This window comes from Mixophyes fleayi, chromosome 2 (genome assembly GCF_038048845.1).
Source record: "Mixophyes fleayi isolate aMixFle1 chromosome 2, aMixFle1.hap1, whole genome shotgun sequence".
NCBI lineage: Eukaryota > Metazoa > Chordata > Amphibia > Anura > Limnodynastidae > Mixophyes > Mixophyes fleayi.
Genome location: NC_134403.1, coordinates 34,823,349 through 34,895,437, shown reverse-complemented (window position 1 = coordinate 34,895,437; position 72,089 = coordinate 34,823,349). Strand labels below are relative to the sequence as shown.

Sequence of the window (72,089 nt, the reverse complement as noted above, 5' to 3'; positions counted from 1 at the left end):
TGAGGTTTATGCAAGAGAAAAACGTCCTCAAATATGATTTTCATTGAGCTGCATGGAAATATTTCAGTGTGTGAGAGACATATAATCAAATCCAATCAAAAGTATACAATCAGATATAATTCAGATTGAAATATTTGAAATTATTTTATCTTAATGCAAAACAATTGTTCAGTGTATATGTGGCATAATTGTACAATTCTTTAGTTCAGTGCACATGTTCTTCTGGGGTAAACCTGTGCATCTTTCACAAAAATGTTGGACTCCATTTATAAGGCACACTGGATGTTCACCGCAGAATGCCATGGTTGTGCACCAGTTTGCCTACATCAGTGATGGGTAACATTAAGTTCCTGGAGAGCAACAAGAGTGGCCCTCCAGACTTCAAAGGGGCCACAAAGAGGAAGGAAAGAGGACAGTGTACACCCATCTCCTTTGGGTATGCCATGTGACCTCCCAGCACTGTGCAGAGGAAGTCATGTGACACAGAAGTTAGATGTCCCGTTCTAATAAGATCAGGACCAGACGGCTGAGCGGTGGCACAAGCGGCACATGGGCCATCTGTTGCTCAGCGCTAGCCTAGATGACTTATCCAGCAGCGCTCTGAAAACTTTAAGTTGGAAAAAGGAAAACTCACACAAGTCTAATCTCCTATCCCTTTAGAACCACTCTTTTCATTAAATTAAACTTTCATGTTATTCTCCTAAAATGCTTGTCTTAGCCTCACATTCTATCACCTAGAAAACTAGTGCAAAATGCATCCCATTTAAATTGCAGATCTCTGCCAGCTCCAACCTGGTGCAAAATATAAATAGTTTTGTGGATTGAAAATGAACAAGCACCCTTCTACTCAGCAAGGGTGGTCTCTATAAATGCACCCTCTTCACCCCTTTATCTCCTGTCAATAATCTATCTCTGCAAAAAGAAATCTATTTTTCACAAAACCAGGCGTACTTGGTGGAAACGTGGTCGCGCAGCAACACTATAGAGATTGCGTAGTGCACCTCAGCCATTTTTGTGTTTCTTAAATCAGGACCATTATATAAGCCACAGCTGATATAATGGTTACTATTGATGGATGAATGTCTATAGCTCACAGGACAATTGTTACACTTACTATTTACTAAGCTAACAAGGATTTATGGCACAAACTGGCATTTTTCCTGGAGAGGGGGTGAAGGGAATACTGGGTGCACGGCCCGCATCACAATGTCATTTCACTGATATTTCTTCAGGTAAAAGCAGAATCCCAACAGAAGCCAAAAAAAAAAAAAAACCCATGGACTAACAGCCGGATAAAACAACACTTTCTCAGGGCAGATATGGGATATAAACACCCAATGTGCTGTGAGAAAGTATGGTTTGATCATGTGAAATAGTTGTTGGTCCAGGGATTTTATTGATCCTGGCCTGTTCTGTTGAATTGTGATGCTGCTTTTATCTGAATAAAGATCTATGAAAATAAAGTGTAGGTGGCACGCACCTATTTCCTTTAATCTATTTCAACAACAGGTCTGCAATATCCTCTGTGTCAGCGGTGGAAGTAGGGGTGTATACGGTGGTACGCCATACCGCCACTTCTCCTATAGCCTTCATTGTACAACTATCAAACTCCATTCACTTACAGTCTCATTACATTTTTCATACCAACACTTCGACCACTGCTCTGTAAGATGTTTGGCATAACTTACAGAGCACACATTGCCTACATCAGTGATAGGCAACAGGCGGCCGTCCAAACCTTAACCTGTAGCCACCAGCTCATTCCTACTTTATTGTCAGATTTGTTTCTTATAGCTCATAGTTGCCTACTCTCCCGGAATGTCCGGGAGACTCCCGAATTTTTGGGAGTTCTCCTGGACTCCCGAGAGAGCAGGCAAAAATCCAGGATCCAGCTGTCGCCGTTGTTGAAGATGGTGGGGGCGGGGCGAAATGCTGCATTGTGGCCCCTACTGCGATTGGCTAAAATGCCTAAGCTTGAAAGGGGCGGGGCCTAACAAGCGCACCACGTGTGGCCACGCCCCCCTCGACGGACCCCCTCCCGGACAGCTGCCTTCAAAAGTAGGCAAGTATGTTATAGCTTGTAACACTTATCTAAAGTATCTGCTGATCCAGTATTACAGATAGGTGTCTGTCTTTGATTACATGTATTGTTTTAACTTATTACTGAGAATGTGATGCCCTTGCGGCACATGCGGTCCCTGAAGTGTATGATGCTGCCCATCACTGGACTACAGAGAATGGAAGCTGCCATTTATGGTCTTAGACAATATTCATGTGAATGCATTTACTAAGAACTATCCTTAGAGAGGAATAGAACAGCGACCCAGGGTGGTCTTGGGACCCTCCTGATGCAAGGCCTGCAATCACACCAAGTGACCATTGGTACAGAGTGAGTGTTCACCAAAGGGTTTAATAAACCTTAGTTTTCTGAGAGTTTGAAACACTCTGAAAGCACCCTCAGTGCAATATACAGTGAGTGTTGTCACCCATGACTCCGAGACATTAGTGTATTATGGAGAATTGTATATTGTTTCCCTAAGATTACCAAATAAGAGGTTTTGCAGGAAGTGCCTAACTCTCTTTTACTCAGCAAATACTACCATACAAATGTTTTTAAAATCAGGTATTTTTAATGTAAAAGACATAAAGGGCAGGTGGAAAAAGTTTTTAGAGTATCCATGACAACATGCATAATTACAGGAAACAGCCATAAATTAGAGGACATTAATGAAAGTTCAAAACTATAAATCTCTATGCAGCTACAATAGCATAATTATATATAATGATTTACTTTACCAGTGACATTCAAAATTACATTACAACTAACATTTATACACACAGATATTTATTCACATTTTTGGAAGACTAAGAACCCAGTAAAACTGATTATTCATGATGAAAAGGATACGAGTAGGTTTTGGTCCGTTGGTCCTGCATTCTTATTTCTATCAACAGCTTAACAGAAGGGTGTAAAGTTATCTCATCTCTTCCACAGTCACACAAATTTTAACAACTCCAAGGAAGAGCAAGTGGCTGAGGCTGTCATGGGTCAGTAAGTTCAGGGTATGTTCTCTGGAAATCAATGTGGCTTGAGGTATATAAGGTTACAGTACAGGGCACTGAGATTAATAAAAGGTTAAAGTGCAAGTTAGATAGGATGGAGATAAAGCAATATCAGTGAGGTGGTTTAGTATAATGAAATGATAATTGGTAAAAGTAACAGAATAGTAGGGACAAAGTGAGCTCAATGTTGAGGTAACGTAAAACTTGACAATGGTTCTGTAAGGTAATTAATGTCAGTGATGTGTTGCGGAAATTGCAAGTCAGAAGCGTTAATGAAGTGTCAATGTGATAAAAACGACACTGTGGATGTGTTAATGAGTGTACATGACATTCAGGTGAGAGTCTGATGACATTGCCACTTTAACAGTGAACCAAAACTAACATGAGTCTGTGACACATATATGAGAAGGGGTTTAAGTGACAGGAGTGAAGAATGTAAGGGGTACAAAATATTAAGGAGCCAATGTGTAAAGGTCAGACAAATGTAACTGTCACTAGAGATCAGTGAGGGGTTATAGTATACAGGGATATGGATCAGTGAGGGGATTATAGTATATAGGGGTAGGGATCAGTGAGGGGATTATAGTATATAGGGGTAGGGATCAGTGAGGGGATTATAGTATACAGGGATAGGGATCAGTGAGGGTATTATAGTATATAGGGGTAGGGATCAGTGAGAGGATTATAGTATACAGGGGTTGGGATCAGTGAGGGGATTATAGTATATAGGGGTAGGGATCAGTGAGGGGATTATAGTATATAGGGATCAGTGAGAGGATTATAGTATATAGAGGTAGGGATCAGTGAGAGGATTATAGTACAGAGGGGTAGGGATCAGTGAGGGGGTTATAGTACATAGATATAGGGATCAGTGAGAGGATTATAGTACAGAGGGGTAGGGATCAGTGAGGGGATTATAGTACACAGTGGTAGGGATCAGTGAGGGGGTTATAGTACATAGATATAGGGATCAGTGAGAGGATTATAGTATACAGAGGTAGGGATCAGTGAGGGGATTATAGTATATTGGGGTAAGGATCAGTGAGGGGGTTATAGTACATAGATATAGGGAACAGTGAGAGGATTATAGTACAGAGGGGTAGGGATCAGTGAGGGGGTTATAGTACATAGATATAGGGATCAGTGAGAGGATTATAGTACAGAGGGGTAGGGATCAGTGAGGGGATTATAGTACAGAGGGGTAGGGATCAGTGAGGGGATTATAGTATATTGGGGTAGGGATCAGTGAGGGGGTTATAGTACATAGATATAGGGAACAGTGAGAGGATTATAGTACAGAGGGGTAGGGATCAGTGAGGGGGTTATAGTACATAGATATAGGGATCAGTGAGAGGATTATAGTACAGAGGGGTAGGGATCAGTGAGAGGATTATAGTACAGAGGGGTAGGGATCAGTGAGGGGATTATAGTACACAGGGGTAGGGATCAGTGAGGGGGTTATAGTACATAGATATAGGGAACAGTGAGGGAATTATAGTATACAGAGGTGGGGATCAGTGAGGGGATTATAGTATATAGGGGTAGGGATCAGTGAGAGGATTATAGTACAGAGGGGTAGGGATCAGTGAGAGGATTACAGTATATAGGGGCACACAGCGATAGTACAGAGTTAGGGTCAGTAAGTCACAGCACCCCTCCAGTCCATGGTATGACACCGGTCAGTGTGCGGTCTCCAGTGGTCCTGTATCTCCGCTCAGGCTGTCCCCGGTATCATGTACCTGTCAGTGTGTTCTCTCCATCTTGTTGCCTGGGGACCTAGCTTCGGTTGCCAGGCACAGCGAGGCTCCGCCCAGCCACTGACGTCATGTCCGAGCCGAGGCCCCGCCCCCCGCTGGAGAGGAGTGAGGTGATCACGTGTGTGGCCGCGAGCCGCGCTGTAATGTTATGTCCGTAGTACAGGTGACTGATGTACAGACACACGTGACCCGGCCCTGCCAGCACCTGGGCAGTGTGTGTGTGTGTGTGTGTGTCACATAGGTCACATGACACCAGGGCGGGAATCTCCTCAGTCTGTGAACAACGTTGTAAAGTCTCCTCGTACTTAATGTACTTCAATGTCCCTCGCAGATACATTGGGACACACTACTGTCCAGGCTGGGGGTGGAAACAAACTACCTGCAGTTTGCTTAATTAGCCATTGTTAATTATTGAAGTCTCAGATAGAACCATAAATTGAAACACATTCTGGTTTATGTTGCCTAATGTCATATATACCAATACCACTATTACCCTGACAGCATCTACTGAGCCAAATACAAGAAAAGGGGATGTTACTGTTATTTTTTTTCATTGCACTGCTTATTGTTTATATATAGTGCATATAATACGCATCTCCATGTGCAGTGTCTTTATACCAGGGAAATACTCTGCTCCTTTCACATTAACTATACTGGGCCACAACCTGTGTCCTCTTTGAGTGAAGTCTATAGCCTCTTGCAGGGATCCCCTGGTGAAGTCCAGTGGGGGTTTTAGACTCATTGGCAGTGTATTTGGTTGTACCAATCCCGCCTGGGATTACTCAATCAGCTCTCTATTCACTTTGAACTATTCGATGATTCATTTTTTTATGTAAAGGACCAGTGTAGCATTCATCATCTCGCTGCTTTCTGGTCAGTCCCTGACGGGGGCTTCTCCCATCTGGGAGCAAGATGTCCCTCTCCTCCAGGACACTCCATTCATCAGTGCCTTCCGGAGGTTCTTTGACAAACCAGTAAGAGTCGCATCAGCGGCATCCTCCATCCTCTGGCTCCAGCAAAGAACCTCAACAGTAGAAGAGTATGTCGTCCAATATCGGACTCCGTCCTTTGAGTTGACATGGAACAACAAAGCCCTCCGAGCCATCTTTGGAAAGGATTGGCAGATCACATCAAGGAGGCCCTAACATCTAGAGACCTCTTATGGTTACTAGGTCACATGATTGACGCCTGCATCAAATGTCACATTCGGCTAACTGAGAGGACAGCCGTAAGAGGAGGTCTCAAGACCCGTCACCCAAACAAGCACCCCATCACCAACCACCTCGTTATCTATACGAGGAACCCATAGAGCTGGGCTGAGCAAAATTTACCCCTCAAGAGCTAAAAAGACCGTTTTAAGAATAAGCTGTGTGTTTGTTCTCTGGATCAATTGCTGGAGAAATGCCACAAGAAATCGGGTCAAGGCCGTGCCTAATCACGATCAGGGAAGCCGGACTAGACAGTTATTCAGTAAAAAATAAAAAACTTTCCCTGAACCCAAACTCTTCATGGTAACCATCACCCTCAGTACCCCAGGGGTAAAACCAGGGTACAGGTACTTATCAATTCTGGAGCAGTCGGCAACTTCATTTCCTGTGACATTGCCAAAGACAGGGGCCTTCAACTTCTCAAATTACCCCGCCCATTCCCTCTGATCTCCGTGGATGGGGTAACATTCTAAAATTATATATTTACGTCTTTTCATTCACTAGGCCTATAACGGCCAAATATTTAAAAAATAAAGATAAGTAAAGTGAAAAACAGAGAGGTTATCTCTATGACAGAGTCTCCAGGCGAAAAGTGCGACAGGTGAGACGTCAGTTCTGATGTCACAGACCCAGCAGTGGCTGTGCGCCTCCTATCACCTATGGAGGAACAATGTTTTTTCCGATAAACTAATTTAGAAACACATAATTTAGGGAACATTGAAGGAGATCTAACTGAATTCATAGCACTTTCAATGAGAGACTAGAAGAGGATTTTAGTGGCGGACAACAGTACCGCTTCCCTGACGAATCATTAACTATTTGTGATACACCAAATAGTGGACATTAGCTGTACAGCTTACAAACAAAATATTGTCCTTAACAATAGCACAGAATAATAGGTGCAAGTAGTATCTTATCTACATAGAGACGCATTACTCTCTTAATTGTGGGACACTGAATAGCAGGTATAACCTGTATTGTACTTACACAAATGCAACAATGTTTCAGTGAACAGTGTTCAGTTTCTCCTAGTAACTTTAAATAGTAGGTGAAATTTACACCTTATTTATATTAATGGGTATTGGTTCGCCTACATAGTGATACAGTAATTCATAATTGGGATAAGCAGTGATAATATCACAAATATACATCAAGAATATATATATTTTAACTGCATAGGTGATTCACTATGATGTGAATATACTGATTGATAACAACGCTACTGGAAATGTGATTCAATGATAAAATTTACTATCACACTTGTAATAAAATATGTCTGGGTAAATACCTCTTAATTATTATCATTATCTTTGACTTATTAGGTGCCACAAAGGGTCCGCAGCGCCGTACATTACATATACAGAAAACAGAACCAAGACACAACATGATACAAAAATATATACAAACACAGGTGACAGGGTAAAGCAAATCAGATTATATCTGGGACAGATAGTGAAAGGGAAGGTATAAATCAGCGAGAAGAAGGCCAAAGCTTAAGAAAACAGTTATCAAAGGTGTTATTATTTACTTGCAATATAAAACATATAAGTGTGGGTCTATATGGTTATGAGATAACAATAATTATAAATACTGTTGAAATATGACACATGTCCCTCTCCTATTTGCATAACTGAGCCATATCTGGTGTCTAGTATATAAAGTTCAGGTGATCAATATACAAAGTATATCCATGCATGGTTTCTAGTATTCAAAACTCAACCAAATCTGGTAACTAGTACCCATTACTGAGCCATAGCAAATTGATGGCTAATCAGGAGTTGCACCTGCTAGGTGCTGTTAAAAACTTGCTAGGCAGTTCCCTCTCTCTCTTTCACTTCATGGGGAGCAGGTGTGATCCCTGCTGAGCGACACTGATTTGTTACCAGTAAGTGTTATTTTGTGTGTGGCACTGGCCTGGTGTGATATTGTCTGGCTGATGCATATGAAGTGCAACCATTTACCTCAGGAAACAACACCTCTAACTCAATCTTACCACACTATTCTATAATAAGCTAACAGAACTCCAGTTCTTGACTTGCCTATACTGCAGCAGTCAGTTAGATGTTTAATGCTGAACAGGAAATGGAGCACTATCAGCTCCATACAGTGATTGAAAACAGGCAGCCCCCAACCTGACAGACTTCACCTGCTGCTCCCCCAGCTTTACTCCCACACACTGATGTGTTCTCTGCGCTATGTCATAAAGCAGAGAATAAGACAAAACAGGGAGAACAAACAGCAAAATTCAGAGATAGAACAACTTTACAATAGCCTCCTACACAACATGACAAAAGGAACAACTGCATAAGATTTATAGGCACATTTTGCCTGGAATGTAACTAAATACAGCAAATATGTCAATCAAACTGGCATATATTATACACGGTATAAAGATCTAAAGGGAACTTTAGGATTTTTAATTTTCGATAAGCTGGAGAAGATCTAGAAATTTAAATGACAGATGAGTCAACAGTCATATGACTTCCAAATTAAAAAAAAATTAGCTACAGAAAAATGTTCCTTTTAATATGAAAGATGTAAAAATTGCAAATATGTGAACAAATTAATTTCCAGATAAGTCCTGAAAAACACACAAAATTCATGAGGATATGAAACATCGGGAGTCGTGTACTGTCTTACTTGTCCGTGTAATTTAAAGTACTTTTGGATAACAAGTAGGCCATTAAAACAGAGGATTTTAGAATATGCAGTCTCTATTTGTATAGTTTTCTTTGTAACACAATCCAGATATAATATATATACCTCCTTATGGTGAAGTGGACTGAATAATGAATTCTAACTTAAATATGCAGAGAACATAGTAACTCTTGAATGCTAATACAAACTAGAGGATATATCACGATCATCAAATAAAAATGTTTTTCTCTTAAACTGGCAGTATTAAATAAGGAGACAGAACAATAGTTTACATATATATGAGAATATCGAAATCTCATCTTGGAATAGGATAGTATTACACATTATATATTAAAATGGATTGAACTTATACCTTCTAAATATTTGGATATTAGACAAAACCGAGTTTTGCATTTTGTCAGATGTTAAATTTTATTTTTTGCACAATTTCTTTATATTTGATTTTAATTAATATTTTTCTGAAAAAAAAAAGGATCTGTTACTGGCTAATTCATATGTGTTTTAATAATAAAATACAGCTTATTAATTCTAATAATTTTCAATATAATAGAGTACATAAAACCAAATGAATCTCCTTTTTCTTTGTTTGTTATGAAGTCCTATGAGTTATTATTATTATTATTATTAATATTTATTTATAAGGCGCCACAAGGCGTCCGCAGCGCCGTACAGAGACAAACAAAATTACAATACAATGGGAGACAGCACAGTACAGTAAACACAGCAGCTCAGTAAGCTCAATGCACAGCTAGAGAGGGCGGGGAAGGGGGAGGGAGGATCCGCAAACGACGGGGCCCAAGAAGGAGGGCGCGGAAGACAGGGAGACCCCCAGGGAAAAGGAGGGAGCGAGAGTGGACGTGGGGTGGAGGACCCTCGAGGAGGAGGGCTAAGTAGCTGGAGAGCAGAGTTAGAAGTGGTGGAAACAGGAGGAGAGATGGCCCTGCTCAGAGGAGCGTACAATCTAAGGGGAGGGGTGGACAGACAGAGAGACACAGGGGAGAGAGGGAGAATAGGGGGACAGAGGCAGAAGATAAGGTAGGAAGTTAAGTGGGAGACAGAAAGGCTTTAAGAAAAAGGTGGGTTTTTAGGGCCCGTTTGAAACTGGACAGATTAGGGGAAGTTCTGATGGAGGGAGGGAGCTTGTTCCAGTGGAGGGGGGCAGCGCGGGCGAAGTCTTGGATACGCGCGTGGGAGGAGGTTATAAGGGGGGAAGATAGGCGACGGTCAGAGGCAGAACGGAGAGGGCGGGATGGAGCATGAATAGAGAGGAGGGTGGAGATGTAGGGCGCAGTGGAGTTGGCGAGGGCCTTGTAGGTGAGTGTGAGGAGCTTAAAGAGGATTCTGAAGGGGAATGGGAGCCAGTGAAGGGCTAGGTAGAGGGGGGAGACAAAAGAGGAGCGGCGAGAGAGGAAAATAAGCCTAGCTGCAGCGTTAAGGACGGATCGAAGGGGATCGAGATGAGAGTAGGGGAGGCCAGTGAGGAGGAGGTTGCAGTAGTCTAGGCGGGAGATGATCAGAGAGTGGATAAGGCATTTGGTGGCATCTTGGGAGAGAAAGGGCCGGATGCGAGCGATGTTGCGCAGATGGAAGCGGCAGGATTTAGCAAGTGAGAGGATGTGGGGGCCAAAGGAGAGAGAGGAGTCGAGGATGACACCAAGGCAGCGAAGTTGGGGGACAGGGGAGATAGAGGTGTTGTCGACAGTAATGGAGAGGTCAGAAGGGGATGGGGTATGAGAGGAAGGAAAAACTATGAGCTCAGTTTTGGCAAGGTTAAGTTTGAGGAATCGAGAGGACATCCAGGAGGAGATGGCAGAGAGGCAGACGGACACCCTAGAGAGGAGGGAGAGAGATCAGGAGAGGAGAGGTATAGTTGAGTGTCGTCTGCGTAAAGGTGGTAGCTGAAGCCGAAGGAGCTGATGAGTTCACCCAGGGAGGAGGTGTATAGAGAGAAAAGTAAGGGTCCCAGAACAGAGCCCTGAGGGACTCTGACTGGAAGGGTGGATGGGGGGGAGAGAGACCCAGAGGTGGTGACAGAGAAGGATCGGTGAGTAAGGTAAGAGGTGAACCAGGACAGGACTGGGCCGGAGAGGCCGAAAGACTGGAGGGTGTGAAGGAGGAGGGGGTGGTCAACGGTGTCAAAGGCTGCAGAGAGGTCAAGGAGGATGAGAAGGGAGAAGTGGCCCCTGGCTTTTGCAGAGAGGAGGTCATTGGTGACTTTAGCCAGGGCAGTTTCAGTGGAGTGGAGGGGGCGGAAATCAGACTGGAGAGGATCAAGGAGGGAGTATTCAGAAAGGTAGGAGGTGAGACGGCTGCAGACGAGCCTCTCGAGAATTTTGGAGGCAAAAGGGAGAAGAGATATGGGGCAATAGTTTGAGAGAGAAGTGGAGTCGAGATTAGGTTTCTTAAGAATGGGGGATACAAGAGCATGTTTGAAGGAGGAGGGGAAGATGCCAGTGGAGAGGGAGAGATTAAAGAGGTGAACGAGGTGGGAGCAGGTGGTGGGGGAAAGGGAGCGAAGAAGGTGGGAGGGGATGGGATCCAGGGGACAGGTAGTGGGGGGGGAGGAGGAAATGAGAGAGTGGACTTCCTCACCGGTGGTGGGACGGAAGGAGTGGAGGGGAAGGTGGTTTGGGGGTGAAGACAGAAGAGAGGGAGGGGTGGAAGAGAGAGTGGAGGAGGAGATTTCAAGTCGGATGGCCTCGATTTTAGAGGAGAAGAAGGAGGCGAAATCGGAGGCAGTCAGGGAGGAGGGAGGGGAGGGGGCCAGGAGAGTGCTGAAGGTGGCAAAGAGGCGGCGGGGGTTAGAGGACTGGGAAGAGATGAGGGATTTAAAGAAAGATTGTTTAGCGAGTGAGAGGGCAGAGCTGTAGGATGAAAGGATGAATTTAAAGTGGAGGAAGTCAGCCAGGGAGCGGGATTTTCTCTAGTGACGTTCGGCGGAACGGGAGCATTTTTGGAGGAAGCGGGTAAATTTGGAGTGCCAGGGTTGGGGTTTGGAGCAGCGGGGGTGGACGGAGTGGGCAGGGGCGACCGCGTCCAGAGCGGAGGTGAGGGTGTGATTGTAGAGGGAGACCGCCTGGTTGGGGCAGGCCTGGGAGGAAAGGGGAGAAAGGAGGGTATCGAAGGAGGAGGACAGAGAGGCAGGGTCAAGAGCGTCGAGGTTGCGTATGGACAGAGTAGGTTTGGGCAGGGGGAGGGGAGCTGGAGAAGAGGAGAGAGAGAAGGAGAAGAGATGGTGGTCGGATAGAGGAAAGGGAGAGATGGAGAAGTCGGAGAGATTACATAGGTAGGAGAAGACAAGATCAAGGGAGTGACCAAGGCAGTGGGTAGAGGAGGAGGTCCATTGGGTGAGACCAAGGGAGGAAGAGAGGGCGAGCAGTTTGCTGGAAGCAGGGTAGGTGGGGTTGTCGATGGGGATGTTAAAGTCACCGAGAATGATCGAGGGGAGATCGGAGGAGAGGTAGTGAGGAAGCCAGCTAGCAAAGTTGTCAAGGAAGAGGGAGGTGGGGCCAGGGGGGCGGTAGATGACAGTGACGCGGAGGTGGATGGGGTATAAGAGGCGGATGGAGTGAGCTTCAAAAGAGGAGAAGGAGAGGGAGGGTTCAGGGGGAATGACACGAAAAGTACAGGTGGAGGAGAGGAGGAGGCCAACTCCACCGCCTGGGCGGGCACCAGGCCTGGCGGAGTGGGTGAAGGAGAGGCCACCATAGGAGAGGGCAGCGGGGGAAGTAGTATCAGAATCGGAGAGCCAGGTTTCAGTAACGGCAAGAAGGTTAAAGGAGTTGGATAGAAAGAGGTCGTGGATAGCAGTCAGCTTGTTGCGGACGGATCTGGCATTCCAGAGGGCACAGAAGAAAGGGGGAGAGGAGAGGGGGGAAATGGGGATGAGGTTAGCAAGATGAGCAGCGCGCGCGGGATGGTGGGGAGGAACGGGAGAGGTAGGGCGGGGGGAGAGTATGGGTATGGAGTGAGAGCGGGGAGGCATAGTAGGGAGAGAGAGTAACAGAACAGTGAGATAGTGGGGACAGTGAAAAACAGGTAAGAACAATGGCAGGAAGACAATGAAAAGGTGGAAGATAATAACGAATTAGGGCGTGGAGGGCATGGAACAACAGTACAGTGAGATAATAAGGACAATGAAAACAGGTAAGAATGATAGCAGAACAGTAAGATAATAAGGACAGCGGATAACAGGTAAGAATAAGCAGGGAGACAATAGCAAGATGGAGGACAATAACCAATTAGGGCGTGGAAGGCAAGGAATAATAGAAGTAGAGGTAATAAGGACAATGGAAATAGGCAAGAATAATAACAGGTAAAAGTAGTTGCTGGTAAATATAAAATCAGGAAAAAACAAGATAAAGGCATATAAATAGTAGAATAATAACAGGTAAAAAGTAGTTACTTGTAAATGTACAATCAGGAAAAACAAAATAATGGCATATAAAATAATGTTTTATATGCAGTTGATGCAGTTAAGCCAGGGATTCAGCAGGAGAAGGGTTAACTGACAAGCCGGGTCGGTACACAGTAGATCAGTTGCTGCGGATAAGCCAGGGATTCAGCAGGAGAAGGGTTAATTGACAAGCCGGGTCGGTACACAGTAGATCAGTTGATGCAGATAAGCCAGGGACTCAGCAGGAGAAGGGTTAATTGACAAGCCGGGTCGGTACACAGTAGATCAGTTGATGTAGATAAGCCAGGGAATCAGCAGGAGAAGGGTTAATTGACAAGCCGGGTCGGTACACAGTAGATCAGTTGATGCAGATAAGCCAGGGATTCAGCAGGAGAAGGGTTAATTGACAAGCCGGGTCGGTACACAGTAGATCAGTTGATGTAGATAAGCCAGGGAATCAGCAGGAGAAGGGTTAATTGACAAGCCGGGTCGGTACACAGTAGATCAGTTGATGCAGATAAGCCAGGGATTCAGCAGGAGAAGGGTTAACTGACAAGCTGGGTCGGTACACAGTAGATCAGTTGATGCAGATAAGCCAGGGATTCAGCAGGAGAAGGGTTAATTGACAAGCCGGGTCGGTACACAGTAGATCAGTTGATGTAGATAAGCCAGGGAATCAGCAGGAGAAGGGTTAATTGACAAGCCGGGTCGGTACACAGTAGATCAGTTGATGCAGATAAGCCAGGGATTCAGCAGGAGAAGGGTTAACTGACAAGCTGGGTCGGTACACAGTAGATCAGTTGGTGCAGATAAGCCAGGGACTCAGCAGGAGAAGGGTTAACTGACAAGCTGGGTCGGTACACAGTAGATCAGTTGATACAGATAAGCCAGGGATTCAGCAGGAGAAGGGTTAACTGACAAGCCGGGTCGGTACACAGTAGATCAGTTGATGTAGATAAGCCAGGGATTCAGCAGGAGAAGGGTTAATTGACAAGCCGGGTTGGTACACAGTAGATCAGTTGATGCAGATAAGCCTGGGATTCAGCAGGAGAAGGGTTAATTGACAAGCCGGGTCGATACACAGTAGATCAGTTGGTGCAGATAAGCCAGGGATTCAGCAGGAGAAGGGTTAATTGACAAGCTGGGTCGGTACACAGTAGATCAGTTGATGCAGATAAGCCAGGGATTCAGCAGGAGAAGGGTTAATTGACAAGCTGGGTCGGTACACAGTAGATCAGTTGATGCAGATAAACCAGGGATTCAGCAGGAGAAGGGTTAACTGACAAGCCGGGTCGGTACACAGTAGATCAGTAGATGCAGATAAGCCAGGGATTCAGCAGGAGAAGGGTTAATTGACAAGCCGGGTCGGTACACAGTAGATCAGTTGATGTAGATAAGCCAGGGAATCAGCAGGAGAAGTGTTAATTGACAAGCCGGGTCGGTACACAGTAGATCAGTTGATGCAGATAAGCCAGGGATTCAGCAGGAGAAGGGTTAATTGACAAGCTGGGTCGGTACACAGTAGATCAGTTGATGCAGATAAACCAGGGATTCAGCAGGAGAAGGGTTAACTGACAAGCCGGGTCGGTACACAGTAGATCAGTTGATGCAGATAAGCCAGGGATTCAGCAGGAGAAGGGTTAATTGACAAGCCGGGTCGGTACACAGTAGATCAGTTGATGTAGATAAGCCAGGGAATCAGCAGGAGAAGGGTTAATTGACAAGCCGGGTCGGTACACAGTAGATCAGTTGATGCAGATAAGCCAGGGATTCAGCAGGAGAAGGGTTAACTGACAAGCCGGGTCGGTACACAGTAGATCAGTTGGTGCAGATAAGCCAGGGATTCAGCAGGAGAAGGGTTAACTGACAAGCTGGGTCGGTACACAGTAGATCAGTTGATGCAGATAAGCCAGGGATTCAGCAGGAGAAGGGTTAATTGACAAGCCGGGTCGGTACACAGTAGTTCAGTTGATGCAGATAAACCAGGGATTCAGCAGGAGAAGGGTTAACTGACAAGCCGGGTCGGTACACAGTAGATCAGTTGATGCAGATAAGCCAGGGACTCAGCAGGAGAAGGGTTAATTGACAAGCCGGGTCGGTACACAGTAGATCAGTTGATGCAGATAAGCCAGGGATTCAGCAGGAGAAGGGTTAACTGACAAGCCGGGTCGGTACACAGTAGATCAGTTGATGTAGATAAGCCAGGGAATCAGCAGGAGAAGGGTTAATTGACAAGCCGGGTCGGTACACAGTAGATCAGTTGATGCAGATAAGCCAGGGATTCAGCAGGAGAAGGGTTAACTGACAAGCCGGGTCGGTACACAGTAGATCAGTTGGTGCAGATAAGCCAGGGATTCAGCAGGAGAAGGGTTAACTGACAAGCTGGGTCGGTACACAGTAGATCAGTTGATGTAGATAAGCCAGGGATTCAGCAGGAGAAGGGTTAACTGACAAGCTGGGTCGGTACACAGTAGATCAGTTGATGCAGATAAGCCAGGGATTCAGCAGGAGAAGGGTTAATTGACAAGCTGGGTCGGTACACAGTAGATCAGTTGATGCAGATAAACCAGGGATTCAGCAGGAGAAGGGTTAACTGACAAGCCGGGTCGGTACACAGTAGATCAGTTGATGCAGATAAGCCAGGGATAGATGGTATGGCCTTGTCCTTGGAGTGATGATGACACTACTTTGTACCCCCACAATAATTTCCCACTGTCTTCACAAGTTTTTAGATGTTTTATAATTGTGGACAGATAATTGTGTGATAATTGAGTTCAGGAGAAAAAGCAGGTCCATCTTTCTAATAGATACTTTGGGGTATATTTACTTAACTGCTGGTTTAAAAGTGGAGATGTGGCCTATAGCAACCAATCAGATTATAGCTGTCATTTTGTAGAGTGGATTAAATAAATGATAACTAGAATATGATTGGTTGCTATAGACAACATCTGCACTTTTTCAAACCCGCAGTTTAGTAAATATACCCCTTTATCTCTATTAGTGAAAACATAAGTCTTGTGTCATTTTTATGAAATCTAAAGCAAAAACATATACAGTATAGGAACCTCCAACTGAGCTTTACATAAATGCCAAATATGAACATAATAAAATGCCTCTTATTAAATATACTTTTGAACATATTAACAATGTTTGCTAAATAATATACATTACAACTATTTATACTATACAAGATAAAACAATAATTATTACAATACATACAGCACTCTAATATACAAAGAGGTTTATATTTTGATCAGAATCTTCATAACCACAAATTAGTCACACTGTTTTTAAAAGTTTGTATTTTTCAAAATGTATTTGAATCACACAAGCCACACAGAGATCACATATAATCCATATTCATTCGAACAAGAAAATGATAAAAATAATGATAAAAATGTATTGTGTTTGAATGTTTTATTTTATAAATATATAATACATATTCGGCACCTCCTACACATTCAGAGCAGTATTAATAACACTTCACTTTAATTAGATATTTTTTTTATCAATTCATCTGTATTTATTTTATTTTAAAAGAGGCATATTAAAACTATAATAAAGGAAGTGAATTCTTGATGTTTGGAACAATAGCTGTAGAAATTGTACAATGTGGAAAAAATTGCTTTTATTCTTCTGGTATTACACAATATGTAATTAATGGAACAAAGCTTTCCTGTGGACAAAAGGAATTATGAGTTCAAGCAAATATTTTACATGAAAGATCTACTTAAACTTATTAAAGTATACGCTAATGCATGTTCCTCTAAATAAAGCATCATTTACAACGGTGTACGCAACCTTCTGATTAAAGATATGTGGATAGGCAGACACATCTATCAATCAACCTAGTAACTAATCTGATTGGATATCCCATTGAATAATTCTTCTCTAGATATACTAACCCTGCAGAGTCTACAAGATTATTTCAGGGAGCAAGCAACATGAGCGCAATTTACCCGAGGTTTAAGATATGACGTGATTTAGGGTGTTACTATTAACAGACTAGAGAAAATTAATTTTAGTTCATTCAAACAAATAGGCTGGCTAGTGGAGAATTAAAACTTTAGTATAAATTCAACTGGACCTCTTTAGTTATCATTTCACATAGGGAAAAAGCAGTGTGTATGGAAACAAAGCGGTATCCTTACATCACCATGGATGCACGAAAAAGTGCGGACTATGATCATTGTATTTTTTTAGTCCTGGGTGCAGCCCAAAAAAAGTCCTGTAACCGGGAATGGGAGGATGTGATGAGAGTGGATGAGAGACGCAGATCTTGTGTAGTACGGAGGTGTCGAGTCTGAAGATATTTTGAGACAAGTGAGGAGATGTATGTCGGTGCAATTTTGTTGACGGCCTTGTATATTAATAAACAATAGCTAACAGCAGAGACTGCGCTAATCCTGATTGCAGCTAATCCTCCTAAGAGAACCACACTAATGTTCCCAAAAAAGTAATATTAGATAAATATAGGGTAGGAGTATCACAGTGCAAACAAGAGTGTTCACATATGTAGGTATATGTATTTACCCAACAACATACAAAAAAACATCAATACATATAAACATTGAATGAAAAATATACTCAAATTTTCTGATGATACATTTCTTCAGTCATATGTTCAGATTCTTTTCTCCAATTTTTCAGATGAATGGTGCATGATATAAAAAACAAACAAATATACCATAGTGTGATACAGTTTAACAAAAATTAAACATAAACTTGATTTTCTTCTTAAAGTGTTTTCAACTGATTGAGTCCACGGGCTAGATTTACTAAGCTGCGGGTTTAAAAAAGTGGGGATTTTGCCTATAGCAACCAATCAGATTCTAGCTATCATTTTGTAGAAGGTACTAAATAAATGAAAGCTAGAATCTGATTGGTTGCTATAGGCAACATCCCCACTTTTTAAAACCCGCAGCTTAGTAAATCTAGCCCCATATGTTTTCTCTAATGTGATTGCACTTACTAGAGAACAAAAAAATATTCGCCTGTAGTGTTAATAACACATTTGTTGTATTATAATGTTGAATCCATCACCACAACATCCTTCTGTGAGAACACTAACAAGATATATAATATTAAAGAGCTTGATATCAGGTTGTCTTTAAATCCCCATGGATGTATAGATGATTTTTCTTAAGTGAGAGTATGCATACAAAATAATTTCTGATGCATCACAATTAGCTGTAGAAATATTTATTGCACATCATAGTAATAAAAATATTTAAAAGGAAGCACTGGAACAACGGTATGATTGGATTCCTACCAGATAGGAGAAAAATGTAGGCTTAGTATGTTATAAGTCCCCGGGGTTCAGCTCACATCTCACTCCACTGGAAGATAGATGGTGTAACAGGAATCCAAAAAGCTGTCAGTTTGGTAACCCTTTTCTTCCAACGCGTTTCGACCCTCCAAATACAGGTCTTTTTCAAGGATAGCCTTGTATATTAGTAGAATAATTTTATATTGGATATATATTTGTGTGCTACATGAAAAAAACAGACAGTATTTAACCTATGTGCAAAATTTGCACCCCTTGCATTGTAACATGGTTTTGTCCAGGAGACTACTTACTCAATTTTTTTTTACTTGACTTTCTTTATTGAATCAGGCCCTTTGTCATTAAGACTGTTTTTGGGATATTGCTTTGAAAGTCACCCTTGTCTGGAAATTAAATTATTTTTAAAAAAACCAAAACAGAAAATATTACTAGAATCCCTTCAACACCAAGGGCTTTATTTACTAAACTGCGTGTTTGAAAAAGTGGAGATGTTACCTATAGCAACCAATCAAATTCTAGCTGTCATTTTGTAGAATGTACTAAATAAATGACAGCTAGAATCTGATTGGCTGCTATAGGCAACATCTCCACTTTTCAAACTCGCAGTTTAGTAAATATACCCCCAAATAGTGTATTAGTTTACAGGGAACAGTTAAAAAAATCAAAATGTAATAAAATTATGTAATACAAGTCCATGTGAATAGCTAAAATAATTGACCAAACTGGTAATTAAGAGCAAGTGAATTCTTTTCAGATTTCAAAGAAGCTGTGAGCTTCACAAGTGAGACTTTTTTTCCCTCATGATTAAATCCAGGCAGTAGAGCTGGCGCTGTCTGTGCTGAACAGCTACCAGCAACCCTTCGCTCCAGGATCTGCGGTCTGTTGTGTTTTCAAACGAAAATCTGAAGGCTCTTCAAGTGTTTGCAATAATCTCCAAATAAAAGATGATGTACTTGTGTGGCGCTGCATTGGTCTTCTGCCACATTATTTTTCATACAGGAGAAAGTATTATGACCAGCAATTATTCCCCCCCTTCTGCAAAGGTAAGCAGTTCAATATATCTGTCCTCTTCATGTGAAATGGATCAACATAACAATAAACACAATGCATAGCTCAATCAGCATAGAAACAAATCATTGTTTTAATAGCAGCATATAGCTAGCAATAACTACTGTATTTTTCATGGGCTTTGCATTCATTTTACATTAGCATTTATTGCTGGACTTGCAGACTTTAAAACAAGGTGTTTTATTTCCCTTTATTTGATTAAATATGTATTTTCTTATTTAAATAGAGGTGAGACATTTCTGTTTTTCCATGTCCTTAAAATCCTATGCATAGTGCACCCGCCACTGGTAAATATATTTTATGTCGGTGCACTAAACGCACTTGACGTCTGGCAGTTAACTTATTTTGACAGGCTCCCTGTTATTTTGACTGACCGGTAATTCCATTAACTCAGAAGCTGGAACAGGGAACGTTAGACACTGCAAGACTATAACTTGGAAGAAAGACACAATACACGTCTACCAGGAATTCTGATTCAGCTTGGTACAATGTTCTTATTTGATGATTATTAAATAAGTTATATTAATAAATAAATAAGTACAACAAAAAGCATGCACTAGTTTGTAAAAAGTGCAGCTATTTCCATTATTTCAATAAACAAGTCTCTTATATAAACACTTATGTAGTGCAGTTTGATGGTGATATTTTAATGTTGCTGATTCTTTAAGACATCATCTTGATGCTCCGTCAACATGTGTTTTCGTTTTCTGGTTTTGTTTGTAATGTCATCTTGAGAGACAGTGTAGCAGTTTTCTGTTTATTTACTGTAGTGTTAATACTTTTTTTAAAAAAATACACTCTTGAATAATAAACATTATGTAAAGCACTTGGAAATGACTAATTCTGAATAGATTTCTATGCGATTGATTGATTTCTCTGCTAGGGTAAAATTAAAATAAATAAATAAAATATTAGAACAGTTAAGCTTAATAACCAGCTTAATATATTATGAGATAATCCCTGGTTTCAATCAGACAACTGATTGGTTGCTAGGAGTTACAGCATCTTCTGTGCACCAGTCTCTTATGACATTAAACTTAAAAAATTGAAAGACTTTGTATATGAATACACTATTAGATGGTGCCTTTTGCATTATGTATGCCTTCCCTTGGGAGACACAAGGTGCGTTGTGGGCATCATAACTCCAGGGCGCTACAAATGTCTCATCATTTTCATACAGGGTTTGTTTTTTGTGCAGAAGGAGCTCAGATAAACTTCTCTGGTCTGTTTGCAGACATAATGCACTAAGCACTATGTAAAATCAGTATTGTATAAAACATGTCAGGTTCTGTTTTGTATTTGGTGGTACTCTATGTTACTACTCCTGCCCTGTTTCCCATACTTGCCAACCTTTTAACATGAATACACTATTAGATGGTGCCTTTTGCATTATGTATGCCTTCCCTTGGGAGACACAAGGTGCGTTGTGGGCATCATAACTCCAGGGCGCTACAAATGTCTCATCATTTTCATACAGGGTTTGTTTTTTGTGCAGAAGGAGCTTAGATAAACTTTTCTGGTCTGTTTGCAGACATAATGCACTAAGCACTATGTAAAATCAGTATTGTATAAAACATGTCAGGTTCTGTTTTGTATTTGGTGGTACTCTATATTACTACTCCTGCCCTGTTTCCCATACTTGCCAACCTTTTTAACATGAATACACTATTAGATGGTGCCTTTTGCATTATGTATGCCTTCCCTTGGGAGACACAAGGTGCGTTGTGGGCATCATAACTCCAGGGCGCTACAAATGTCTCATCATTTTCATACAGGGTTTGTTTTTTGTGCAGAAGGAGCTTAGATAAACTTCTCTGGTCTGTTTGCAGACATAATGCACTAAGCACTATGTAAAATCAGTATTGTATAAAACATGTCAGGTTCTGTTTTGTATTTGGTGGTACTCTATGTTACTACTCCTGCCCTGTTTCCCATACTTGCCAACGTTTTAACATGAATACACTATTAGATGGTGCCTTTTGCATTATGTATGCTTTCCCTTGGGAGACACAAGGTGCGTTGTGGGCATCATAACTCCAGGGCGCTACAAATGTCTCATCATTTTCATACAGGGTTTGTTTTTTGTGCAGAAGGAGCTTAGATAAACTTCTCTGGTCTGTTTGCAGACATAATGCACTAAGCACTATGTAAAATCAGTATTGTATAAAACATGTCAGGTTTTGTTTTGTATTTGGTGGTACTCTATATTACTACTCCTGCCCTGTTTCCCATACTTGCCAACCTTTTAACATTGAATTCCGGGAGATCCCGGGCAGGGGGCGTGGTTGAAGGGTGGGAGGGGGCGGGGCGCGGTCAATCGCGTCATTTTGGCCCCACCCCGGAGACAAAAACTTAATTTTGTCAGGGGAGCGGGGCCAAAATGACGTGATTCACAGCGAATCGCATCATTTTGGCCATCAAATAGCAGTATGCGGGATACTTGCCTGCTCTCCCGGGAGTCTGGGAGACCTACCCGGATTTCGGGAGTCTTCCGTACATTCCGAGAGAGTTGAAAAGTATGCTGTTTCCAGCGGTGTTGTTTATGTCCCTATGTGGTGAACCCACATTGACACCATCATCGTTTATTTGTAAGACGCCATAAAACTCTGCAGCAACGGACAGTAAGAGTTACATATCATACAAAATACAACCGCATGTAACAAGACAACATGTACAGGCAAGACTGGCGAAGGAGGTGCAGACATGAGACAAATTGAACAGAGGGCCTTGCTCTTGAGAGTCTACAGTCTAGAGGTACAATGTGACGTCCACAGGACAAGGTACTGACGATTGTTGGAACAAGCCCAGCGCAAGTGGTGTAGCGCAGAGCAACTTTCAACTGTTGAAGGTTTAGGCCACAGCACATTGATCGAATGGGACACTCAGGGATATATTTACTAAACTGCGGGTTTGAAAAAGGGGAGATGTTGCCTACAGTAATCAGATTAGATTCTAGCTGTCATTTTGTAGAATGTAGTAAATAAATAACTACAATCTGATTGGTTACTATAGGCAACATCTCCACTTTTTCAAAACCCCAGTTTAGTAAATATACCCCTCATTGTTAATAAACTCTGGATTTTACCTCAACATAGCAAACGCCACTCAGTACTTCATTTTATGTTTTTGGGTGGAGTCCTCCTTCAATTGCTCACATACCCTATAAAGAACAAATGTTAGATCATGCTTAGTGTATTTAAGGGTGTAGTTGTCACAGCATTATATTATTTAATTGAATGTTCAGTAAAACAATGCATGCAGACAGTTTAAAAATAAAAATTACAGTGTTAAATGTGATTTTGTGGAGGCTTGACATTTTAAAAAGTATTTATTTCGTGTTGGTAGAGAGCATATTTGGAGTAGCCTAGCTTGATCTACTCACTGACAGCTGCTTCCATTGCTGTGTAATAATGTGCTGTTAGGAAGTTTTCATGTGAATTCTATTCCAAATATTTGCCAAGTTCCAAAACATAAATTATATCACACACTTCTCTGCACAGTTATCTCCACAAGGTGACTGCCTTAGGACAAACACCCGTTATTTCACAGGGTTTCCACACCACGACGCCAGAGTGGACATTACCAGCATGCAAAGGTGTGGCTAGAATTTTAGACAGTGCTAGGTTGCTCTATAACAGTGATGGCTAACCTGTGACTCTCCAGGTGTTGTGAAACTACAAGCCCCAGCATGCTTTGCCAGTAGATAACTAGCTGATAGCTGGCAAAGCATGCTGGGGCTTGTAGTTTCACAACACCTGGAGTGTCACAGGTTAGTCATCACTGCTCTATAGATTGGTGTACATACACTGTGAGAGTCCCAGAAAGGGACAGACACACATAGTAAGAACATACTTGCCAACCTTTTTAAACTTCTTTCTGGGAGATCCCAGGCAGAGGGGGCATGGTTGGAGGGCGGGAGGGACGGGGCACGGTGAAACGCGTCATTTTAGCCCCACCCACCGCGACAAAATTACGTTTTTTTGTTGCGGGGCAGGGCCAAAATTACGCGATCCACCGCAAATCGCGTCATTTTGACAGCAACATGCCATTTGCGGGATATTTGCCTGCTCTCCCGGGAGACTTACCCGAATTTCGGAAGTCTCCCAGACATTCCGGGAGAGTTGTCAAATATTAGTAAGAAGGCACAGATGCACACAGGTGGCAACAGAGTTAGAGAGAGAGGTACACATTGGAGATGGGGATAAGAACACAAAGGGGGAGCAGATTATTCATCATTGTTGAACTGTATAAACTGTTGTGGCAGGAGCACAGTATTTGGGAATTAGTTTCTTTATTTAATAAATAGTATTCACATTTAAGAAGTAGCAATCCTTCTTCTCAAAATCATCCCCACATTCAATTAATATTCCCCAAACCACACCAGCATTAAAGAAATAGGAACCACTCCAGCTTGAAATTAATATTCCCATCCTCCCGCTTTAAATTAATAGGCTCTGCCATAACCCCACTATTAAATTAAATAGTCCCTACCATCAAATAAATAGCCCCCACCTATAAATGAAAAGCTCCCACCCACCATTAAATGATTAGCCCCATCCTACCTTGAAATTAATAGCTCACTTCCCCACCCACATTACATTAAGAGTCACCCACCTCCCCCTACACTTACATTATATTAGAAACCATTTCACCCCCTTCCCTACACTTGCATTAGAAGCTCTGCTCTAACACACATACATGAAAAGTTCCTATCTATTCACACTTACATGAAAAGCCCCCTACTCCCACTCTTACATTAAAGACAGCGCACTCCCTTTCCCCCACACATACATTAAAAGCTCTATCCCTGCAAATCTACCTTCCACCATCCGGTACTTGTTTCCTGCCACCTGCACACATGAGACAAGGATGCATACTCTGCTCCCCCGCCCCCCGGACAAATATTGTTGATACATTTTTGTTTGTTTCACACCTACAAATGACAGACAAACAATCATTGAAAAATAGTTGGACCAGTCCCAGCTAGGTGAGCTATATATAACCCCTTCTTAACCCTTCTTACTGGAAAACCTGGTGAAACCCAGCTAGCAGTTATGGATACTGGGGGTTAGCGCGCCAGGGAGAAGCTAAAGGAGATGGACTTGGGCAATGACCTGTCAGTCAATTGCCATGCCATCTATTTAGGCTCTCCAATGAGAGCCTAAATAGAATATGAAATGTCAGGTCCCTCAATAAAATATCAAATTGATAAATAGAAATGTACATGCCTTCCCCTAAGATGAAGTTTTTTTTTTATTTAAAACATTTGGTCAATTAGTATTGTATTGTCGGTGATCCTGTATTTCCTGTCTAATTAGGCAGGTAAAAAACAAAGGTGTAGGGTGTAAAATAGGGAAAGTTAGGGGATGGAAGAACCATTTAGACCAATACAAAATATTGTAATATTAACTTTGAATAAACTGCCTTCAGGGGCAAAAAACACACAAGGGTGGTGAAGCAGAGATACCAACTATACACTGAAACAGCCATAGTCACATGTCTTTCGGAATGAGATCTGTTATTGCTATAATCTCATGATATTTTGTATTTAAATTTGTGGGAGGTTATGACTGGTTTATTGAAGGGGGAGTTATGTCTCTGGGATATATCTGAGAAAAGTTAAGAAAGGTCAAATCTTATGGAATATTTTTGAGAAAACTATAGTTGACACTCAGGGGACATTTCCGCCCCCCACGTTAGCACGTACACTGCCCTTCTGAATGTCGTCCCCATTGAGCGGGCTTATAAATCTTGTGTGTGACCAGACAAATTGTCAGCTCTTGGTCCTCTAATTAAAAGACTGTTCATTTCTTCTGCCTGCCCCAGGCATACAGATTATTATACGTAAGTTTATTCTCTGTAAGTTCATCCCATTTGTCTTTATAACTGTTGTGCATTTATTATTTGTATGTCAATTGTTATGCTTGATTTTATTTCCAACTGCCCTGCTTGATACTCTAACGAACCCTTTAGCCTTTTTATGAAGAATATTCCACCATGTTAACCCTTTGAATACTGGTGTGTGAATTGTTAATACATTTGACTAACAACCCTAGTGTGTGCCTGCGTGTACCTCTGTGTATCAGAGTCTTGAGGTGTTAAGGGTTAACCCTTTGATTGCTGGTGTGGGCATTGCTAACCTGTGTGCAACCAGAAGGATTGTGTGCCAGTGTATGACAGTATTTTGGGGTCCTATTGCTCTTATTCAATAGGCGGTGGCAGAACCTATGTGTTTGTGGGTATGTGAGCGCTGTTTTGGGGGCGATTCAGTAGATCTATAACCTGTGTGATAGGTAAGAGAAATATTGAGCGCTGGAATCGTGTGTAACCTCATACAGTAAACACCCAAAGTCACGGAAGCTGGGAGCGCGTTCATGACAAGTATAGTAGTTGGTGCCTGTGAATCACCCCGGATCCGTGGGAATCCATCTAACCTTAAAAAGGGCCCTTAATCTCAGTAATAAGTTAAGACAATATATTTAATCAAAGTAACAGACACCTATCTGTACTAACATATCTACAGGATTTTTAAACAAGTGTTACAAGCTGCAACAAACACATCTGACAATAAAGCAGGATGGAGGTGTGGGCCGCAGGTGAGGACTCGGAGGGTCATCACTGCCCTAAATTTATAAAGCGCTGCATTTTAGCAAGTTTTGTTAATGAGCCTTCTTCAAATGAATTATAACTAAAATAGTATTGAAAATTGCAGAATATGAAGTTAAATCATACAGCTATTATTCTTGGACAATTTTACAGCACAACAGAGCAGTGCCCCTTACATCCATGCTTATTATGATTTTTTTTTTAAATTTAGGATTTACTCTCAAGGAGATGTCCAGCTTCAAAGATCCTTTCAGCATCTCTCTGGTAGCAGTCAGGGGGGTTCCTCCTCAGTTATCTGTAACGACAGCTCTAAACACAAAATGACAGATCATTCTGTGGTGGTCGAGTACTGATGGGAATCCTTCCCTTACCTTGTCTCCCAGATACGAGTCAGGTTCTTTTCTCTTTTGGATATCCGGTGGTCAGGAGATAAATACTTAATGAAAGGGACAAAGATTGGTCAAACAACTTGATTTTATTGAGAATGCGGTAAGGATAGTTTTGGTAAGCCACCGCGCCACTGACCCCTTCAGCTCAATAGTAATGACAAAATAATGCGTCTGATCAGCATAGAGCACAATAGCATTTAACATATAACATACACCTGGTGAGTATAAGGCAGAATAACGATAACATCTTCAATACACATTGTCTAATAAGGCACACTGGTAATCACAGTTACTACTTTCACGTTAACAATATCTGACTGGTGATGATGCAATAACCATCAATAATAACCCATCAAGACTCTTACGGTCACTACCGCGCCCACTAGAGGGCTACTTCTTATTCAGGTATTTGGGGTACCATGCTATTCCCTATGGGTCAGGCGCCCCACTTTTAGCATCTACTGCTGAGTTAACTTCAATTGCAGCGGTACCACTAACACTGAATGTCACACCTTCAATATTAATAAATCAGTTCTTAGGTAAATCACATAACATTAACATAATCTAAAACATTTGGTGCACCAATATTATCCCCGGTAACGTTACCATATTTTCCACTCAGTCCTGGGCTGACCTGTGCACAGGAATTTGGGTAGTGTTCCAATGTCCTGCAGAGGTTTCCATCAAGGGTTAAGTATTATAGTAGAAAGCAGAGCTGTTGCTCATTTCAGCCACAAGATGGCGCTGTTCTCTCAACAGTCAATGAATCTCTATCAGCACATGTACTCTGCAGCAGGGTATAATGTCCAGATATCAACACACAGGATATAGCTGAAACGACCGTCTTAATTGTTCCCTGCAGCCTGTGTATAGGTATGATCTGGGGGAAAAGCTCTCACAATCCTTCCTTGTACAAGAATGCAATGTCAGTGTTGGATAGATTCTCTCATCACTCTTCCCTCTGACACTGGGGTGTGTGCAATACACTGCAGCCTGAGGTTTTACCTTGAAAAGAGTTCTGTAGTTAGTGAATACTGTCTTTGGCGCCCCGCTGCGTGTCCCCAGCTGTTCTCTGTCCGCTTTGCTGGCAATATCACAGTTCTGGCAGCAGCTTATCTTCTCTCTGCTCGACTGCACATCCTCCCCCTTGTTCCTTCTACCATGCTGCTCTCTCTTTCTCCTCCTTCCTGCACAACCTCTTCCTGTTACTCCCCCAGCCAATCAGGGCCTTCATCCTCCTCCTGTCAATCACTCCTGGGCACAAGTTTTCAGGAGCACAATTAACCCCTTCTAGCACTGCATTTTAAAAGCGTTTATGCACTCCTCTGTGCTGTTCAACAGGGCTTTGGGGTACCACAATTCTATGAGAAATGTCATATAGTGCAGGTGTTCTGTACTGGGAAAAGAGCCTCTTGGTATTGGCCAATTGTGGCTCCAGTCCTTTGTACTTGAGGCTCATTTTACAGCATGGAACGCTTACCCAATTGGAAGCTTCTCCTAACCTTATTTCTGTAAGGGTAACAACCGAGGGAGCCCCACCTGGCTGCGAGTAAGAAGGGGAGAGGAATTTACAGGTCAGAAGATACCTCTAACATGTGGACAGCTAAAATATAACGATTCAAATCTATAACCTGTGTCTGGTGAAAGTTTTGGAAATATTTTAGATAGCAAATATATTTTTTTCTTGCATTTTAAAATAAGGACACGAAGTTCAGGTGTCAACATTCCATTTCTGGTAGAACCTGCTATTGTTTCATCTGTCTATCAGTCTGTGGGGTTTATTTACTAAACTGCGGGTTTGAAAAAGTGGAGATGTTGCCTATAGCAACCAATCAGGTTCTTATTATCATTTATTTAGTACATTCTACACAACGACAGCTAGAATCTAATTGGTTGCTATAGGCAACATCTCCACTTTTTCAAACCCGCAGTTTAGTAAATATACCCCTATGTCTCAGATAAACATGGCATCATACATTCTGAAACTTTGCCACATTAAGAAATGTATAGTATAGTAATTTATATTACAATAAAAACATGTGGCAAAACACCTTATAGTCAGAGGTCCCTATCATGCAACCAGCTTGCTGCGTTTAATCTTACAGTAAATGTTTACTTTTTAGGGGAATGTCCTTGTTGGCGCAGTTTCAGTCAATGTTGTGGGAGAGACTCTGAAAAACGTTACCTCATCAATAAAGAAGAAAACCAAATCTACTAATGTAGCGACGAGTGAGGAGAAATGCTCTCAGATATGGAAAGACATGTCTTTGATATTGCGAGAGAAAAAACTCAACATTTGCAGTAAGTAGATTTTTCTCATGTAATGCGATGAATTATGAAAAAAATTAAAAATGATCAATACAGAAAATAATAATTAAGAAAGTGGCCCCCTCCTCATTGTCACCAGTGGCAATCCGGACTACCGCCCATTCTGCCAACCCCTTACAATAATCATAAAAGCAAGGATTTGATTGGTTGCTGTGGTTAAGTGCAAATGTTATACTTAAGTGCAATATTTTCTAACATTCTGCTATTTCAAGTGCAATTCCAATCTAAGGAAATACATTTTGTTTCTTTATAGGGAATCTACAACACTCTCTAATTACTTATGCAAGAAGCACAAAGAAAATGATGAAGAATATGATGGAAGAACATCAAAAATCTTTGGAGTTCCTCTCCAATCAGGTGCAAATATTTTAGCAAAAGCAATTTATAATAAAGATAATTCTAGCATTTTTTTTGTTATGAAAATTGGTTTATATACAATTGAAGAAATATTCTGAATATTAACCTCACATCCCTTGATCCACAGATCAGGATTGCTAATGCAATCCTCTTTAAACATCTCACTAATGACTACATTTAGATTCTTGCACAAAGCGTGCTAAATGCACATGTGCTCTTCATATGTTGCGTATGCCTGTTTGCAAAGCATTCATGGAGAGCTCATGAGAATGGTATCAAAATGAGCAGCAATGTATTTGAATAAGGAATAAGTTCAGTGGGGTGCTGTAGGTGCCCACTGCCACTCCTCTTTAGTTTTTGCAAACTTTGTTGCATATAGAGGAAGACAATACACGTGTGTAACATGTGTCTATATGGAACAAGGTTAATGCATACAACTTGTATTACAGCTGACTTTATTAAGTATACTTATCCATCTTATTATTGCACCTGTAGGTGAGTGAATTAACCAATAAGGTTCTTCTTTTGAATGCAGAAGTCTTGAAAAAACACACAGATCCTTTTCTTCATAGACCTATTCAGACGCATGGTAAGAATGTTGGTTTCCCAGAATGTTATTCAACAAGTATACAAATAAAAGATAATAATAAGTAATGTGTACAGGTAATTATTGCTTAATTCAAAGACAGCAAATGGTGACACCTGAAAGAGGTTGGTTAATGAGGAACTCCAGTTCCTTCTTTATATGTAAAAACAACATTTATTGAAATTATATTAAAAACATACATCCAGGTATCAAAAAGAGTCGGCGAATTGATAAAAGACAAAAAGTGATAAAGTATGAAAATTAAGTGATAAAGATAATTAAAAGAACCCCCTCGGGAAGCCGGTCAATAAATTGTTTGTTTAATTAGTGAGTAGGAAGAATGAATCCACTATTGTTTTGTATCACAGAAATTTCACATATTCATTAGTGTACTGTGTTTATCATACATTATTATAGTGCATTCACTTCATATAAGGCAATTACAAAATATATAATTACATGCGCTATACAGATTCAGGTTCAGAGAAACCTGCTAAACATTATCCAAAAAGTCTGAGGACATACGCGGGAGATGTCATCAAGTTGATATGCCTTTTAACATGGCATTAAATATATGAACACTCTAATGTTATCAGGCATGAGTGTATTAATTAACTGAGCCCACTGAGTGTTTGACCAAATGACCTAATGGTATAAACAAAGGGTGCCCTTTATCATTGTGTCTGTTGACATAGCACTTATAAACCAGGTCCCTCTCAATATGGATGTGTTGCAGAGATAGCATATAGATCACTAGCAGTTAGTCCTAAAGTTATCTAGGTAGCATACATAAAGGAGAGTATCATTAAATCATTGTGCCTATTAGCATGGCATTTTAATCCTATTAGGTATGGGTGAGATAACCCACTAAACCCCCTCTTAGGGGGGTATTCAATTGTCGGCGGGATTGCCGAAAATTCCGCGGTCCGCGCACGATTACCGATATTACGGTAATCGTGCGCTGAAAAACATGTAATACGGTAATTTACTCCCTGAGCCGCGAGCTGAAATCCAGCTACAAATTACCGTATCACATGCAGTGCCGTAACTAGACATTTTAGTGCCCTGGGCGAGACAGGGCACCGGCGCCCCCCATCTAAGTGGGAGTGGCATTTGACAAGTGGGTGTGGCCAATGGCCAACCTAATGTGGGGGTGTGGCTAGTACTTTACTGAAAGAATTCTGTTACACATATTTGCAAATGCATGAATATATATATATATATATATATATATATATATATATATATATACACACACACAGTGGTGTGATTCAAATAAATTAATTGTATTGATGACTGTATGGATGGGCAAACTGACCTTCATCAACAATCATTTTGTACCTTGTAAGAATGCTTGAAGAGAGAGAGAGAATAACTATGTTTAGTGATCATGTAGTGATGGTGGCTGTAGTACACTGAGCCAATATCACCCCTCTACCCACACTACACCAATATCACCCCCCTACCCACACTACACCAATATCACCCCCCTACCTTCACTACAGAAATGTCACCCCCATACCCATACTACACTATTGTCACCCCCTCTACCAACAATACACAAATAACAGCCCTTTCCCCACACTGCACCAATGCCAGCCATACTGCAACATGCAGGGGGGAGAGGAGGGGAGACAATGGCTTTCACTTGCATAGGGGTGAAGAAGGGAGGGAGGACAGAAACTTTCATGCACAAAGGGGAGGGACAGAGGCTGACTGACACACAGAGAGAAAGGGGAAAGACGCTCTCACAAGCAGAGAAGGAAATGGGAGGATACAGAAGCTTTCACACTCAGGGATTTGTTGAAAATACAGAAAATGTATGTTTGGTCGTAGCTCCGCCCACTTTTGGAAAGCTCCGCCCCTCCGAACGCCGTGAATGACAGGTATGCCGAAGCTGTCACACACAGGGGAGAGAGACTGTCCCTGGTAGAGGATAGCAGAGAGAGAGGCTGACATGCTTAGTGCCGATGCGTGGAGTATCCAAAGTCCAGCCTTTATAGAGACCGTGGGTTTCTCGGCAGCCTGCTGTCACAGAGCCAGGCATAGAGGCAAGTAGCGGGCGGCTACTGCGCCCCCTTTGGGTGTGCGCCCTGGGCGACGGCACCGCCCGCACCTGCCTAGTTACGGCTCTGATCACATGTATTCGTTTTTCCGCGGCGGGATTTTCGGCGGTCCCGCCGACAATTGAGTACCCCCCCTAGTATGAGAATGTTGCAAAGATAACCGCGTTAAACTACTAGTGATTAGTCCTAATGTCTTAAAGTTTCTAATATGTCCCAGAACTGTATAGTTGTCTATAAATTTAGCGTAGTTAATATAGACAAAAATAGCATTGCCTTAAAGTATAGCACGATCGCGGCTGTGTTCCGCCGACCGGCTTCTCACTTCCGGGTGTGTGACGTCATACGTCACACGTGACCCGACGTACGTTTCGCCACTTGGGCTTAATCATGGGAAATTATTGCTTAATGACAGGGTCATTTTATTGTCATTCGCACATCACAAAAGTATCATTGGGCATTTTCAATCAATAGGTTGCATGGCAGCCCTGCCACCAACTGTAATCCTTCATGCCATTTTGATCCCAGTGAATCTGGGCAGATGCATCTGATCTGCTGCTGGGCCCTAGATCCAAGTGGCAGAATCAGTGTCCAATTTGGCCGCACATGAAAGGGATTAAATTTTAATTAAATTGCCTCCGACAGTCCAGTAAGGAGCTTCTAGATTGCACCTGGCATGACCGAGGTTGTCTAGTGCTTTCAAAAGATGACCAATAGCGTCTTTCTTACACCACATTTACCGAGATGACCGATAATAATCCCATTGATTTTGATCAGAACACTATCAGACGTCCACACACACGTCGATATTGGACCAATTGCCCGGTATTGTCTGTAGCTATCAGTGTGTGTGGCCAGCATTAAATATATGATGAATTATTTACTTTTAAAAGTTTGGAGGTGAGAAAAGACAATTGACAACTTGAGTGGGTTAAACTTTCTCAGACATATGGCAACATGTAGTCATTGGAAAGTGATCTTTATTTATAGAGCTGTTCTCACAACGATTGAAAGGTAAGACAGTGCAGATCATCCTATGTTATAACACATTTAAATATATTATTTTAGTTTTTGTTTTCCATTTAGTTATTAGGTGCTGTGCTTGATGTTTCCACTGTTAATACTGGACAGCCATCTGGCTTTGTTGACATAATAAAAGTCTTTCGTGCAGACTGCTTTTAAAGCATGGGATATTTCAGAGCCAACAAATAGAATGTAAGGTTGCTCCCGCCAGAAAAAAAAGGAGCATTCATCTTCTAATCCCCTGCATAATTCTGATGTTAAACTTGTTAGTATGTAGCACCAGCATAGAAGATGACAATAAGGTATATGCATAGATTGTTTAACTACATGTTACTGTTGAAAGTCTACAGAAGGAAGATTAAATGGCAGCAGTAATAAATATGGCAAGTGATTGTATCGATAAACCAAATTCTTTTTTCTGTACATAGGGTTTGATTGCACTGATATTAAGGACAATTTTGGAACAATTTCAAAAGCTCCAAGTGGAATATACATAATACAACCAGAAGGAACTTATTATTCATTTGAAGTAAGTAAAAATATCCCCATTTTCTGTTTACTGAGCAATGCTCAGTGCTTTCCGCCCTGGTCTCTGTTGGTTCAAGGTTGAATTACCAATTGATAATTGCTATGATCATTTCATTCTCTATATATGGTGTGTTCAGCATGTTTAATCTAGATAGGGGATTCTAGTTGCCAGAAATCAACTCTGCTGAATTCTTCAATGCTCTGATACAGTATACAATAGATTTGTTAATGTTAGCCTACCTGCAATATATATGGTCCACTAAATGTCAGACACACCATTGAACAGGGAAAACTAGTTAAAACAGCATTGATTCTCGAGATAGAAGCTAATAGTTCATGTCAGCTCACTGATCTAATAACTTATCAAATAATCAAACAGTCAAACAATATGTCACCTCTATTTTGTCCGAAAACTAATCCTGACTACCTTTACCAGTCTCTCTGCGCACTCGTGACTTGGAAGTTTAATGTAAGGGGACACACAGGATTCCAGCAATCCAATCTTGCACTTACCTATCCCTTTGGTTACAGCTCTAACTGGTCCCTTCCCCAACATAGACACCCACTTCCTTACCTCTCCTTTGCCACCATCTACGTATAAGGCCCATAGAATGCCTATGACTTAATTACCCAATTGCGCAAACTCTGCGCTATGATATTTAAAAAAGTTAACACTTCCCACACTGGTATTTAAAGGGTTAACACAGCCAAGCAACCAACCTCTTCTAAACAGACAGTGAATTTGTTTAGAGCAATAAGGACTGCACTTATAATATAAAAAGTATAATTCTTACAGGTTATTAAAACAATTATTAAAAGATGACATAACATAAGCAAAACATGTACAATTAAAGGGAGAAAGTTTCACTTACATACTTACTTATAAACGTACATACTTATAAACTTACATACAAGTTGTATAATTTGTGTCAAGGAAAATTGGCTTGAAAGATTGACAGCTTATCAATGTTGATTGATTTCCCAAAATCTGACAATGTCTTGTAAGTGGTCTCATTGTTTAAAGGCACTTTTTTACCTGTCCCCTCTTACAGGGGTTGGTCTCCAGGGGAGACCTGTGACACAGTTTTACAACCACAATTTACATCTTTCCTGTTAAATTCCCAATGCTAATATGTAACATATCTTTTCTGTGGAGTATCACACAGACCAAATTTTATTATTAATAAATTCAAAACAAATTTACCAATCTACAGATGCCAAACAGAGATAGGTCAAGTGTATTAGTTGAGCTGATACACATTTCCTCTCATTTCCTGACAGCATTAGTCTATGTATAGTATGCCCTTCCTCATCCTATTTATGAATATGTATTTGATCACTAATTTTATTGATTAAGTGGAATTTTGGAAATGGAATTACATTTGCCTATATAAAATATAGTAAGCCGTCATGTAGTCACAGAGGCCATGTCTCTTGTTTCAAGACCCCCTGCTAGGTTGGTTTCCTAAAGTCTCTTCAAACCACTCCAGTACCAGGACATAGCTCATCCCATGAGGTCTTTGAAGCTGTTCAGTTCCCCCTAAATGTGACAATGTTATCTTGTGATTCTGGGGTCTGCAGAGCCACAGAATAAACACAGGCCAGTATTTCTGGACTCACGGTTTACACCTTGAATTAGGTCATTAACCCTGTGAGAGAAGGCTTTGCTTTGAAGTAATTTGCATTACATCATAGCTTGCAGAGAAATTCAAATTCTAAATGAATTCATTTGATATACCGTATTTACAATGCAGTCCCATATGATTTTGCTTTATTCACTACAGTTATATTATGGGTTAATCCTTATAACTGTAATTCCTCCATTTTCACTACAGTACACCCTTCTGAAAGCATGTTATAAATGTTGATCATTACAAAGAAATCTGTCAGTGGGGAATAGGCAGAATGAGACTGACCCTGGAGCCACTTTCTATGAATTGATCAAAATGATTAAAAGCTGCCATGTCTTATTAACTAACAGCATTGGAGAGCTAAAAATAAATAACACATGACAAGAAAAAATACTACAAGTGGATAGTGAGTTCCTTAGAAGATATATGTACACCAATAATATTAGATGTACAAGGAGCATCTCAGGAAGTCTCCTTACACCTCAAACACACACGAATGAACTGGAAAATTGCACGTCAAGTAACAATCTAGATGTTATTGGATTCCTTGAAAAAATGTGGAGACCACTGACCCTACGCAGATTATTAAAACGAGCCCACAGGGTCCCAACAAGGCTGCGGCTACCAGGGGCTCTGTCATGTCTAATTCTTACAAGAATTTTCCCCTTGCCCAAATTTTGCTATGGGGCCCGGTGATGTAGTGTTGCACCCTTGGAGGGAGCAGACAGGGTTGCACTCGCTCCTGACTCGTTCTTGCGCTCTCTTTGGAGCTCCTGCAGTCCAGGTCTATATCCACTGTAAAATGTCTGACATTAAGGTTGATGGTAGAAGTTATCCCTATTCACAAATGACATCCTGCTCACGATGACCAAGGTTCTGTGAATCTCTACTCTGATTATTGCAGCAGAGCTGCCAGCACATTGTATCAGTGGCTTTTGGGAACTTGTTTTAGGTGACTTTTGCAGCAATGTTTCTGGTGTTACTAAACATCTTGCGATCCGTTGAATGTAATGTGAATGCAGGTCCAAAAAGATAGACGAGTGCCAAAAGATAAATGGAAATTTTAAAATCCATTCTACCTTATTTAACTTCTGCAAATGACAATCCTAAAATATGTTTTTTTTTTCAGTAAAGATGAAAAAAAAATAAAAAAAAATCCCAGCATGGTAGTGATATTATTTCTGTTTCTCAACAAATAATATATCTCAGTATTCTGTTTACTGTACTACAATATCTTATTAGGCATTTTGCGATATGGATTATAGAGGAGGAGGTTGGACCGTCCTTCAAAAGAGAATTGATGGAACAATTGATTTCCAAAGGACTTGGCTTGAATACATGGATGGATTTGGAGAACTTTCAGGTAATGAAGTCTAAGATATTTATTGGTGGTACAGTGCTCTTTATACCATCCCCTTTATATTGCCTCTGTCTCTTTACACCATGTTTTTTTCTGCATAAAAGTGAATTAATATATATTGATTCCTTTATATACCCCTCTTTTTATAACGGCACCAAAGATACAGTATATCACCAGTTCAGGCTTTTGTTTTAAATCTACCCTACCACCTGGGTAAAATGTTTTACTAAGGCGCCCCCCCTATAGCTGGAGCCTTGGGGATTGGGAAATACTGCTTTGATGGTGTAGACAAATGGACCTCCAACCCCGTCTACCCATTAACGGTCCCATCTGAGCCGGATTGTGAGCAGGGTACAGGTCAATAGTTGGACCGATAGATTTCTATTAGTCCATGCAGTCCCTCTTAGACTGCACAGGCAACACTGGCTTTTTCTAAGGCATAAGTTTGTTTTCAGCAACACTAAGTAGGTAACATGCATTTTGTATTGCTATCATTTTTTTTAAATAGCAACCAACCGGATTACAGCTGTAATTTCTCTCACATAGGGGCATATTTAAAATCATTGTGTTTTTTACACAATCATTTTCTTTCCTTTTTTTTTTATCGCAATGATAAGGAATGAAAGATCGTCACTATTTAACAAAATTGTTGCAAAACAGCAGTTCACATGGACAGATAGCGTTTGAGGATACTGGGACTGCAGCAGATATTGGAGATACACTATATGGACAAAAGTAATCGGACGCTTGACCATTGCATCAACAGAGACTGTAATGACATTGTATTCAAATACATATACTTTAATATGGAGTTGGTCCCCCTTTTGCAGTGATAGCATCTTCCACTCTTCTAGGAAGGCTTTCCACAAGATGTTGTAGTGTATCTGTGAGAGTTTGTGCCCATTCATTCTGTAGAGTATTTATGAGGTCAGGCACTGATGTTGGACGAGAAGGCCTGGCTCACAATCTCCGTTCCAGGTCATCCCAAAGGTGTTTGATGGGGTTGAGGTCAGGGCTCTGTGTGCGCCAGTCAAGTTCTTCCATACCAAACTCATCAAACCATGTCTTTGTAGTCCTTGCTTTGTGCACTGAAGCACAGTCATATTGAAATAAAAAAGAGCCTTCCCCAAACTGTTGCCACAAAGTTGGAAGCATAGCATTGTCCAAAATGACTTGTTATGCTGAAGCATTAAGATTGCCCTTCATTGGAGATAAGGGGCCTAGAGCAAACCCTGACAAACAGCCCCATAACATATATCCCTCCTCCACCAAATTTCACAGTTGGCATAATGCAGTCAGCAAGGTAACTTTCTCCTGGCATCCGCCAAACCGAGACTCACCCATCTGACTGCCAAACAGAGAAGTGTGATTCGTTACTCCACAGAACACATTTCCACTGCTCCACAGTCCAGTGTTGGTGTCCTTTATACCACTCCATCAAACGTTTGGCATTGGTCTTGGTGATGTGAGGCTTGCATGCAGCTGCTCGGCCATGGAAGCCTATTCTATTAAGCTCCTGACACATAGTTTATGTGCTTACATTAATGCCAATGGGAGTTCTGAACTCTTCAGCTATGGAATCAGCAGAGCGTTGGTGACTTATGCGTCTTAGTGGGCCTTGACCCCGCTTTGTGATTTTACGTGGTCTTCTGCTTCATGGCTGAGTTACTGTTGTTCCTAAATGCTTCCACTTTCTAATAATATCACTTACAGTTGACCGTGGAATATCCAGCAGGGATGAAATCTCACATACTGTCTTATTGCAAAGGTGGCATCCTATCACAGTACCACGCATCCTATCACAGTACCACGCTTGAAGTCACTGAGCTCTTCAGAACGACCCATTTTTGTATCACAAATATTTGCAAACGGAGACTGCATGGTTAGGTGCTTGATTTTATACACTTCTGGCAATGGTTCTGATTGGGACACCACAATTAAGAGTTATGGCCAAATTCTTTTGTCCATATAGTGTATCTGCTGCAATGCCCTAAGAAAAAATTTAAATGATCCTTAAACATGCGTCTATCTGCAGTTTTCGGGGGATTTTAATGAAAAAGAATATTTATAAATATTGTATATTTGTGCACAATATTATTAACTAAGCTCCTCTATTTTACTCTCACCGTCAGTTCATGGAACACTTTATTAAGTCATTTCTTTCTTTAGAAAGTTCCGTGCAATATTTTGGCCAGACTGTCCTACACTGACTCATCCAACCCCTCTGATCCATGGCTCTTGCTGCACGCATATGTATTAATGAGCAAGTGGAATACAAGCAGGACATTGTTTACCATGAGAATACTTAACACCACAATCCATTAAACAGTCAATCTTGTGCATATTTGTGTATTTTATTATAGTAATACCATGCAAGCTCTCTCGCATTTGTCAGAACAATATGGCTGCCGGATGCCAATGTTCATTTACAGTCTATAGATAATACATTTTACACTGGCAGATCCTGCAATATGGCTCTTCATATAGGTCACTGCAAATAAGTAGAGAAATCCTACATTTCATTTTGTTACTCATGTGTTTTTTTAAGTACACCTCCTTTTTAAAATAATGAATGCAAATAGTTGTCTTTTATGTTTTTACAGGGGAGTTCTGGCTGGGTCTGAGGAAAACATTTTGCATTCTAAATCAGAAAAACACCAGCTTTATGCTGAACATTGCATTAGAAGCTGAGGATGGCACAATGGCATATGCAACATATGATGACTTTTGGATAGAAGATGAAAAGACAGCCTTTATAATGCATGTCGGGCGCTATTTTGGAACTGCAGGTTAAAATATTTACTATTCTTAGGCATATTTCACTGATGTATGTGCAGATATCATCAGCAGCTATTTATATAGCACTACTAATTCTGCAACGCTGTACAGAGAACTCTCTCACATCAGTCCCTGCCCCATTGAAGCTTACAGTCTAAATTCCATAATATACACACAGACAGACAGACAGAGAGAGACTAGGGTCAATTTTGCAAGCAGCCAATTAACCTACTAGTATGTTTTTGGCATGTGGGAGGAAACCGGAACACCTGGAGGAAACCCACACAAATACGGGGATAACATACAAACTCCTCACAGATAAGGCCAAGGTGGGGAATCGAACTCATGACCCCAGTGCTGTGAGCTAAAGTGCTAACCACTGTGCAGCCCTAGATACTGCATCTACATTTTCAGCGAGCATTACAGAGCTAATCCAACCTGTAGTCAATCACAGCATTAGAATGTTCACAGGAATAGAACAACCTGTATCCAATCAGAGCATTAGAATGTTAACAGGGATAGACCAACATGTAGCCAATCAGAATATTAGCATGTTAACAGGGATAGACCAACATGTAGCCAATCAGAGCATTAGAATGTTCTCAGGTATAAAATTCTGCTTTGTTTTACTGTGCATGTGCAGTAAAGCAGTGGGGAATTCGCAGTGTATAGCGGACAGTATGTGGCCCCCTACTCCTGGAGAGGCAGATCTAGGGTGTGCAAGTGCAACTAATATACAGAAAGGGAATGCACACGTGTAACACGTCTTTCTGAAATCATGGAGATAAGTAAGACGCATCTTCAGATACGCCTCTTAGCATACCCCCAGCTGTACAGATTTCAGCGGGACAGTCCCGATTCTCCGCACCTGGGGACATGTCTGTCCCACGGGTGGGAACATTGGGGGAAGGGAGGTATGTAATGAGCAGCCTTTAGCCATCGCACCATGACCATGCCCCATTTGCGATGTGGCCACACCCCATGTCCTGCTGCCCTCGACAGACATGCTGGGTGGTATGCTCTTAGACCTGGTATTAAGATATATGTTGATGATGATCATGTCTTTACTAGTAAAAAAAATTATAATAAAAAGTTTGAAATAATTTTAATAATTTTGTGCTGTAGGCCATGCACCATTTTAGTTGCCCTCTTTGTACAGTCTCTACTGTATTTATATCCTTCTGGAGATATGGTCTCCAGAACTGAACACAGTATTCTAGATGAGGCCGTACCAATGACCTATACAGCTGCATTATTACTTCTTTCTTTCTACTACTGATTCCTCTCCATATGCAACCAAGCATCTGACTTGCCTTCCTCATTGCTTTGTTACATTGCTTACATGCCTTTAAGTCACCTGATATAGTGACTCTTAGATCCCTTTCCTCATCAGTAGTTTCCATTATAGTGCCATTAATACTGTATTTAGTCTTTGGGTTTTTTAGACCCCAGTGCATGATTTTGCTTTTTTTTTTTTGCATTAAACTGTAGTTGCCACTCTCTTGACCATTAGTCTAGTCTACCGAAAACATCAATCATTTGTTTTAACCCTAACCCATACCCCTACCCACTGAAAGATACTTTATGAGAAATACACTCCCCAATTTCCTATTTACCATCTTTATTGCACTTCTAAATCCTTAGGCATCATCTTTTCTTCAGTCCTGTAGTAATCAAGTAACCAATGGTTATAAATTAAAAAACAAAAACCTGTGAAACATCACAAGACTTGCTCCTAGTGGAGCTGCAGTATGAAAGTGCCTGTCTGTGAGTAGCCAATCAGAGCAGCTTGTCTCTGGAGCATGAGAAAACCGCTGACATATAGACCCCGCGTGGGCTATCCTCCCCAGTACTCCAATGTTTAATTGAAAAAGCCCCACATAGACAATGCAGTACTAGTAACTGCAGGAAAAATGACAGGTCGGGGGCCTGTCAGGTAACCAGTCAGTGGCTTTTCTCTGCTTGGCTAGGGCATAAAAAAGTCTCTTTGTTTGGTTACTTGCCTATATATATGCGAGTTATGAATGAACATCTTTGTATCAATGATGTTCACTGATACGTTTTATTAATGAACTTCATTGATTCATTCTCACACTGTTTATTCCTGTGTACCAAACTGGGCACCAGGGTTTGATTACCTGCACCTACTAATAGGTGTAACTGGAGATGAGGCCTACCCAAAATAGGCATTTATCTCCAGGGGTTGTGCTGCACACCGTCACTGTGCTTGAGTTGCACGTGCATGCCCTGAACCCGATTAACCGGGTGTAGGGGGCCGCAAATACAATTTACGTGGGACTCTAACTTCCACCTACTTGGTGGCCTATAAAGCACTGCTCAAATACCTATCTATGAATTTCAGCTGACAATAGCCAGGCCAGGATATAAAGACCAGAGTTTTTATAAGGCTCTTGCATGCAGAAATCCTGTTGATGAGTGAAGAGACCCTGGTTGGTATTTAATTGGTCTCTTGGAAAGTCGAAGTCACGCTTTGATTGGTGAACAGCACATCTGCGCCCCTTTAAAGGATTGATGAACCTCAGACCACGGAATTACTGTATATGGGATTGCAATACCAAATAAATACAGTAAAAGATAGTTGAGTAAATGTATTGCAGAAATAATAAAAAAAATAAACATTTATTCACTATACGTTAAATTATGTGCAGGTGACGCTATACGAGGCTACAAGAAAGAAGACAACCAGAATGCAAGGCCCTTCAGCACATATGATGTAGACAACGACAACTGCTATCCTTCATGCACATCCAATGGCTCCAAAGTGAACAGCTGCAGCCAGCACAACGGCAGAAGCGGCTGGTGGTTCAGTCAGTGCGGTTTGGCCAACCTGAATGGTGTTCACCGGGTGACCAGAGCTGTGGATGTTTCAGGCATTCACTGGGACACATGGAAAGAAAACAATTCACTCATCAAGATTAAGTCGGCTTCAATGAAAATTAAGAGAACTCATTACCCATTTTTTAAATGATTATGTTAATAATTTGGATTGTTAAATATAATATTAGTTATAAATATACAGCACATTTAATTGACATATATTAAATACAGCAAAGTATCTATAAACCTATGTAAAATATCATTTTTTTAAGGTCTATGTATTTTTATATTACTATAAATTGTGGTAGTTTACTTTTTTTTTGCACTACTTACATTTCCCTAATGGACTATAAAGTTTCCACTCCAGAGTATTTTACTGCTAGAAAATTTAATTAAATTCCACATGGCAATTTGCCTCATGTATTATTAATTTTCTAAATTCAATAAACAGAAGCTATAAATCATGATATTAATCTTCCTCATTACCAGGTTTGCACTCCCATTGCACAGATAATGATATCCATTTTTATTTGTGAAAGGTTTATAAAGCAATGGAATTGGAGATACTGTAATGTACGAAATACAGTACCTGTCATTAAACAGTAATCACAGTAATCCTTACTATAAAACAAACAAGTATTAGTACAGCTATGAAAATAGACATTAGAGGAAAAAACGCCTATGGGAAACCCTTACACGGGATATTAATATCAAACATTTTTCCTCGGTTTATCAAACAAAATTTTCCCAATTTCACTCTGTATATTTATTTAAGATAATATATATATATATATATATATATATATATATATATATATATATATATATATGGAATTTCATAGTTTTGCAATGAAGGCAGTAGAAAAAGTGGCTGTATGTTATACTACCGTATACACCCCCACTTCAACCACTGCCCCAAACCATATAGGAAAACAGCGTTGAACCTGGCTCATGGTCACATAACAGACAAACTTTTAGGGACAGAAAAAAAACACAAAGAGAATTGTACAGCGTTTTTTATAGTAAGCAATTCCTAAAGATGTGTCTCAGTATTGTTCTTCCTGTCCTGAGTGCCGGTATCATGCCCCCAGACCTCATTTTAGGAGTCTGCTGTTTCGGTTACCTATAATAGAGATCCCATTTTACAAAATAGTTATGGATCTCGTTGGGCATTTAATAAAATCTGCCCATGTCCATCAGTATATTTTGGTCATAATGGATTATCCTACCAGGTATCCCAAATCAATCCAATTACACAAGACTTCAGACAAAACCATAGCTAGAGATCTAGTCCAGGATTTTAGCAGAGTGGGAGTAAGTAAAAATGATACTTTAACTGACCAAGGTACCCCGTTTATATCAAAAGTCATGAAGGCATTGTGCAGATTATTTAAGGTCACCCAAATAAGAACCTCAGTCTAACACTCTCAGATGGATAGCTTGGTAGAAAGATTCAACAAAATGTTAAAAAATATGTTAAAAAAAGTGGTAGAGAGGATGGAAAAACTAGAATTACTTGTTACCATAATTGTTGCTGGCTCTTAGAGAAGTTCCATAATCTTCTACAGGTTTCTCGCTATTCGATTTGTTGTAAGGGAAACATCCTAAAGGATTGCTGTATATTGCAAAAGAGACAAAGGTGGGGCAACCCAGCCCGTATAAAAGTGTAATAGAACATGTTTCACGGATGCAAGAGAGGATTGCGGCTGTAGTGTCAATAGTAAGAGAGCACATGGCGTGGTCCCAGCAAGCCCAATCAGGGTATATAATCACAATGCACAAATACTTAGCTTTGCTCCTTGGGATTGAGTACTTATTTTAGCGTTCACAGTGGATAGCAAATTTTTATGGTCCATGACGTGGCATGGACCATTTGAAATAATAGATAAGGTGAATGAGGTTAATTACAAAGTGTATCAGACAGGGAAAAGAAAACCTGAACTAATATTTCATAGAAATTTGGTAAAAACCTGGAACCATAGGTTAACCCTGACAGCCAAGCCTGTCCCTCCACTAGTCTCAATAACTGTAGTTACTGAGGTGAAAATAGCGGATACCCTGTCGGCCACTCAAAAGAATGAAGCTAGTTTCTTATAAGGAATAGGGAAATGTTCTCAGAACTATTTGGCCAGATGACATAATTACTGAACCAGGAGTTAGGGTGAATTTAAAGCTAAATACCAGAAGCCAATCGGAAGGATGTGTCATAAGTAAAGTAAAAAATGTTGGAGTTAGACATAATTAAGGAGTCAAGTAGTGAGTCCTCAAAACTCTTGTGTTAACTCAGAAACCAGACAGGAGCTTGTACTTCTACAATGACTTCCATAAACTGAACACAGTATCTAAAATTGAGATCTACTCTATGCCCCATGTGGATAAACTTATTGAAAGGCTGAGAACAGCCAAATATTTCACACACATTGGCATTAACCAAAGGGTACTAGCAAGTACCATTAACTGACTGGGCAAAAGAAAAAACAGCCTTCTCCACTCCAGAAAGACTATTACAATGCAAGGCTCTGCCTTTTGAGTCGCACGGGGCCCCAGCCACATTCCAAGGAACGAAGGACAGGATTTGAAGGCCTCATAGACAGTATACTGCTGCCTATCAGAAGTTTGATTAAGCCACAACTTAATAAAACTGAGGCTATGAGAAACTGGCCCCAACCTGAAATATGAGACAAGTGAGAGCCATTTTTCGGATCACAGGTTATTATCGAAGGTACCGAAGGAAAAACAGTCCTCTATGGTAAAATGGAACCATGAGGCAAAAAAGGGTTGTCAATCATTAAAAGTGGTGTTCTTTACTCAGCCTGTGTTGGTTACATTCGATTTTGACACAGAAATTCAGGTACAATCAGATGCCTCGGATGCAGGGACAGGTGCTGTAGTGTTCCAAAATAGAGATGGGAAAGAGCACACCATAACTCATCACAAGACAGGGACTCAAATTTTAGATATCTTTCAAACCTGGGTGCAGGAACACCAGACTCATGATATGTACAGTAATATAATTAGGAGGCACTCTCAGGCTTTTTCAAATTTTAAAGGCTTTATTCCATAAAAAAAGAGGTCAACATTTCGGGCTTCACACAGACCTTTATCTTGATATACAGGATTTGTGTGTGTAGCATTATTACTATTTACACCTGGGAAAGCCATATTATTTGCAGATAGTCATTGACAGATGCAAATATCCCCTTATGATGATGATGATGATGATGATGGTCTCCGGCACTAGCGAACCTACTGATTGGCTGTTTGAGAACGCTCTCCTGATGCTGACTGGTGCTTTCTTTGTCGCTCGGGCATACAGTACTTTTGTGTGCTTGTTTAAGAGAAACTTTTTATCTTTTGTACATAAAACTGAGAATTGTTTATGTTGTATTAGAGAGGATTTTTAAGTTTTATTGATGGCTAATAGCGAATGCATTTTTGTTGAGCATAAAATAAATGTTTTACAACATGGGCACAAGTGGGACCTAACTGTCCGTGACATTTGTTGGGTGTGAGCCAGGCACATATGCTACTCTTACCGACCTGCATGCATGTTGCACCTTTACATATACACACAATTGCGGATTCTTTATGAAAGCATTTTACACCATCGATTTGGGATGCCATTGGGCCAAATGTACATCAGCCTCTATGACTACTGTTGCTCCCATGCTTTAAAGCCACCTGTGGCTTTCCAGGTATTGTGAAACTACAAGCCCCAGCATGCTTTGCCAGCAGATAGCCAGCCGATAGCTGGCAATGCATGCTGGGACTTGAAATTTCAAACCACCTGGAAAGCCACAGGTTTACCAGGCCCAGTGGCGCACGCAGGGGGGTTTGTGGGTCTCCAGAAACCCCCCTCCCCTCCGCTAACTAAGTGCCCACCATAGCGGCACTGTACTATACAGCAGTCGCGGCGCTGTCAAAGAAGCGTCCACGGCGGTGTATACAGTGCTGCCGAAACGGAGTTACAGCTCTCTCGCGTGTTTTGGTTTTTTATTTTTTTTTTGGTCAGGGGGGAACCCCCTCTGACAATCCTGCGTGTTCCCCTGAGGCCAGTACTAGTAGGTTAATGTTAGTGTATTAAATATTCTCTGTATACAGGGCCTGTGCTACAACTATACAAGTACATTGAATGAGTAACATAACATGACTTGTTCAATGTTTTCAGTTTTCCCTGTGACACCTTCACACTGAGCATCAGCCACTAACATAGAAGGGCAGCAGCCCGGCAGCTTCTTACAGTGCCAGAGACCAAGCACATGCCAATTGTATGTAATTGTCTCACGTTTTAAAGACATATTATCAATGGAATTGTTCCTATTTTCAATATGGATCAACTAAACAGTACAATTCCTATTATTCTTCATATTGAAAGCAATCCTCACTATTAATTCTTATTATATGTGCTTTAGAAGTGGCAATTTGTAAAGGGAGGTTTTTAAAATACAATGAATTGTTATTATAGCTACATGAAAAAAAACCTAATGGTGAAGGCTGTAGTGCGCCGGGGTCAAGGCCTATTTAAGGGTTCTGGCCGCCCTGGACTAACATGCTCGTCACACTCCTCACCTTCCACAAAAGTCTAAATGTAAAAAATGAATTTGTCCTTAATTTAAAATCCGGCTTCTGTCACCCCCTCCCCCACACATAGTAATGTTTGTGTTCACGTGTTTTCAAAACTCAATTCCATTTGGCTTTTTAAACAGATCATGACAATCTTTGTCACTCATTTCATTTTCATTAAAATTAGGACCGTATAGTGGAACGGAGGAGTTAAAGAGCGCTACTGAGTGTAAAGTGGGACGTGGGGCCTGTCCCCATCCTTGTCTCTCCTAATCACTTTCTTCAAGAGCAGACCCGAGGATGACTCATTGTCTTCAGTCTTTACCAGGGGAATACGTCAAGATTTAAACCTTACTAAATTTTTCTTTTATGTTTTCTTTTTACTTTGGAGAACTATTCTCTTATATATTAAAAGTCACTTCAGTTTAAATGTCTATATTATGGAATTTAGCAGGGACTGATGTGAATGAGTTCTCTGTACAGCGATGCGGAATTAGTGGCGCTATATAAATAAATGGTGATGATGATGATTCCTCCTTTTACAATTTTGAACACATAAAAATCTTTCGCTCCCCAAAAGCCTTGTGCTCTAGGCTGTAGCCTAGTCAGACTATTGGACAATCAGGCCCTGGCTGGGGCTGTCCAGGGCCATCTTTTCCATTGGGCACGATGGGCAGCTGCCCGGGGGCCCCACGGGCAAGGGGGCCCCATAGGCACGGCTCTTAATGAGAATAAATAATCCTGCAAAAGAAAAAAACCTGCAAAAAAAACCTACAAAGGTCACTGAGCAAGTACATCTATCTATCTCTATCTCTCTATATCTGTATACATCTATATATCTATATCTATATCTATATCTAGGGGCCCCGGTGCACTGCTTTGCCCGGGGGCCCATAATGTTGTTAAGATGGCCCTGGGGCTGTCTACAGAAGTTCATTTAGAACCAGGTATTTGAGAGCTCAGACTTCCCAGAAATTATTTGCCTGGTTCAGTGATGTGAAGCAGAGGAAATTACAATGGAGAGATTCAGGAAGGCCGGCACCAACTTAACTTGCCAAACACGGAGGTCAGCCAGATACATCTTGTCTTGTCTCCTCTTTGCAGGAGAACTGCTTAATTATATTGTTTTAGGAACTTTAGAGACCAAAGAAGGGTCACTACAGCCTGGTTCCAGAGGAGCTTTCAAGAAATAGTTTTAATTGTAGACACTAATTAGCTACTTTCAGGTGCACTGACCTATGCTTTATACCTAAGTATGTATTACTGTATAGAACAAGCCTGGTCATCCTGTGACTCTCCTGGTATCATGAAACTACAAGTCACAGCATACCCTGCCAGCTATCATCTGGCTATACACTGGCAGAGCATGCTGGACCTTGTAGTTTCACAAAACCTGGAAAGCCACAGACCTGGTATAGTGCAAGATTTTAACATATATTTCAATACATGAGCTCTCCATGATCTGCAAATGTCAGAGACTGTACAAATCTATTATGTATGTTGTTTAGTAGAAATTACAGCACAGTATAAATAGTAGAGATGCTCGGGCTCGGTTTTCTGAAAACCGAGACCACCCGAACTTAGGGGATCCGAGTAGGCTCACGAGCCGGCTCGGTACTTTCGTGCAATCTCGGATCTGAATCGAGGCAAAACATCTTCGATGCGTTGTCGGATCTTGCGGGTTTTGGATTCCAGAAGCACCTCCCTCCCCAGGAGATCCAGCGCCATTGCTCATACAGAAACAGGGGTAGCAGTGTTCTTGTCACTCTCCAGTCTCCAGCGCCATTGCTCATACAGAAACAGGAGGGGTAGCAGTGTTCTTGTCACTCTCCAGTCTCCAGTGACATTGCTCAGTGCCATTGCTCACACAGAAACAGGGGTAGCAGTGTTCTTGTCACTCTCCAGTCTCCAGTGACATTGCTCATACAGAAACAGGGGTAGCAGTGCTCTTGTCACTCTCCAGTCTCCAGTGACATTGCTCATACAGAAACAGGGGTAGCAGTGCTCTTGTCACTTGACAAAAATTGGCTGGAAATTAATGGAAATTAATGTTATTGAGGTTAATAATAATGGAAATAATGTTGGAACAAAAAAAAAAAGAACCAAATTATGTGTTTTTATAGAAAAAATAGGGATTTTAGAAAAAAATAGGGCTCCAAAACCAAAACACAAAGTTATTCCAGATCCAAGACCAAAACCAAAACCAAAACATGGAGGTCAGTGAACATCTCTAATAAATAGACACAGATATAGATATTAAAAGCAAATGTTTCTCTTTTATTCTCATGTTACATACTTTCAGTGTCTCTTCAGGACAAACCATAACTCTTCCCATTGTGTGAATTATATACAGATGTTACAATAAGACAGTTGGAAACAATGCTTTATATATCAATGTATGTAATGTAAATCATGTCAGTGCACTTCTCATGACATGAATGTGGGATTCACAGGGCTTTCCGTTATGTTACATTTATTTATGTTCTCTCTTTACTGCCTCTATTTTCAAGGATAAACCAAAAAGAGCTTAGATGGCTCAGCCAATGTGTTATCATCATCATTTATTTATATAGCGCCACTAATTCCGCAGCGCTGTACAGAGAATATATGTCACTCACTCCCTGCCCCATTAGAACTTACAGTCTACATTCCCTAACATACACACAGACTAGGGTCAATTTGATATGAGCTAATTAATTTCTATTATGTTTTTGGAGTGTGGGAGGAAGCCAGAGCACCTGGAGGAAACCCACACAAACACAGGGAGACCATACAAACTCCACACAGATAAGATCAGGGTTGGGAATTGAACTCATGACCCCAGTGCTGTGAGGCAGAGGCGCTAACCACTGAGCCACGGTGATGCTCAATGCACAGCACTTTATTACCTCAGAAGGTGCCTTCACAAACTACAAGTGTGAATAAGTGTATGAAAAACAACAAGCATGTGCGCACAAGGGGGAGCTCAATGCTACAAGCAGCAAATAACAGTACAGAAGGGGCTGGAGCAGCTGGTTATAATTGCCAGGACAAGGTAAGACGAGCTCATGGTCCTGTGCTTAAATATAAGGATACTGTAATATATACAGACTTTACAATAGAGCGGATACTGGACAAGTTCATTACCTCATATTTGATCTGTGTTTTAAGGACATAAGCTACAAAGCTGAAAAAACTTGCAAAGCAACCCTGGTCTATTGTCTGATAGAGGATATCACTTAGTGTGTGCATTTGTTACCAGATGTGTGTTTTGTTTTTATTATCTTTTTGAAGTATTTCAAGCTTTTTACAGTAAGGGGTAAATTTATCAAGCTACGGGTTTGAAAAAGTGGAGATGTTGCCTATAGTAACCAATCGGATTCTAGTTATCATTTATTTAGTTCATTCTACAAAATGACAGCTAGAATCTGATTGGTTGCTATAGGCAACATCTCCACTTTCTCAAACCTGCAGCTTGATAAATTTACCTCACAACTCTTTTACTTTGGTATTATTGATGGTGGCAAAGGACATGCTTTAGAGGATTATAAAATTCAGAGAAACCATCACTTACATTGTACAAAAATATAACAATAGACACTCCACACAGTAACCATTAGTTCCTAAAGATTTTTATGTACACAATTTTTCAACCCGAAAGCTATTGAAAAGAAAAATCACAAGAGGAGCCAATCAAATCTTTTTGTGATGTTGCCATGGAGACCCGGGCAGACCCATATTCATTGTGTACACGGTCTACCCGGGAGTTTGCCGTGGGTGTCCTGCACTGTCATCCGGCAATATCTCAGGTTCATAAACCCCGGGATATTGCCAGGGCGGCAGTGTGAAAGTGGTATAAGAGCAACATAATCCACTACCGGTGTTTACGAACACCAAATAAATAAAACATAGGGCCTGATTCAAGTTGCAAGTTGTGGTTTAAAAAAAGAACTCAGAACTTGAGCATGGTTCTGACCGTATTCAAATCCATGCGGATGATAATATGTGTTTTTTCGATTTTAATCTGGGTGTAAGTACACTCTGCCTAAACGTTACTTGCCGTATGTTACCAGACAGAACAGATTACAGTATATGCACATGCATATATGTCACATCAGAATGCATGCAAAAAAAAATTATATTATAAAATAAATGAACAATTCTGAACAGTGTAATCATTAATAAAAATAAGGGGGGTAGAAACAAAAATATATAATTTTTTTTCACATTAAATACATGAATACTGTTCTTATTGTGTATTATACATACAATGCGATTTTATGGTCTGTAACAGTTGCATGCACATGTTCTGTGCTACCTAGTGGCATGCATATGTGTACTTTTCCAAACAAACACTAGAGTTGTTCACTGACCCCAGTGTTCTGTTTTTGGTTTTGGTTTTTGTTTTGGATCTGGATTAACTTCGTGTTTTGGTCCCAATTTTTCCCTAAAATCCCTATCATTTTTGCTAAAATCACTTATTTTTGCTTTTTCCCCCCTACATTATTATTAACCCCAATAACACTAATTTCAAGTCATTTGCAGTCAATTTTGACCACCTCACAGGTCACAATATTATTTTCATACACTTTCAAACAATGACTGCCAGACCTATTATTTCTATTTCAGCAATGACAATTAGCAATGGAGCTCTCCTGAATGTCACTGGAGACTTTGAAGAACACTGCTACCCCTCTTTCTTTTCTACTTATGACGCTGCCAACCGCTCTAGAGACGACCAAGAACTGTGCTACCCCTTCTGTGTCCCTCTGTGAAATGGCGCTGGATCGCCGTGGAGGGCGGTACTTATAGAATCCAAAGCTGGCGAGATCCGAGTTCCAGCAACGTAACAATGACGTTTTGCCCGGTTTTTAATGCCGAGGGCGCGCAACAGTACCGAGCTGGCTCGGTTCGGTACTCGGATCTGCTAAGTTGGGGTTTGTTTAGTTCTCGGGGAACCGAGCCTGAGCATCCCTAACAAAGACAGTCATCCCTATCAGTCAGCACTCACACCTGCCCTGTAGCTGGTGCAAATGATAGGGCTTAAACAAGAGTACTTACAAGAAACCCAGGACCTGAATCGGACACCTCTGTGTCGGGAACGACCTTACTGTAGATTGCCTCATTCATTGGTGTAAAGTCCATTTTTGAGCACCGAGCCACTAAAATACACCACGTAAAGGGCCTTAGTGTTTATATCCCTGCAACTTTAAACAGCATTTCATTAGTTGCATCAAGTGTCATCCAGCAATGTATTATATCATTTGGGATTCTTAAAAGTGTTATCATGTTATCAAGCACTAAGATAAGTGGTGGGAAAATATGAGTGAGGTTCATTTTTCAACTCCATAGCACCAAAACATACGGGATTGATCTCCCAACATTCATAATAAATCTGATCAGACTTTTCTAGGGCTTGTTCCAAAAATGTGGTTCAGATAAAAACAAGACTACATAGGAAATTGGGACTCCCAAGCAGTCATTAGTTTTTTTAGTTAGCATTACAACATCAGAAAAAACTGCAGAAGCTTTATAAGCAACAGAATGAATATACCTACACGACTGGCTCACTGTGTTCTGGGAACGGATATCAAGCAAAGGAACGAGAGACTCATTTGTATAGAAGATGTAATTTCTGACGTGGCAACGCCACAGAGTACAATACATCTGGGAATCTGTGCTACAAATTGTATCAAGGAACTCATTGAATATCAAGTCTTAAAATACTTTCGTCCTTGGCTTTGGTACCAGATCGTGTCACTTTATTTCATATAAATATGTGTGTCTTCCTCTACATACTATTATATTAGATTATTACAGCTACAATGACCTTAATCATTTCACTAAGTCCTACATATATGTTTATAGCATTGTTACAGTTTCTTTCTGGTTTGGGTTTTAAAACCCACATTATAAGAACCCACATAAGACATGCAAAATTAATTATAAATGCCGTAAAATTAACTCAATATAATTAAAAGACTTTATGATTCTTTACAGAGCATCTAAATTCCCCCAGGGCTCATCTGTGTGGGGCTGGTTACTTTTAGCAGGAGGGAACCAAAAAATTATTACCCTCCCTATACTCCCTGTTTAAAGGCCCCACGCTCCAGCACCAAAAAGCATGGAAGATCTTCATAGCCACATTGCCACCCTGGAGTTAATTTTGGCTAACTTAATGAATGATAAGGTGCATGGTGGCTTAGTGGTTTGCACTTCTGCCTCACAGCACTGGGGTCATGAGTTCAATTCCCGACCATGGCATTATCTGTGTGGAATTTGTATGTTCTCCCCATGTTTGCGTGGGTTTCCTCCGGGTGCTCTGGTTTCCTCCCACACTCCAAAAACATACTGATAGGTTAATTGGCTGCTATTAAATTGCCCTTAGTCTCTCTCGATCTGTGTATGTTAGGGATTTAGATTGTGAGCTCCAATGGGGCAGGGACTGATGTGAATGAGTTCTCTGCACAGCGCTGCAAAATATGGGGCGCTATATAAATAAATAGATGATGATAGATGATGATGACTTGTAACCGAAGTAACCAAAAGGCTGATTTTAGTGTATAGTGCCAAGACAAATAAAGCATATACCTCTGTCAAGTAACCTCCACCACTGGAAGTGCTTTTTTCAATGACCTAACACTTCTACAACTGAGATTTCAACATTGAGTTGGGTCACTAGCTTTTGAGGTGGCCTAAGAAGTTGGGCTTTGGCCACAAAGTCTTATGGTGAAGTTAGGGAATATCAATTTGTAAATTGTAAAGGTCATAACAGTATCTTTGGAATTCTTATTTCATTGTTACCAGCAGTCAGGTGACCCAAGTGTGTTTTTATTGCCAAGATTTTGAAATTTTATTTTTCCTCTCTTCGTTTGGTAGCTTAGATCTTGTCTGAATTGTCTCCCTTTTCGTAGACTTGCTGCTTAAGACATTTCAAGTTATTTCTGCTTGGTTGGAGAAAAGTAAGTTGAGTTCCTCTCACACAGCCTGAATCGTAAATAGAATCTTTGCTTCAGGTCTTTGTGCAACATTACCAGTGCCTGGTGTTGTTTTATTACTTCTGTAATTCAAATTTTTTTTGTTTTTGGCTCGGAGTGACAAGGGCCACTGTCACTCACCGGACTGTGAGTGCCATTTCCCGTGTGTTCAGGAAACGTGGCCGTCCGCCATCCTGAGGGTCTGCGCATGTGCAGCCCTTATCAAACCTTCAGTACCTGTTGCTTTTAATTGATTGGATGATCAGGCAACCCTCCCTATTTAAACCACCTGTGATCATTACCTGGTTGCCTGATCTTGGAGTCTCATTCCCCATGAGCCTCTGAAGGTGTTCCTGTGTTCCTCGTGTATTCAGCTCCTGCTGATTCCTGTTTCTATTGTGGTTTCCAGACCACTTCAACTCTCCTGTGTTCATCGTGCCTGCACTCAGCTGATTCCTATCTGCTATTACTACCGGACTCCTGTTCGTTTCAACTCTCCTGTGTTCATCGTGCCTGCACTCAGCTGATTCCGATCCGCTGCCTCCGTTACTACTACAGAGTTCCTGATCGTCTCAACGCTCCTGTGTTTATCGTGTCAGCTCTCCGCTGCCTCCATTACTACTACAGGGTTCCAGACCGCCTCTACTCTCCCGTGTTCAGTGTGCCTTCTCTCCGCTGCCTCCACCACTACTACTGGATACCAGACAGCCTCAACTCTCCCGTGTTCTTCATGTTTCCAGTTCCACTTACTACTGCTTCCTGAGTATTGCTTTGTTGATTCTGGATTACCTGCCGTGCGCTGCACCAACCTGATTACCACTTCCACCCTGCAGTGGTCTCTCCTCCTGCCGGCCTTCAGCCGTTCAGGTATCCCTGCACGTCTCTCTGACAGCCTGCTCAGCCTGGAAAGTATGCATACTTTCCATTGACTTTGCTTTTGTATTGCATATCCATCTGGACTGAGTTGTGTTCTCCTCCGGAGCCTCCTATCCACTGAAGCTATTGTTACCATTGACTTTGTTTCCTATTGCCTGGATAGCTATTGTGACTTTGTATACTTCAAGCAGTGCTTGTCAGTTATCGTTGTATTGTGGATATCGTCGTGGGATCCAGTTCTGTGTACCCCGTGTATACTCTGCTTTACATTCATCTCCTCGTGCCCCTCCTCACATATATATAGCAGTGGTACAACTTGCTGACGCAGACCACTGACTCCTGTTCCCTGTGACACCAGTTTCAAGTATCCTCTCACATAGCAGTGGTACAACTTGCTATACGCAGACCACTGACTTCCCCGTTATCTACTTTCACCTGGATTCCATTCCTTCACTATAGACAGCGGTACAACTTGCTATACGCAGACCGCTGACTCTCACTACCTCCTCGCTACTCCTGGACATTCCTCCTCACTATAGCAGTGGTACAACTTGCTATACGCAGACCACTGACTTTCCTCACATTTCCTTGTCCATCTGGTTCCTCGTGTACATTCATCTACTCATTACCAGTTGCTGCTAGTCATAGACTTTCCTCGAGCATTCTCTCACCATCTGCTGTTTCTCCTGTTCTGTTGTCACCCTGCTACCAGAGAACCATAGTACCAACTATATTACTCTGGTAAGTCCATCATCTGGTGATATCCTGGGCAAAGACTCCTAGTGCCCGTGACAGCCACCTTATACACACACCCCACACTTACTGGGGAAAGCTCAGAAGATTTATTTATTTGAAAATATTCTTTGAGGAGTTTCCCCAATTGGTAGCACAATGAGCGATCATTTAGAATAGATTAATTTATTCTCTATGTTAAAGAAAAGGGCAAGTCTTATGAGATCCGAGCAGGGGACGGGGGATTCAAGGGACAGTGGTGGGCCCACATTGCTCAGTCTTCCACCTCCTGTTCTTGTAGCTACCACATCCCGTATTGTTACATCACTGGGAAGGACAGAGGCACACATGGGGAAACAGAGTTACACATACAAAATGGAGACAGGAAACAAGCACAAACAGGGAAACAGAGACCAGGTGATAAAGACACATATAGGGGAATGGTGCAGAGAACTGAAGACACAAGTAGAGGGTGAGACTAATATGGAGGGGGAAACAGAGTCAGGGGTGGGCAGGGGAGGAAAGAGGAAGATGAGATCATGAGTAGGTGGACTGTGCATGGAGCAGCCATGGTCACTGAGAGGGGGGAAGATGATAAGGTCCATTGGACATGATGAGCTTTCAGTGGTGTTGGAACATTCATGGGAAGATAGCGGAAGGACAGTTGGTTACACAAGATAGCACAGAATGGGAGAGGACAGGGGAGAAGACGTAGATTTGGGTGTGCACAGCGTAGAGGTTGTGCTGGAGGCCGGATGAGCAGATTAATTCCCCAAGAGAAGACATTTACAGTCGGACCCCAAACAGATAGAAGAGTGGAGTGAAGGATGTGTGAAGGTAAAATCCCTAAGCAATTGATAGGTAGGAAGATGACCAGGAAAGAACTGTCCCATGAAGGTGAAAGGAGTAACAGGTGCGGAGGAGAAGAGATCAATAGCATCGAAATCGACAGAGAGGTCCAAGGGGATGAGTATGGAGATGTGACCCTTAAACTTTGCTGTTAGTAGACCAGTAGTAACCTTTGCCCCCTTATTATACCAGCTGTTGCCCACTCATTATGTCAAGCTGCACACCATTATTATAAAAACCGGCAAGCCTCAGTATACCGGTCTCACCAGCCGTTTAATATTTCAACTGTTTTCTCAAATTACTAGTGTGCCATCTCCGTGTACCAGCATAGGCTCCTTCAGTATACCAGCTAGTACGCCCTAGACATACTGGCCTCTGCTCCAGGGCTGGCGCTGGCTCTGGGGGCCACATTATGCCAACCTATGCTAGATAAATATATATAAGCCTGTGTTTCCATCATTGAATTAGTCTGCACTCTGAACATGTGCTCCATCATATATTAGTCTGCGCTCACCACATATTACAGCAGTAAGTGTCCAACACAATGTTTTATCAGACCAACACCAATACCAGCCTGTGCCTCCATAAAACCAGCCTGTGCCTCCATAATACCAGTCTGTGCTTCCATAATACCAGCCTGTACCTCCATAATACCAGCCTTTGCCACTATCATGCCAGGTGCACCGCATCGCTTCTTCGGCCTGGTAGTCAATATGACATCAGCCTGCACCCCCTCAATATACCAGCCTTTGCCTGTTCAATGCACCAGCCTGCTTCCCCTTGATGTACTAACTACACCCCTTATTATATCACCATTTGTCCCCTTATTATACCAGCTTTATAGAGATGTGACTGGAGCACAGGGTGAAACAGAACTGCAAAATGGCCACTTTCACACATGCAGTTACAGGTTTTTGGGAATTAATCTCCCTTAGGGCAACAGAGATACACAGCAGAAAACAATTGTGAAATAATCGGAAGTTGGGAATAATTTGTTGCACATCTATATTGCCCAGCAAGTTAATTGCCTGTATGTAAAAAGCTGCTAATTCTAAAATTGTGTGAAAAGGAAAATGGGCATGACTTATAGTTTGACTTATTTCTTCCCAATTTTAAAATGTAAACTGAATGTGATATGTTTGTGATTCTCTCATTCAGAAATTTATTTGGAAGTTAATTGATATAATTTTATATATTATTGTTAAAGTCCATTTCACATCTCTAGTCTTTAAGGGCTTTTGAGAACGGCAAAAGTTTGGGGATCGCACTGCTTTATTATTTCCGTAAGTGCACAAAGTTGTCTGACAAGGGCATTAAATATGTACTCCCTGGTATATAGGTTACCAAGATTACAAAGCTGTAGTACTAACACAAAGAAACAATGAGAAACTGATGCAAAATATGTATAGGAAAATTGTTCACTTAACTTCAAAATATATGGTTGGCGCAACTGAACGATTCACTGCATATACAAATGGGACCCCACTTCAAACCCGCTGCCCTTCAGGTTGATACATCCTAGAACAGTGTTTCCCAAACCCAGTCCTCAGGGACCCTTAACAGTGCAGGTGACCAGTGATATAATTATACCACCTGTGGATCTTTCAAAATGTGTCAGTCAGTAATGATTACACCTGTGCTCCAGCAAAGAAATATGGAAAACATGCACTGTTAGGGGTCCATGAGGACTGGTGTTTGGGAAACACTGTCCTAGAATCTTCGTGGAGAAGGCTGGCATGGCTTAATCTCACCCAGCAAATAGATCCAAATGAGTTTTAGCTTCTTCAGTCCAAACTGAAATAATTGATTTTTCCTTCTTAATACTCATAAATCAATATTAACTTTGGATAGTAGATGGCAGTAGTACTTGATCAAAGTCTAATATGTGAACTGTGGAGATGTAAATAAGTCCTTATGTTCATAAAATGTGCATTTCTGTACTGAGCATGCACAACAAAGATACATACACAACCATCTATGCAAATTATTCATAGGCCAAATACAGTAAGGGTGTGTTCAAGGTCAGCACTGTCACTTCTGGTGCTCCATGCCGAAGTTTGCATATGAACAGTGAAGCCCCTCATAACCATCGCTTATTCTGACTCGATCAATAAGGGGGCAGGCGTCTGCACAGAAAAAAAACAATATTACCATGTTCTGCCATCCCTGGGTATGTTAACATGATTGCACCACTTCCACAGTCAGCAGGGATATCTTCTGTGGGTGCTTGACCCCTGGTGCAAAGATATTGGTCATCATGGGCAGCACGGTGGCTCAGTGGTTAGCACTTCTGCCTCACAGCGCTGGGCTCATGAGTTCAATTCTTGACCATGGCCTTATCTGTGTGGAGTTTGTATGTTCTCCCTGTGTTTGCGTGGGTTTCCTCCGGGTGCTCTGGTTTCCTCCCACACTCCAAAAACATACTGGTAGGTTAATTGGCTGCTAGCAAAATTGACCCTAGTCTCTCTCTCGTGTCTGTGTCTGTGTGTGTGTATGCTAGGGAATTTAGACTGTAAGCTCCAACGGGGCAGGGACTGATGTGAATGAGTTCTCGGAATCAGTGACGCTATATAAATAAATATTCATGATCATCATCAGCACGGACCGTTGTAGTATAAAATAAATGAATAAGTAAGAAAAAGCATGCAGGAGATCCCCCCATTAAAGAGGGACACAGCCCCAGACCCTATCAGCACAATATTGAATTATCTAGGGGAATTGGTCCTGCAAATAAAATGCAGGCCCCCTCCCCAGAGGAAAAATAATCTCCGCACTAATAGCACTGGGCTCTTCTAGGTAGTGGGTGATGGGGTAATAATATGTTAAAGTAAAAAAAAAGCAAAAACATGTGTGGTACTACTGTTCCCAGCAAGCACTGGAAGTCATAAATTACTTGGGTAGCTGCCAGAGCATACTGGCACTAGTACAACTACAAACCAGAGTGTGTCTTAATATTCAGGGTCCATTGGGAATTGTAATACCACATAGAGAAATACTGTAAAAAAAAAAACACACACTATAGAAAAAAATCCTTTAATTAAAATAAATACTCGTCTAATCCCTTGTTCACCATTTTATTAATCACCTAATTCCAAAGGATCCTCTTATTGCTTCCATGTAATCAAAAGGCAATAAAAACCCATATGAATAATGACAGGCTGCTCCTTGTGGACCCAGGTGACCTGTCCACAGCTAACTGATTCAGATCGGCTTCACTGATTGGACAGAATACGAGAAAGCCACTTTTACCCTCCCTTACTTAGCCCCTTCACTCATACCGTTCCCCGTTGCCCTACGTTCTGTCCACCTCTACCCTTAGCAAAATACCAAACTCCATTCATTCTACTGTACCTTAATTTCATCACTTATTTTCATTTTATAAACATGAATCATGTATCCCTGATGAAGCCATTGCTACACTGGAATATGTTGGCCAAAGTGAACATATTGTGAATATTTGTTAAAAAAAAAAGCACGTAATTCGGGCATACCGACGTCCATATTCAACTACAAGCGGATCTGAGGAAACGTTTCTTGTTGAATACGGGTCTAGGTGCGCTCTGCTCGTACTTCACTTGCCATATTGAGACAGACACAATACACTGCTGGATACGTACAATACATATCTAATATATAAATGCTTAGTGGCGTCTGTCTGGCTGTGTGTGTGTGAAAAAAAAAACAACAAGTTGCAGCGCCACCTGCTGGGCAGAGTTATACACTGACCTACTAAATTCTTAGTATGTGTGGGAAAAAAATTTCAAAAAGGGCTGAAATTTGGTAGGGCTCAAACTCATTTTCGTGAGGTAATTTTACCTCATGAACACACATGTGTAGAGGCGTGCGTTAGTGTGTGTGTGTGTGTGTGTGTGTGTGGAAAAAACTATTTTCTCAGAAAGGGCTCATCCAATTGACCTGAAATTTGGTATACTGACATTATTTGACAAAAAATTTAGAATAGTCAAGTCAGTTAACTTCCATCATCCCCCCTTCCCCCCGTGGGAGGGGTAGTAAAGGCTAAATTTACGAGTTGAGGGGTCAAACTCATTTTCGTGAGGTAATTTTACCTCATGAACACACATTAAAAAGGGCGCTTGCGTCGGGAAGTAACGCTCTTCCCCTGAGGAGGCCTGGGCTAGGCCCAAATGCATGACAAGAACCTTTTTAACACCTTAAGTAGCTTGATTTGACTAGAATTCATGAGTATCATGCACGGGTTAACTTGTGTGGAATAAAAAGCACCAAGAGAACGTACAGAAAAAAATATTAAATTATCAGCACCTGTTAATAATTAATTGAAGTATCATCAAGAAATGAAATACATCTATTAGGATGTTATTAATGTCTATTGTACAGAAAATGCATTTTTACAGTTGCTCTTGATTGCAAACACATGTCCTAGAATGTATACACAGCCGTCATCACTAGTAATCGGCACTTACACCTGACCTCTAGAGATTCCCAGCACTTCAATCAGACGTTGCTGTGTGTGCTCGAGGTCGGCAGGTCCCTACTGTACATTGACTATGTGCATACGCCCATTCCACTCCCTGTTTCACCCATGAAAATGAAGGCTGTTGCAGCACAGTGGCTCAGTGGTTAACACTTCTGCCTCACAGCACTGAGGTCATCAGTTCGGTTCCCGACCATGTCCTTATCTGTGTGAAGTTTGTATGTTCTCCCTGTGTTTGCGTGGGTTTCCTCCGGGTGCTCCGGTTTCCTCCCACACTCCGAAAACATACTGATAGGTTAATTGGCTGCTAAAAAATTGACTCTAGTCTGTGTGTGTGTGTGTGTATGTTAGGGAGTTTAGACTGTAAGCCCCAATGGGGCAGGGACTGATGTGAATGAGTTCTCTGTACAGAGCTGCGGAATTAGTGGCGCTATATAAATAGCTGATGATGATGATGATGAAGTGTCATTTGTGCTCAAAGATGAATTGCATACACTTGTGTTCTCTGGTGTATAGTCTATTTCTGGGCATGTGTAGTGCAATTTAACGTAAAATATACCACGCATTGGCATTTACATTCATTAATGATTTAGGCCCTTTATCCCAATAAAAATTAAAAATGTTTTGTTTCTCAATAATGAATGTGCAGATTTTGCACACACACAGATGCTGTAGTTATAAAAAATAACCACCAGATGGCAGCAGAATTTTAATAATTCATCCTGAATGCCTGGCAAGCATAAACCACATGAGATTGGATAATAGACAATAAATTGCAGAGTAAGAGTGCTATAAACTCTCAGAGTGACAATGTGAATATTTAGAGCAAAGGGTCACAATATATAGCGGTTATAGCATTCCTCTCGTTAAGGCCATATTGATAGGAGCCCGATGGTGCAGTTTTTATAGGAAACAATAAATTGGAAACTTGGTACGTAGCATATTGTACATGATTTCTGTTGTTCCTCTGATCTGTTTCATATGGACACAATCCTTTATTACCACACTTAGCATCCTCCAACCCCCAGACTCTCACTTTACTATACACAGATGAGGCTTTAGTCTCAGCTCCTCACATTAAGCTGTCTGTATTGCATTCACAACGAGGTTCTGAGGACATAACGATGATGCCTGTTAAGCGGTTATGATGTGCCCTGGTGTTGAAAATAGCAGCAGTATTCTGCAGATGCTGGGATGCTGCACAAAACATATTATACTACTCTCAGCTCCTGTCGCAGAAACACGAAAAGCTGTCTGTTTTAAATCATCATCATCATCATCATCATTTATTTATTTAGCGCCACTAATTCCTAAGCGCTGTACAGAGAACTCACTCACATCAGTCTCTGCACCATTATAGCTTACAGTCTAACTTCCCTAACATACACACACAGACAGAGACTAAGGTCCATTTTGATAGCAGCCAATTAACCTACCAGTGTGTTTTTGGAGTGTGGGAGGAAACCGGAGCACCCGGAGGAAACCCACGCATACACAGGGAGAACATACACACTCCACACAGATAAGGCCATGGTCGGGAATCAAACTCATGACTCCAGTGCTGTGAGACAGAAGTGCTAACCACTTAGCCACCGTGCTGCCCATTGCTACCTCATTGTTCTTCATTCTGCTTTGCAGTATAAATCAGCAGGCAATGTAAGACCCTTACAGAAAATTAATAATGTTTATTAATCCTTATGCAGCCCTCCAGAATGTACATTAATCCCGTGCTGCGCAAACTGGTTCCGTGAAATCCAAGGTTCACCAAATAGGAGATCATTTAAGGTCAGCAAAGCGGGCAAGATGGAGCATTAAAACTAGAGATGCTCACTGACCCCCGTGTTTTGGTTTTGGTTTTGTTTTTGGATCTGGATTACCGTCATGTTTGGGTTTTGGTTTTGGTTTTGCAAAACCGCCATTGCGTGTTTTGGTTTTGGTTTTGGTTTTGTTTTGCTATTTTGTTGCAAAATCAATGTTTTTGGGCATAAAATAACCAAATTTAGTGCTCCACCTGTTTCTTGGATAAGTAATGTAATTGTAAATCTAATAAATTATCAAAAAAACAGTTTAATTCTTGGTAGGTAGGCCTTCATTAATGCTACACACAAACCAGATTGTCTTCCTCTCCATCTATGCATATATTGGCAATGCAGCCATCGTCTATGGGTGTATATTACACCCTACACTTATAGTTAAATATGTAAAGAAACGGACCAAGGCAGTTTGGTTTCTGTCTCTATAGCCCCTCCCCCAAATTCCACTTGTAGTTAAATAGAAAAAAAGCAGCCTGGATAGACTGAACAATATAAAAAATAAATGGACCAAGGTAGTTTGGTATCTGTCTGCATCAGAACCCCTCTCCACTAGGAGTAAAATAGAAAAAAAGCAGCCTGGATAGACTGAACTATATAAAAAATATGACCCCCCCGACCTCCACTTGTAGTTGAATAGAAAAAAAGCAGCCTGCATAGACTGTAGACTTAGAATATTAAAAGAAATGGACAAAGGCAGTTTGGTATCTGTCTGCATCGTAATCATCAACATAATCATTAGCGCCCTCGTCGCCTGCACAAATCTCCCCCTCATCCTCTTCTAATTCCATAGTGGCATCCTCAATTTGTGTATCACCGGCTACACTCAGGCTTTTCAGGCACACATCAGCAGAACTGCTGAAAGGGACCTTCTTTATGGGTACACTAACAGAATGCTCATGATTAGACATACCACTGTTGGATGGACTCTCCTCAGTGATTGACCTTAGTGTTTTCTTGCAGCTCGGCTTTCACACGTAACAGTAGTTGTACACCACTTTTAGAATTCAGATTACTTGCAAATTCTATAGACAAGCCTGCTTGTCTTCCTCTTCATCAATGACTCTTAGCAATTGAGCACTCATCTTTGGGTGTATATTACACCCAAACCTTATGAGTGCAAATTAGTAAAAATACAGTTTAATCCCTGATAGGCCCTCCACCATCCTTTGCATGTTAATAGTAGGATTGGTTGGAGTTAGGGTCAAGGTCACACATTTTTTAAAAAAATCTTTCAAACCAGCCCAGATGTTAAACTGTTGTGGTCTGCCCCCTGCGTCATCCCTGCTTGTGTTTGGAAAGTGCATATTGGTGCCAGAACCTCATGTGCCAGAACTGCTGCCACTGGTGCCACACTGCTGCAGGAGTTACACAATCAACCGCATCCTCATCGTCGGATACCCAAATCTCCCCCACTAAAGACAAAGTGTCATCCTCACTTGGTGTATCACCGGCTACACTCGGGCTGTTCAGGCACACATCAGCAGAACTGCTGAAAGGGCCCTTCTTTATGGGTACACTAACAGAATGCTCACAATTAGACATCCCACTGTTAGATGGACTCTCCACAGGGATTGGTGTCATTTCTGATTCAGAGCAAACATTATCCTCTAATGCCTTACTGTTATCTTGCAGCTCGGCTTTGACACGTTACAGTAGTTGTGCACCACTTGTAGGCTCGGTAACATATTTGGATTTGCCACTAATAGAGAAAGGCGAAGGCCTCATTCTCTCTTTGCCACTGCGTGTGTAGAATGGCATGTTGGCATTTTTTTTTTTATCGGCAGTTAACTTTTCCTCAGTTACACTTCTTCGCTTCAACACTGTATATTTTTTTTTGGTGTGTGTTTTTTTGCCTGATTTAAAAAAACGGTGTACTTTGACATCGCCTTTCCCGGATGACGTACTGGGAACACTACCTTTAGGACTGTTGACAGAACCTGGTTGTTGATTCTGCTCATATGTGGGCTGCTTTGAATCCATTCTGAGCCCAAAGCACTTGTAGTGCTACAAATTGTTTTAGATACTGCTGCCAAATAGCACTTATTTGACAGGCAGAAACATTTCTGCAAAAGAATGGGGGACACCCCAAAAACAAATGGGAGTGCTAAATATTATTTTTTGAGACTGCTGACAAATAGGACTTTTGACAGCCAGAAATATTAATGCAAAAGAATGAGGGACACCCCAAAAACACTTGGGAGTGCTAAATATTATTTTTTTAGACTGCTGACAAACAGGACTTTTGACAGCCAGAAATATTAATGCAAAAGAATGGGGGACACCCCAAAAGCACTTGGGTGTGCTAAATATAATTGTTTTAGACTGCTGACAAACAGGACTGTTGACAGCCAGAAATATTAATGCAAAAGAATGGGGGACACCCCAAAGCACTTGTAGTGCCAAATATTGAAAAAAAAGACTCCTCTATCCTCCTCTCTTCTCTATCAATTGTTATCAGAATTGTAATCAGAATTGTTATCAGAATTGGATGAAGAATACGGTATATTCTCTGTCCCTGCTCTAATCAGCCTGTGACTACACCCTGCTCTCTCCCTCTGTCAAATGGCGATGGATTGCTGTGGAGGGGGGTATTTATGGATTTCAAATATCGCGAGAACCGAGCCCCGAGATCCGACGACGTCAAGATGACGTTCGGCCTTGATTTGGAATCCGAGCGGGCGGGAGGGTACTCGGATAGGCAAAGTTCGGGTGGGTTCGGTTCTCGGGGACCTGAGCCCGCCCATCTCTAATCAAAACCTCTTTGGTGGAGCCGTGTGCAGCTGTGACCACCATCAGAGCACCTGGGTTTGAGGAGGAAGATGATGGCATTTGTTGAGAAGCAGAAGTTAGCAGAGGCCAATAGGAGTAAGTGCACAGTAACGCCTAGCATTGCAGAGTAGTGGATTTTTTTTATTTTATTTTGTTTATTTTTTAAGGTTATGGACAGGAGATAAATGAGCAGAGAGGGGACATTTTTAGGAGCTTTCCTTGATTTGCAGGAGAGGATTTTGCACTGAGCTGGGAGAGATCTTATACTGTTAATGTGACGCGTTTCGCACATTCCAGTAGCACTTCGACAGAAGGTGAATTTTTATTAACACACAAAATTGCTGCATGTTACCATGTCCTGATGTCACCTCACTCTGAGTAACGTAAGCCATAAATAAGGCTAAACCAACCAATATTTTACACGCATCTTTTTCAAATTTAATGAGAGTGGTGGGAGATTTGGCTTTGATGTGACTTTTAGAGTTTTGCACAGTGCACCTCCTCAGATTTTTTTACTTTCCTGTAAATATTGGTGCCCCTCTCATTTGCAGAGACCTTTCCCAAGAGTGGACACCTTGAAGTGTGCTGGACACATGATCTTGGTACACCAGTGAAAAGCCAAAGAGATTTGCAGTGCAGAAGCTTTGTCAATGAAGTCCATAGCCTTGTAGAAGATAATTTACAAAACCTAGGAGGGGCATGCAGTGGGTGGTTGTATTACAATGTCCTCATCCAAATGCCACCGTTCACATCCCACTGCCAGCCCCAATTTGTACTCATCCTACACTGTCCTCTTACACGGATCCTATTGTCAATCACAGGAGTGAGGTGAAGCTTTACCAATAGCAATGGTGACACCTGCAAAGGGGTGGGGCTTATTGCAGAACTTGTGAGGGGGCGGGATTAGTGTATTGAGTTATTGCTAAAAGTACTGAAGAAGGGTGTAGACTAGCAGAGAGGAGAGGCAGTACAAGGGAAAAGGGTAGAAACTGCCTAGCACAGGGATGGGTATCAGTAATATATTTGTTTGTATTACTATTATTACTGCAGTGTGCATATTTCAATGTCAGTGCTGTGTCAGAGTGTATCTGTGTGTTAGCGAATGCGTGTGCATTACAATTGTATTATTCTCTGCATAGGTCTGTCTGTCTCACACACACACACACAAACACACACATATATACACACACACACACACAAACACACACACATATATACACACACACACACACACACACACACACTTACCATTAAGGCATACAAATAGATCCATTGTGCCCATCTGCATGCACATTGTGTTCTGTCGTACTATATAGCATGGAGTGAAAACAGCTACAATGATTTCATCCACATGAAGTCGTGGCAAATATTAAATCATCATCATCATCTATTTATTTATATAGCGCCACTAATTCCGCAACGCTGTACAGAGAACTCATTCACATCAGTCCCTGCCCCATTGGAGCTTACAGTCTACATTCCCTAACACACACACACACACACACACACACACACACACACACACACACACAGACTAAGTGACATTTTTTCTCTGCACTTAGTAAATGATCATATATTAGAATGTTCGGTATCTCCCATGACGACATATGTTTGTGAAGTTAGAAGCAACCACATACAATTATTCTATTCTGCATCCCACATCTAATAGAATATTCAGCCCCAGCCTCCGTCTGGGTTCTGACTAGTGATGTTTTCCTCAGTCTGCCAAGCACAGAACCTCTCTGGACAATGCTGCCGACATCTGAGTGTTTGTCAGACTTCCAGTGTCTGTAACCCCAGCAAAGTGGCAGCTTCTCATCATGTCACAAGTCAGTGACACAAATATGCCGGCGAATATTTATGATAGCTCACCTGTCACTTTAGGCTAATATTTACGTATTTAATAGTGTAGAAAAAAATATTTATATATCATCCTTGTCATTTGTAGAAAGATAATAGATTTTTGAAAACAATGTCCCTATGTCTAATTTCAGTGGCCCCAGCATACAAAGTAGGAGGTGGAGGCAGATTCAGGACTAGTGTAAAATGAAATATAGCACCAAGGACTTTGTAATAAACAGACAACAAAGGCACTGACCTGGGTCTACCAGGAATATAGGCCCTCCACTAGACATCCTAGTAATAGAATCTGGATCAGGGAGGCACTTGAAAGCCTCTAACTCAGTTGTCTATTTAGGAAAACAAGAGGCCTCCTCTTCCATTAATTGTTTGACCCTTTTATGGGTGACAAATGCTGTAATACTAGTCAATTAGCGTGATATAGCTGAATATGTGGCCCTAAAATTACTGTGAGGCCTGATAATTATCCTTATAAAACAGATGTATCATTATTGGTGTGACCAAACGAGTGTGATAACCCTGTGACCTTTCTGTTTCTCATTTCTCACATAATGTGGATTATAGTACTTTTCATAGCCCATGCTTTGGGTCCCCAGCTCACCAGACTACAACTACATTGTCCAATTACATGTGGTTAAGGGTACATTGTAGTTCAATGTAAATATGTATATTGTGTATTATATATTGATGACTTGCAGTAATGTTATTCATTGCCCTTAAACTGAAGCCAGGAGGGTTATTGGTAAAGATCAGGTGGTGTCCAGGATACAGATGAGAGGGCTGGAGCTGCATTCATTCTCCCCCTCCTTCCTCTACAGGAAGCATGTAACAGCTGGGAACCCTGTGACATCACAAAGTAGTGTAAGGGGTTAATTTTAGGAGGGGCTCACTGCTACCTTATCCTTGGAAGAAGGGGAAGCCAATTAGTATCAATTGTTCTCCTTAGGACTAGTTCATATATTCTGTCTGCATCCCAGCAGGAGACTTCTGTGGAAGGACAGCTCATCTTCACTGCCCTCTCCATCCCCCCTAGTCCTGTACTGACCAATGGTTAAGAAGAATAGACCCAGGGGTTTTCCTAGTCAGGAGAAAGACTGTGGAAATTAGACCTGTGATATAAGGAGCCACTCCAGGGGAAAAGGGTGTTCATTCTGGGATTTCATTGATGAAGAGTGCAAGACTGGTTTTGAGTTGTTGTTCTCTACTATAGTCTATATATGCAGCTGAGAGAGATCCATGGGTCGTGAAGTCTGGACAGCCAGGTGACTATAACTCTTTAAACTAGTGGGGTAAGGGAGAGATGATGTGGTAAACCTGCCTGGCATTTATTTACTGTGTGCACATAATATTCTAGTGTTGTTTGTATGACAATAAATATACTGTTATATTTTTTATAACTGCATTTGCCTGAGTGACTATACGAATCCTAGAAGGTACTGGGTAGACTTCCTTGGCATAGGAAGGCACCCGTGGGTGGCCAGCCAGCGTGAAGTGGGTAGCATTGGGCCAAATAAACCCGTTATCTTCACAATTGGGTATGCCGGTCTTTGTGCGCAGACATCTTGTGACCACACTCGCGGGTCCTGGTGAAACTGGAAGCGATCTGGTCGCGCAGGCTGAGTGCTGAGTGGCCAGAACACACGTACTTAAAATAGACGCTTGTGTGGCCAATCAGAAAGTGACCCCCTCGCTGGTCTCTCAGTCCGAGCAGCAGGAATACATCGGGTTTAATATAGTCCTTAGCGTAAGTCTAGTCCTAACAGAGCTCTGATTTTTCTAACCTAGAAATACAGAACCACTCACAGAGCCTAGCATGTCCACAAACAACAGGAAACACAAAGAAAAGAATATAAGTATTGTGACGTAATATTTGCCCTTGGCTCTGGGACCATTACTAACACTCTTATGTGTGAGGGGACTAACAAAGAATATAGCAAAATACATGACAGGATGTCTGAGGGAGTGAGACAATAGACAGATATGAGACAATAGGTAGAGTGGAGCCTACAGAGCTTACATTCTAGAGGGAGGGGTGGTGAGAGACAATAGGACCAACTGGGAAGAGATGAAGATGGCAGGCAAAGGAAGAGGAGGTGATGAATAAGATAGTCAGGAGGTGGTAGGATAGACGAGCTTGAATTGGTGAGGTTTGAGTGAGCGTTTGAAGGACTGAAGGTTGGGGGAGAGTTGAGTGAGACGGGGTAGGGCGTTCCAAAGATATAGGGCAGCATGGCAGAAGTCTTGAAGGCGAGCATGGGAGAAGGTAATGAGAGGTGAACTGAGGTGAACGTTAGAGACAGACCGGAGTGACCCGGTAGGTATGTACCTCGAGACAAGGTCAGAGATATAAGGGGGAGAAGTGTTTGTAAGGGCTTTGTAAGTGAGGGTAAGAAGTGTGAAATGAATTCTATAATGGATAGGTACAAACTGCCATCTGATATGTATCTGAATGCCCATGAAAACTATTGAAACAAAGATTATAAACCACCATTAGTTTAATGAAGATGCGCTGTTAAATGTAAAGTGGTCTGAAATATAATTAGAGATGATGAGAATTGTTAATCTTTCCACACTAGGACCCGTGGCCGTCTATATCAACACACTGTCCTTAGCTTCATGAACACTAAATACTGAATGATATGGGTGGATGGGAGGACATTGATCTTAAATCATTGCCAATTCTGCAATATACCCACACCAAGTACATAAGAATAAATCATACATCATACTCATATACTTATACTCACCTGTCACACTCCGTCTTTTTACTGTTTTTAAGATATATTTATATATATTACAACATTATATATATATATATATATATATATATATATATATATTAAAGTGGTACGGAATTTGCTGGCGCTATATAAATAAATGTTGATGATATGTATGTATATATATATATATATATATATATATATATATATGTATATATATATATATATATATATATATTATATATATATTGCTTTTCACTTTGCGCCCCTCCGCACAGCAATTGATAACCCTAAAAATGCCCCCACTCTGCCCATTTATCTCATTTCTATAATCTTGATTCTGCAATGCTCTGCATAACGAATGTATCACTCGCTACTCGTAATATCTCCCTTCAGGCCCTTTCAAATTATTGATGATAAAAATGTTGGTTGCGATCTGATTGGTTGCTATATACAGCATCTCCTATTTCCGTTGCACCAGCTATGAAAGTGTTACTCAGGAATTTTGATCCTTGCCGAGTCTAATGTCTCCCATAACTGTTAGAAAAGAACTGGTGGTGGATCTCTGCTCCGTATAGCTCATTTCATATCATCCCACAGATGTTCACTTGAATTGAGAGCTGCTAACTGGGAGTCACTGAATGTAGCTGAATACCATGTTCTGGTAACATGTCCTGGTAACATGTCCTGATAACATGTCCTGATAACATGTCCTGATAACATGTCCTGGTAACATGTCCTGATACCATGTCCTGATACCATGTCCTGATACCATGTCCTGGTAACGTCCTGGTAACATGTCCTGATACCATGTCCTGGTAACGTCCTGGTAACATGTCCTGATACCATGTCCTGATACCATGTCCTGGTAACATGTCCTGGTAACATGTCTTGATACCATGTCCTGGTAACATGTCCTGATACCATGTCCTGATACCATGTCCTGGTATCGTCCTGGTAACATGTCCTGATACCATGTCCTGGTAACGTCCTGGTAACATGTCCTGATAACATGTCCTGATACCATGTCCTGGTAACGTCCTGGTAACGTCCTGGTAACATGTCCTGATAACATGTCCTGATACCATGTCCTGATACCATGTCCTGGTAACGTCCTGGTAACATGTCCTGATACCATGTCCTGATACCATATCCCGGTAATGTCCTGGTAACATGTCCTAATACCATGTCCTTGTTACATGTCCTGACACCATGTCCTGATAACATTTCCTGATACCATGTCCTGATAACATGTCCTGACACCATTCCAGCACATTCCTGGCCTTGTGGACATGAACCATTACTTGGCTGGAAAAGCAAGGTAGGCGTATGACTGGGGCAGGACTGAGCAGCATGGTTTAATATCAATTTGTCGACTTTTGGACAAATCATCCAGTAATGAGGGCATTATACATAATGGTATGAGCATGTGCACAAACTATGACAATGCCTTGGCACTTTAATTTTGCTTCATTCATATGAAAGGATTGTATGCCATAAAAACAACCACATTAATAGAGAAACACATTACATATGAAAGCAAATGCACTTAAAGTGGCCAAAGTGGTTATAGGGCCCAGTCCTAAATACAATAGGGAGTAAATGACCCCAAATGGCCAAAAAGCTGTATGGAAGACATCAATGTTATATTTATACACACAGGGCCTGAGTCATTAAGGAATGTATCTCTATTTTTTGTGCGTATTGTACGCAATTCCCTTCTGCGCATGCCCAGAACAAGGACGCTCGGCCGCCAGCGAAAGAAAGTCCACTGCGTATGACAACGGAAATGACAGTTACGACAGCCTACGATTTTGTGGAGTGAACGGGGCGGGGAAGGGGCGTGTGCCCGTGCTCGATGCACAATGTGGGCGTGCCAAACTCAAGCGGATGCAGCCACTTTGGAATGAAGCTCTGCGTGTGTGAAACTTTCTTGTTTTTCTGCCGTATCTCTTGCACCAGCTAAGCGTCTAGTCTAAGTCCTGGGTCAGCGTCGTATACATGCTATAACATGTGTCTGCAATTAGGAGCAACTGTAAAAATGTATTTTATGTACAGTAGACATTTAAGGACAGCCTAATAAATGTTTTTCAATGGAAAAAAATTATAATTTTTTTATTATACAGTTTCCATTTCTAATCATAAATGACTATAATATTGACAGGTAACATTAATTGATTCATATAATTTTCTTTCTGTGCGTTCTTTATGAGATTTCATATTCCACATACGTATTGTACGCATCCTGCAGTGTCTGGTCTAGTACAGCAGAATGAACCTACACCCATAGTCATCACCATACGTATAATGAGATCCGTTCCTTGCTGACTCCAGGAGTACGCAGAACTGATTTACGTGCCGTTGAGAACAAGAGCACGATGCGCTCAGTATGTTGCCTTAATGACTCAGGCCCACTGTGACATGGGCGCACTCCAGGTGATACACACGTGAACACCTACAAGCTTTTACTTTGCTTTTTATTGTTAATATGACAAAATAATTCATACCATAAAGTTGCACACACTTTTCTTGTGACCTAATGCTAAAGTAACAGAGACCAGCTCCCTAGACAC

The 72,089-nt window shown here is 41.4% G+C and overlaps 2 protein-coding genes across 3 annotated transcripts in view; one reads left to right on the top strand and one right to left on the bottom strand.

Annotated features, from left to right (window-relative positions):
- The window catches only part of CEP126 (centrosomal protein 126), a 69,440-nt gene extending 65,324 nt beyond the window's left edge, over nucleotides 1-4,116 (bottom strand). For both annotated transcript variants that reach the window (XM_075198779.1, XM_075198780.1), the window contains exon 1: nucleotides 2,909-4,116. In XM_075198779.1, coding sequence (XP_075054880.1) covers nucleotides 2,909-2,937 — 29 coding nt within the window. In that variant the 5' untranslated portion in view covers nucleotides 2,938-4,116. The remainder of the gene's footprint in view (nucleotides 1-2,908) is intronic.
- Nucleotides 4,117-19,184: 15,068 nt separating this feature from the next.
- On the top strand, nucleotides 19,185-42,154 carry ANGPTL5 (angiopoietin like 5). Its single transcript, XM_075197926.1, has 8 exons — nucleotides 19,185-19,412; nucleotides 28,556-28,733; nucleotides 29,014-29,117; nucleotides 29,613-29,706; nucleotides 33,218-33,318; nucleotides 36,191-36,311; nucleotides 38,912-39,097; nucleotides 41,756-42,154. Exons 1-8 carry the CDS (start codon nucleotides 19,314-19,316, stop codon nucleotides 42,073-42,075), a joined length of 1,203 nt encoding a protein of 400 aa, XP_075054027.1. The 5' UTR covers nucleotides 19,185-19,313; the 3' UTR covers nucleotides 42,076-42,154.
- The last annotated feature ends 29,935 nt before the right edge of the window (nucleotides 42,155-72,089 follow it).

Bases quoted from the DNA above. Each gene is read 5' to 3' on its own strand.
- ANGPTL5 (XM_075197926.1), top strand. From the start codon at position 19,314: ATGATGTACTTGTGTGGCGCTGCATTGGTCTTCTGCCACATTATTTTT. The intron at 33,319-36,190 runs GTAAGTAAAAAT...ATATCTTATTAG, and splicing joins GAACTTATTATTCATTTGAA to GCATTTTGCGATATGGATTA. The intron at 39,098-41,755 runs GTTAAAATATTT...AATTATGTGCAG, and splicing joins GCGCTATTTTGGAACTGCAG to GTGACGCTATACGAGGCTAC.